The sequence below is a fragment of the Hyla sarda genome, chromosome 1 (genome assembly GCF_029499605.1).
Source record: "Hyla sarda isolate aHylSar1 chromosome 1, aHylSar1.hap1, whole genome shotgun sequence".
In the NCBI taxonomy this organism is placed as follows: domain Eukaryota; kingdom Metazoa; phylum Chordata; class Amphibia; order Anura; family Hylidae; genus Hyla; species Hyla sarda.
Genome location: NC_079189.1, coordinates 596,719,674 through 596,784,051, shown reverse-complemented (window position 1 = coordinate 596,784,051; position 64,378 = coordinate 596,719,674). Strand labels below are relative to the sequence as shown.

At 47.2% G+C, this 64,378-nt stretch overlaps 2 protein-coding genes across 3 annotated transcripts in view; both read right to left on the bottom strand.

The window, feature by feature from the left end:
• Nucleotides 1-3,657: 3,657 nt before the first annotated feature.
• On the bottom strand, nucleotides 3,658-35,097 carry VCP (valosin containing protein). The gene is made up of 17 exons (XM_056547203.1): nucleotides 34,841-35,097; nucleotides 26,957-27,068; nucleotides 25,461-25,633; nucleotides 22,797-22,939; nucleotides 19,199-19,329; nucleotides 18,973-19,104; nucleotides 18,794-18,896; nucleotides 16,812-16,945; nucleotides 16,575-16,710; nucleotides 16,366-16,478; nucleotides 13,721-13,885; nucleotides 13,517-13,639; nucleotides 12,252-12,464; nucleotides 11,858-12,166; nucleotides 7,217-7,372; nucleotides 6,983-7,137; nucleotides 3,658-4,418 (listed from the first exon to the last, which is right to left on the bottom strand). The coding sequence occupies exons 1-17, from the start codon at nucleotides 35,056-35,058 to the stop codon at nucleotides 4,316-4,318; spliced, it is 2,619 nt and encodes an 872-aa protein (XP_056403178.1). The 5' UTR covers nucleotides 35,059-35,097; the 3' UTR covers nucleotides 3,658-4,315.
• A 25,132-nt stretch (nucleotides 35,098-60,229) lies between these two features.
• FANCG (FA complementation group G) overlaps nucleotides 60,230-64,378 on the bottom strand; it is a 36,228-nt gene continuing 32,079 nt past the window's right edge. Inside the window, exons 14-15 of one of the 2 annotated variants that reach the window (XM_056547195.1) lie at nucleotides 63,109-63,241; nucleotides 60,230-60,539 (exon numbers count right to left, since the gene is read on the bottom strand). In XM_056547195.1, coding sequence (XP_056403170.1) covers nucleotides 60,395-60,539; nucleotides 63,109-63,241 — 278 coding nt within the window. In that variant the 3' untranslated portion in view covers nucleotides 60,230-60,394. The remainder of the gene's footprint in view (nucleotides 60,540-63,108; nucleotides 63,242-64,378) is intronic. The other variant, XM_056547186.1, reaches the window with a different exon arrangement.

Genomic DNA, 64,378 nt, shown 5'->3' with positions numbered 1-64,378 from the left:
TAAAGAGCTGTATGAGGTGCATTTGTGCGCCGATATCTGGAGTTTTTATCGGTACCATTTTTTTATTTTTTAAACGCCTTTTCTCTATCGGCTCCATTGGGGGACACAGACCATGGGTGTATGCTGCTGTCTCTTGGAGGTGTGACACTATGGCAACAAAAAAAGTCGGCTCCTCCCAGCAGGATATACCCGCCTCCAGGCCCTGAGCTAATCAGTTTTAGCTTAGTGTCTGAAGGAGGTGGACATGGTCTGGAATTCTCCAGACCACGTTTTCTGTTTTATTATTTTCCTAGTTAGAGATGTGTTAGTTTTTTTTATTCCTTTTTCTTTCATGTTTTCAGGTGGGGACTCGGGAACTGCGGCTCACTGTTTCCCCATTGCGAGTAAGGGGGCACAGACATTGCGTATATGCGCTGTTCACCCCCCCCCCTCGCCAACATTCAGCACCTGGGTTATACCTCATGGGTCCGGGTCCCCCTATTCCCTGCTCGCCTCGCTCGCACATGGTAGCTCGGCATGATGCAGGTGACAGAAAGCTGACTGAAGACTTCACTGAAGACTCCATTAGGTAAGTTCTTCTGACTGAGGTGAGTATATATCCCTTTCTCCCTTAGGTACTGACTTGCAACCTCTGGAGACTCTCAGCTTTTGGCCCACCTTTCAGGGTTTATGGGGCTGGCCTGTACTTGGGGCTTTATCTTTATTTCTGGGGCGAGCAGTGGTATATTTGGAGGGAATGGCTCATTTTATTCTTATACGTACGTGCGTGCGTGCGTGCGTGCGTGTTTTTTTACCATGTGGCTGACAGCCGCAGCACTTATACTGTTCGGGCGCATGTAGCGCCGACTTACTTCCGCTTTCGGAAGCAGTCTGCTGCTGGCGAATATGTGTCTCCCCTGCTCACTTCCCCGCGAGCGCATATGCGGCTGACATGTGCGCTCGGGGCAAGGAGCGGGCGCCATTACTATCTTCGGCATTCGGCATACTAGAGGTAAGAATCGCTCTCCAATCAGCGCCGTGCGCGCGATTAGGTGACAGGGGCCAATCAGACAGTGCCCCTGCTCCTGGCACGCCCCTCTCTGGCTGTTGGCTGTTTTTTTTCCTCACTCTCTATCTACACAGAGCGGAGTTCTCCTCACAGCAGCTGCTCTGGGGACACAGACTCGGGGAGAGAATTATTTTTTCTAGGGATGCACCGATATATCGGCGGCCGATACATATCGGCCGAAAATAGCTATTTCGGCAAAATGCCGAAACAACTAAAAATCTGCCGATAATGACCACCTCCCCTGCCCGCCCACAGCACAAGTTACAAACACTGCCAGTGGCACTCGTGGGCGGTGCAGGTGGCCGGCCAGCGCATATAAAACCTAATACTGTATACTAAAAACCAGGGGGCCTCCAGCTGTTGTGAAACTACAACTCCCAGCATGCCCGGACCGGCAAAGTCTGTCCGGGCATGCTGGGAGTTGTAGTTTCACAACAGCTGGAGGCCCCCTGGTTTTTAGTATACAGTATTAGGTTTTATATGCTCTGGTCAGCCCCCGCCAGCAGCCACACACGGGAGCCGGCCCGGGCACATAAAAATAATTATTCCTATCCCGGACATCCCTGTGTCCCGAAAAATCTTTTCGGGACATAAGGATGTCCGGCGGTCACTCACCATTCCCCGGCGTCCTCCTGCGATCCTCCTTCGGTCCCTCGCTTCTCCGCCTCTATGGTCGTACGCACGGGACGTCACTGACGTCCCGTGCGTACAACCATAGAGACGCAGGATCGTCGCAGGAGAACGCACGCCGGCCGGGGCCTGGTAAGTGACCCCTTCATCTTCTTCAGTGTTCCGGTCATCGCTCCTCCGGTCCCGGCACCTACTGCTATGGTCCATAGGCCATAGCAGTAGATGTGACCCTGGGCCGGAGGAGGGGTGACCGGAAAACTGTGGGGGCAGCAGTACAGACATACAGCCTCCAGCCATACACTGTATATGGCTGGAAGCTGTATGTCTGTGGGGTGGGGGAACTGCTGACCTAATGTGGGGGGGAGCTGCCTACAAGTGTGTGTGTGTGTGGGGGGGGGGGGAGCTGCCTAATATTGTGTGGGGGGGAGCTGCCTGATATTGTGGGGGGGGGGGGCGCTGCCTAATATTGTTGGGGGGAGCTGCCTAATATTGTGGGGGGGGGGGAGCTGCCTAATATTGTGTGGGAAATGCTGACCTAATGTGAGGAACCTGCCTACTATTGTGGGGGAACTGCTGACCTAATGTGGGGGGAGCTGCCTAATATTGTTGGGGGGAACCTGCCTACTATTGTGGGGGAAATGCTGACCTAATTTGGGAACCTGCCTACTGTTGTGGGGGAGCTGCCTACTATTGTGGGGGAGCTGCCTACTATTGTGGGGGAGCTGCCTACTATTGTGGGGGAGCTGCCTACTATTGTGGGGGAGCTGCCTACTATTGTGGGGGAGCTGCCTACTATTGTGGGGGAGCTGCCTACTATTGTGGGGGAGCTGCCTACTATTGTGGGGGAGCTGCCTACTATTGTGGGGGAACTCCCGACCTAATGGGGGGGAGCTGGCAATCTAATGTGGGGGAATCTAATCTAATCTAATGAGCGGAGCGCTCCATTTTACCAGAAGGCGGGGAGAAGTCATTTTCCGTATCGGTTTCAGCCGGACATTTTTTTTTATTTCGGTTTCGGTTCTGAAATTTCGATTTCGGTGCACCTCTATTTTTCATTATGTCTGTACAGAACTGTTCCTCCCTCTAAACAGACAACTGGAGCGTTAGTTTGCCTTTTTGTCTGTAAGAGCTGTAATTCCAAAATGCCTGGTTCTGTTGAACTCACTTGCTCTGCCTGCTCCACTGCTCCCCCAGACCCTCTGGTACCCCCGGATGCTCTAGCAGTCCCGGTGGATTCGGCCGCCCCTCCAGCCTATCCCAGTATATGGATGACTTGACTCAAGTCTCACGTTCAGTGGCTGAATCCTCCCGTGACGTGGTGTCTGCCTTGCAGAGGTCTACCCTGCGCCGGCCCTCTATAAGATCCCGCTCCTCTTCTCCATATGCCTCTCGCTCTCACAAGCGTACTAGGGGTGTTTCTTCTGACTCTTCTATTGAATCTTCAAGTAGACGTGGGTGCCCCCCCTCGTGGGTCTCCGCTTCCTACCTTCGCCTCTGCAAGGGTGTCCAAGGCCCTGTCGGTGTGGTACTCAAAACTCTGTCAGGGTAACCTAGCGGGATCCCCCCTAGAGGATCTGTCTGCTTTGGGATCCCTCACCCCCGTGATCTCCTGTAACTGTATGATGTGTTGCCTATGATATGGCATTACACGGTGAGATCGGCGATCCACTGCTACAACCTGGCTGAGCCAGGCTACACCAGTAAATCGGTGGGCAGGTAAGGGGCCCTCTCCTCTGCCATTTTAGCTCATCAAACTCCCGCGATCACGATGCAGGGGTACAAGGTCCAGTGAGCTAGCTGGGAACTTTTACTTTCACTTCAGACATTACATCTGAGCAGGGGGCCATTTCAGCATAGATCACTGCATCTAAAGGCTCAATGACGGGCAACAGCAATCCCGTCATTAGCAGTGAGTGCAACGTTCCAGGACGTACATTTATGACAGGTCAGTATAACACCAAAATAAAGAAGAGACAGGATATCAGTGATCAGTCAGTTTATTCTCACGTTAGACGTCAACCTGCGTTTTTTGTTTGTTTTTTATATAATCCAATAACATTATGCCCAATACCAACATAAAATAAAAATAAAAAACACTGCACGTTCTTGTCTGCAGCCACCTGGACACACTATAGTGTTAAGTCAATCCCAAGGCATGCATTTGTTGCTTGAATCTCCTTTCTTTTAACGCACCTACAGGGATATATTAACCCTTTAAAAGCCCGACCACAATGGCCAATAAACGTTAACAGGCTCAGCTTTGTCCAAGGTCTAGATGGTTGTGGATCTTGACCAGAGGATGAAAAAAACAAAACAAAAAAAAAAAAAGGCTCGGAACATCCAAGCAACAAAATACTCGTCCTGCTCCAGGTGTCGTGAGTGCCGCAGGAACGTCACGCGAGCCCCCGCCAGCACTTTACAGGAGGTGGAGAGGAGAAAGAAAGAGTTGGCCTGTAATCCTGAGAGACCCGGCACCCATCTTCTCACACCCAAGTAACAAAACAAAAAAACAAAACAAAAAAACAGGAGTGGGGTGTGCAGCTACGCTGTTCTGACTGAGGAATGAAAAGCAGAGAGAGTGTCCATTAACGTAGGAATTTCAATGCTGTACAATTACGGACGGCGTCTGAGGCTCACTTAGCCGTAGAGGTCGTCTTCTTCTTCAGTAAAGTGGCTCCCGCCGGTTCCGCCTCCTGCTCCTTGGCTGGGACCAGCTCCTCCTTGGCCTCCAGAAGGAAATCTAAGAGGAAACAGATCATGGTTACCCTAGGGCAGTGCTTCCCAACCCAGAATGCCACCTGCTGTTGCAAAACTACAACCCCCAGCATGTCCGGACAGCCTTCAGCTGTCCGGACATGCTGGGGGTTGTAGTATTGCAACAGCTGGAGGCACCCTGATTGGGAAACAATGCCTAGAGCAAGAATCAGTCATGTAGAAAAACCACAAGAAACATTTTCGGCAATATTCTACAAATATTAAAGGAATATTCAACTATTCATAGGACAAGGAACAAGTACCAATGTGTGTGGGTTAAACTGTTGGGATTCTCATTGATCCCAAAAACCAAGGTCAAACTGTTCCCCAAGTGAATAGAACGACATATGCTCAGCACCACTCTATTCTCTCTATTGTACTTATTAAAGGGAATGTTTTACCATTTTAATTTTTTTTAATAAATAAAATTATTCTATGAAGATGAAACATTTTATTTATGTTTTTAGTTTTAGGACAATGTGACAATGTGTTTTAACATTATTTTTTATTTATTTATTTAACAGTGTGTACTGGGGACCGCCATTACTGTAGCCTCTTTTGTGCTATGTCACTTCACAGCACCTACACAGTTGCTTTATGGCAGGCACAGGGCATAAGAAAGCTAAGACTGAGAGTGTCTCATAGAAAAGCATGGGCTGCTTACTGCACATGTGCATAGCACAGGCTAGGTGAAATGAAAGGGGGAGCCAGCACCATTTTCTTGAAGTCCCTGAGGAGCAGTGACCTATCAAGAGACATCTAGTCTGTTCTTTACCACTCTTTAGACACCAACAAAATGGTGACAGTGGACTTGAAAATGCTACAAAACCCCCCTCCCTTTTTTTTTTTATTATAATTTACAAAAATATTTTTAAAACGTGAAAAAATGACAACCTCAAAAAAAAAAAAAAAAAAAAAAAAAAAATATCAATTAATAAAATAAAAAGTCCCTTTTGGTGACACATTGCCTTTAAATATTGCAAAGTGCTGTGCCACCATGTTCTGAAGATCCAGAAAGTACAGTAAATGCTGCGGTGGCTGAGCAAGACCGCTGCCATTCCATTTACTCAGGCAATAAAGGGATCAAAAGATGGGCTGGGGGCTAGGGTCTCTTGCTTTGCTGGCAACTGCAACACTGCACCATTCAGATTAAAGGGGTACTCTAGGGAACCAAACCCATAGCCCACCCATTCCCTCTCACCAACCTATTTGTCTTCATATCATTCATTAGCCATATAGAGCAGTGTCCTCTCTTTCAATTGTCACTTATGCAGGTAGTAAGGAAATGATGTCCAAATCTTTCTCTAAAAGCAGCCCCCACCCTCCTGAGAAATGTGGTTTCTGTCCTGCACTGATGTGTCAAGCTTCCTTTAGCTGGGAGGTGTGTGCTGCCTCAGCCAATCAGACACTCAATTTTTTTTAAACAAAATATACATTTTTTTTTTTTTTTGTGCTTAAAAAAGCTTAAGAGCACATTCTCAACCCCCCCCATCTCATACACAGACTTAGGACCGAGGTCCAAACACAAGAAGTGCAGCCTGGAGTGCTGGGGGGGGTTGTCCAACCAACAGCATATGGTAGTTGTGTGTGAGAGGAGCTATGATTGGATGAGGCTGGACACCCCCCCCCCCCACCCCCCTCAGCACTCCAGGCTGCACTTCCTGTGTTTGGACTTGGGTCCAAAGTCTGTGTATGAGATGGGGGAAAATGTGCTCTTGAGCTTTTTTAAGCACAAATAAAACACAGAAAACTTCATTTTTTTAAACAAAGTATATTAGAAATATTTTTTATTTACCATAAGAAGTGCAATACCAACATTTTACCATTTAACCCAAGCGTTTACTTCTATGAAATGGCTTGTTCTACCATTAATAAGCACTCTCATTAAAACTAAGTTTTGCTATTGCACTCCTCATAGTAAATACAAAAAATCTTTCTAATGTACAGTGTTTTGGAAAAAAAAAAAAAAAAAAAAAAAAAAAAAACTTATGTTTTCTATGATTTGTGTTTAAAAAAAGCTGCCACTAGGTTTTTCCCTACTTGTCCAGAGCACATTACCCCCCCAACCCTTCCACACACTTTGGACTCCTGCTGGCCTGGCAATGCAGGAAATGCATGAGGGGGGGGGGGGGGGGATGTTAGGGTGGTGCAGCCTTAGCCAATCATAGCACATCTCACACTAAACTGCTCTGTGCAGCAAAGTAAGGGAGGAAGTTCTCCCCTGTATGGCTTCAGATGATGTCACACCTGCTGGGGAACACCCCCTTCCCGGTCTGAATCTGACAAACTGAGCAGAAAATACAGAACAATATCAAGGTAGAACACTTAAAAAAAAGGCAGGGGGTGGTTTATCATGATGGGGGCAGTGAAATGAGAGGATTATAACATTTTACAAGATCATTAGAGGTACTCTTTAAGGATTATCTCCCTTTTACAGTGGGACGCCCCTTTATGTAACCAATTCTGAAAAATAAAATGCTGTAGGTTGCACAGAAGGTCTTGTTACCCTCCATATCACTTGATATTATTCCACCATGAAGCTAAACTTACCTGAAACTGCCAAAACCACGACTCTGCTGCAAAGTCTGCGCGAACATTTCATATTTTCTGATGTCATTGTCGCTGACAGAACGGCGGGCAAAACGCATGGCTTCCTCAAAGTGATCCCTGCGGATTTCAGGTACTGGGTCGTCTTCTTCTACTTCCTGCAGAGGACATAATAAACCGGATCAGAGATGGAACAATTACAGTACAGAAGCCGATCAGCCAATTCCTTTTCCGTACCATGGCTGCAGGGTTTGTCTGTCTCTCCCGTTCTCTTCGGATTTCGTTCTCTATGGATTCCCTGATGGCCAGCTTACATGCCCGCTGACAGATCTCAGTCAGGTCAGCACCAGAGAAGCCATTGGTCATCTTGGCCAAGAAGTCAAGATCTACATCCTACAATTCAGAAGTGAAGAAGAGAGGTTGAGGGAAACATAAAAGATCTATAGCAGTGTTTTTCAAACAGTGTGTCTCCAGCTGTTGCAAAACTACAACTCCCAGCATGCCCCAGACTATGAAATACAGAAAAAAAAAAACAAAAAAAAACATTTTTTATATAGCCCTTTTTGAACTTGATGGAATAAACGCTTTCTCACGTTTTTCACCATTACTTGGAGTGCTGGGGTCTTCTTGAGCGCATATATATATACACACACATACACACATACACACATACACACACACACACACACACACACACACACATTAATAAATAATATATATGGATATATATTTTTCAATAATAAATATATATGGATATATATTTTTAATATTTTTTTATTTAGAATAAATTATTCTTATACTTATTTATATATACATATATATTATATAAAAATATATTTTATAATATATATTTTTAATAAATTATAAATATATAAGTATATATAAAATAAAAATAAGTAGAATAATTATTTATTCTTAATAAAAATATAATTAATAATAATGGATTTTTTTTGTACTCGCCGTAAAATCTCTTTCTCGTAGCCTTCATTGGGGGACACAGAGACCGTGGGTGTATGCTGCTGCCACTAGGAGGCTGACACTAGGCAAAAAAAAGAAGTCTGCTCCTCCCAGCAGGATATACCCGCCCACAGGCCCACAGCTAATCAGTTGTGTCACAAAGCAGTAGGAGAAGCCAAACCACAAAAGGAGAAAACAATAACAGGCAACAAACAGCCTGACCAGGAACTGTAAATGGGTGGGTGCTGTGTCCCCCCAATGGAGGCTACGAGAAAGATTTTACGGTGAGTACAAAAAAAAAAAAAAAAAAAATCTCCTTTTCTCAGTCGCCTCATTGGGGAACACAGAGACCATGGGACATCCCAAAGCAATCCCTAAGGTGGGAAAAACAACCGCCAGAGAAGGGAAGGTCAGGCCAGAGAGTGAGCCATAACCAGTCAAGAAAGGGAACGAGGCCCAGAGAAAATTGGAACGCAGCAACGCCCGCAGAACATGAGGGGCGAGGCAGGACCCAAAAAGGAAGGAACTGTGCAGAGACTGGGGTCCGACAGCCGATCATATAGCCAACAAATGGTCACCCCAGAGGCCTCCGGGGCCAAACACATCCCCGGCAGAAGAGCAGAAAACACCCCTGATGAAAAGACATAATACGCAGAACCACACAGAGGCCTGGCCCAATCACAGAAGAGAGATAAGAGAACTCCTAATGCAGAGATTCATCTAAGCAAGGCAAACATGGCGAGGAACCTCCATTCCAAGAAGAGAAACATGCCAGAGAGGCATGAAAGGAGAGCCCTGACAGGAAGCCAACCTGAAAAATAGCTGAGTATGCTCAGCAAGAAGGCAAGACTCAGAAGGCGGATATCAGAGCCGCTAGAATGGAACGAAGAGAGAAATAAAGCAAGATTCATGTACAGTCATGAGCGCCTGAAGAAACCAGCCAGGAAGAAGGATAGGGCAAGATGTACCTGCCGACCATCCAAACCGAGAGGTCTAAACTCAAATCCTCAATCCTAAGGCCACTCAGCGTAAAACCTGGTGGAAGTGAACTCAAGAGTACGCCACACAGCCACGAGAGGAGGAAATAACACGCAACAAGGTGGACCAGGCACGTTGATACACATGAAACGGCCAGATTGGGCAACCAGGACGACCGGAAGGCCCCCTAACCAGAGAGACCCTACGACCCGGGCCCCTCCCACTATGGCGGGAGAAGGAGGAACTCCTAGACAGGTGGGAAGGAGCAGAGAAATCCAGAAGACTGGAGTCACCACCCAGAGAAACAGAGGATCCCAGGTCCAGGAAGAAAAGGAGGGATCCTGGCATCCCAAACCAGGAGAGGCAGAAAACCTCAAGCCAGAGTGAACACTCCGGCTGATGAGCACCCAGGCCGAGGAAAGACACGGAGCGGCGAGCAAAGACCGCCTCTGCAGAGAAACAGCAGAAAAGAGTAGGACCAGAACCCTGCCAAGGCCAGAGACAAACTCCTGGAATGGTGGAAGCCCCAGGAACAACCACTCCGGAGCGCAAGGCATGGAAAGGCCACCTATCAGAAAGCCCAAGGCAAGGAGAGCCTGAAAGGGCAAAATACTGAGGGAGAGGGACCAGAACGACTCTGGGGCCGACAGGGAAGAGTGACCCAACGTGGCCAGGAGAAGGAATTGCCCTGGCAGGACCAACAAGTGCCCCTGCGAAAGCTAGGGCGGCAACAGCTGCAACTAGGCCATATCCAGCAGAACTCTGCCAAAAAGGGGGAGAACGAGGGCAGGAGCGAAATAAAGAAACCCTCCAATACTGGGAGGTCGGAGGGCAGTGGCAAGAGCAGGAGCCGTACAAGGGCCATACAACCCCTCAGAAGGGGAAGCGCGAAGGCTGAATCTCAATAGCAGACACCCACTAAGCAGGTATTGGAAGGGTTCAACAAGATGGCTGAGCCAGTCACAGGAGGAAGTACAGAAGGCTTACAGCACTCCACCTAGAAAAGGAGGAGAAATGCAAGGACCACCCGTGAAATAGCAGAAACCTAAGAAACTCCACCCCAACTCCATGGGGGCGCCAAGACTGTCTGAGCAACGCTAGGCATCCCATAGGAGGTAATAGTAGTGCATAGCCGGACCACTAATACCACCTGTCCATAGTACGAAAGATAAGACAAATAGAGTAGTCAGAGCAGAAGGCCTACCTAGACCACTAAAGCGCCTCCCCTGGGGTGGGGAATGCAAACCGGGGACAGGCCAGAGTTGGAACCAACTAATCCTTGACATGGATGTACCTCAGCAATGGCAGGGACACTGCAAACAACTCCACCCAAAAGGAGGGAAAAGAAATGGCTGTACCAGATCAGGGTTCCCACCGCCGAGCCTGTGCTGTGTAAACACGTGAACCAGTGGCACTGGAAGGCCAACAATACTCCCCCTCTCTTGGGGGGAAAGGTGGATGCCATATCAAAGAGCGCCCTAGGAATACGCAAGGTAACCCACTGGAACCCTTGAACTAAAAGCAGATCTTGCCTGCAAACCAATGGGACATCACCCATGCTGCCGCCATAGAAGGTCCATTGCCCCAGCAGGGACACAACGTTTGGTTGTCTACCACCGGAAGCAGGGTCCGGAATTCAGCCACAAATGTGGTAAAGGGACGCTCCCATGGACGTTGGGGAAACCTGGGTGCATGGAGGGACACCCTCCCGACAATGCACCAGCACTGCCGTGATGCACCAGGACTGCAGCCGTGGATGCGGCAGATATCACATCCTCCAAGGGCATGGCAGAGGGCTAAAGAACAGCAGTCAACTGACATATAGCAGGGTACCGAAGCTGCGACAAAGGACACGGCAGACGTCACAACCTCTAAGGATGGTGTAGAGTGTCCATGGTACAACGGTCAACTTTCACTCACAGTGGGAGTACCGGGACAGCAGCTGCAGCAGCAGTCGACCCAACCGCCATGGATGGTATAGAGGGTCCATTGTACAGCGGTTTACTCTCACACACAGTGGAGTACCGGAATAGCAGCTGCGGCAGACGGCACATCCTCCATGGGCGTTGGAAAGGACCACGACCACCCACAAGGAGTTCGCAGAGAGTGCCCACCCAGGGGCACCCCGTCAGTCACTTCACCCAGGAAGTGGGACACTGGGACTGCAGTCACGGAGGCGGATGCAGTAAGGGTGGCCGGTAGAGCAGGGAACAGGCTTAATGGCACTCACTATGTAAACACGCGAAGAACATCCATCCAGGGCTGGTGCCGCAATACACGGATCAAAATCCAAACATTCCAATATGTGAGGTGCACTGAACCTGCAGAAACAGGTTTATCATTCCCCCATCAAGGGCGACAAGCCCAGGGTGGGGTGATGGACAGTCCACCAGACTGTGCCCTCCATGTGGCGGGGAAGGTGTGTTCATACTCACCCATGGACTCCATTTTCCTATACTCACACATACGTCTTCAGTCAGCTAAAGGCCATGCTGCAACATGCCAAGCTGCCACAGTGAGGCAGGCAGGGGCATGTGGGGGACCCAGGGTACTACTGCCAGGCACTGACAGTTGACGAGAAGGGGCTGAAAGCCCATAATCTATGCACCGTGCACCATCAGGCAGCGCCATGCTCCTGTTGCCCAACCAAGAAAAAAATCAAACTGTACAGTCCTAGCTAGAAAATAATAAAAAGAGAAGATAAGGTCTGGAGAGAGCTCCAGACCTGTGTCTGCCTCCTGCTGACACTAAGCTTATTAGCTCTGAGCCAGTGGGCAGGTATATCCTGCTGGGAGGAGCAGATTTAATTTTTTGCCTAGTGGCAGCAGCATAATACCCATGGTCTCTGTGTCCCCCAATGAGGCGACCGAGAAATATTAATAAAAATATTAATCCATTTAAAAATATTATATAATTATTATTATAAAGAATAAAAATATTTGCCTTGGCCACTGGAGACTTCCTCAGGTTGGCCTTTAGGATGGCAATGCGGGACTTCTCATCTGGCAGTGGGATGTAGATGAGCTGATCCAGACGCCCAGGACGCAGGATGGCCGGGTCGATGATGTCGGGTCTGTTGGTGGCGCCAATGATAAAGACGTTCTTTTTGGTAGACATTCCATCCATCTCAGTCAGGATTTGGTTGATGACTCTGTCAGCGGCTCCACCGCCATCGCCAACGTTACCTCCACGGGCCTTGGCAATGGAGTCCAATTCATCAAAGAAGAGGACGCAGGGAGCGGCCTGTCGAGCCTGCAGGACAACAAACAAGTATTAACGCGGGAAGGGTGAAGAGTCTCCTGCTGACAGCATCAAATATCCGGCCGCCAGCTCTTACCTTGTCAAAAATCTCTCTGACGTTGGCTTCAGACTCTCCAAACCACATAGTGAGCAGCTCGGGGCCTTTGATGGAGATGAAGTTGGCCTGGCATTCGTTGGCAATAGCCTTGGCTAACAAGGTCTTACCACATCCAGGCGGCCCATAAAACAGCACACCTTTAGATGGGGTCATACCGAACTTCAAGAACTTGTCTGGATGTTCCACAGGATACTAAAAAAGACAAGGAAAAACATGTCAGAAGATATAGTTTAGAGCTCAATGCTGTTTCCCAACCAGGGGGTCTCCAGCTAATCCAAAACTACAACTCTCAGCATGCCCAGACAAAAGCATGCTGGGAGTTTTAGTTTTTCAACAGCTGGACAAACCCTGGTTGGGAAACACTGCTGTACTGAGTGATCTGGCTATGAGGGCAGTGGATGACCTCCATGTTAGCCAACCTACTAAGACACTGATGTGCTGCCAGCAGTGCCACATTGTATATTTCACCATGTAAGGGATTCATTATTCAAAATTTGAAGCACGGGCCGCAGCCACTTTAAATCAGTGAGCATCTGCCTCTGTCGGCACTGACTAGTGATGGCCCTGATGTGCCCCAGTGCAACGCAGAGGACGCTGAGCCCCAGCAACTGAGCCTGCCAGAGCATACCGGGGGACACAGGACAGGTAATGCACAGCAGGGGACCAGGAGGGAAGGGGATAGGTTTTATGAATGATGTGGCATGGGGCGGGGGGGGCGGAGGGATTAAAATGGTACAAGAGAAATAAAATGACAGGGGTGGGGGATCAGAGGGGGATGAAATGCACAGGTCAGGATAAAGGGGTAATGATGTGGCACAGGAGAGTGATCAAGAGGGGGGGCATGGGGGGGGGATGAAATGGCACAGGAGAGGAGGAGCCGTATATATATATGTGTGTGTGATCTGGCACAGGGGGTGATAGAGAGGGGAATGAAGTGACACATGGTTAAGGGTGAGATGAAATTGCACAGGGGGTAGCAGCCACATTTTTAATGCTGATACTGGTATCATGCTGCACGTCGTCCACGCGCAATGTGATACGTGCAATTGGCGGTACAGAGAGGAGGGAGTCTATGAACATCTAAAAAAAAGTGTTACCAACATGAAAAGTTTGAAAAGCTCCGGTATAAAAAAAAATAAAAAATTAGGTCTAAAGCCCAGAATGCAGGAAAACTGATATGGAGGACACGTTCTACAAGTCATTGTACACACACCTAAATGTTAAGATGACCACAGACCACTCACCTGTACCAGCTCCTGCAGCTCCCTCTTCACATCTTCTAAACCACCGATATCTTCCCAGGTGACCTGCGGCACTTCAACCACAGTCTCACGCAGCGCTGACGGATTGCTCTGACTAAGTGCCCACTATGAGAGGTTAAAGAAATTATGTTACTCTTCTAACTCAGGACAACACAACAGAAGACCGGAAAAAAAACGCTCACATACCCTGAAGTCATCCATAGTGACAGCCAATGAATTCATTACTTCAGCATCTATGGTTTCATCCTCCAAGTCGATGAGGTCCATCTTCTTGCGGATAGCTTGGAGCGCAGCCTCTGAGCACAGAGCAGCCAGATCAGCACCAACGTGACCGTGAGTCTCATTGGCAACCTACACGACAAGAGCGCAAGACAAAGGGTTAGTGTTCACAACGACCACTAAACTATGGAAAGAGGGGAAGAGGTATTGTCATTTCTAGTAAAAGGGTCTTTATATCACAAGCAACATTCGCTGACATGACCCTATACAGTCACGAGAAAAAGAACGTGCACCTTTTGGGAATTCTATGGTTATAAATATCAGGACAAAAAGGAAAATCTCCTGATACTTGAATTGAAAGGTAAACACAGTCATATCTGACCATCACCACATGACAAGTTACACCTGGTCAATGATTATTTAACAAAAACTAAGCCAAAATACAGAAGCCATGCGAGAAAAATTAAAGGGGTACTCCAGTGCAGAACATCTTATCCCCAGGTTTGACTGCTTGGACCCCCTGCCCGGCACCCCGGCTTTCTTCATGCACGGATTACCGCTGACCACGGCCCAGATCTGTGTCCAACACACCCCATGTACAGTGTCCCTCAAGTTACAGTATTAGTTGTTCCAGGACGACCATTGTATGTTGGGACCATTATATGTTGGGACCATAACTCTATGGAAACCTGGTAATTGGTTCTGAAGACCCAAAATGTCATCCAAAAATAGGAAAAAGTGATTAAAGAAAAATAAGTAGATAACTAATATAGATAAAGCAAATCCTTACATATAAAAGTAAGAAAGATCTGCTGGGAGTAGTAAATCATTGTATGTCACCGTTTCCCAACCAGGGTGTCTCCAGCTGTTGCAAAACTACAACTTTTAGCTTTGCAACAGCTGGAGGCACCCTGGTTGGGAAACGCTGTTCTATGTAGAGGACAGGAGCTTCTTCAGGGTCCTGTACAGTACACGCAATGTCCTAAAAAGTGACGTGGAGCCGCCCTTACTTGGTGTCCAAAGGAGCAGCTAACCCTGGCACAGGTAAAGAGTACAGAACATGTAATACCTCCCTGTACTGTAGGGGGCGCTACCAGACACCAGTCAGTGCATACACTTCAGTAATACAGGTAAAGAATAGTACAGAACATGTAATACCTCCCTGTACTGTAGGGGGTGCTACCAGACACCAGTCAGTGCATACACTTCAGTAATACAGGTAAAGAGTAGAACAGAACATGTAATACCTCCCTGTACTGTAGGGGGCGCTACCAGACACCAGTCACTGCATACACTTCAGTAATACAGGTAAAGAGTAGTACAGAACATGTAATACCTCCCTGTACTGTAGGGGGCGCTACCAGACACCAGTCAGTGCATACACTTCAGTAATACAGGTAAAGAGTAGTACAGAACATGTAATACCTCCCTGTACTGTAGAGGGCACTACCAGACACCAGTCAGTGCATACACTTCAGTAATACAGGTAAAGAGTAGAACAGAACATGTAATACCTCCCTGTACTGTAGGGGGCGCTACCAGACACCAGTCACTGCATACACTTCAGTAATACAGGTAAATAGCACAGAACATGTAATACCTCCCTGTACTGTAGGGGGCGCTACCAGACACCAGTCAGTGCATACACTTCAGTAATACAGGTAAAGAGTAGTACAGAACATGTAATACCTCCCTGTACTGTAGGGGGCACTACCAGACACCAATCAGTGCATGTATTTCAGTAATACAGGGGTTTTACCAGTTAATGTCCATTCTGATTGGTCAGTTCTTCCAGCCATTGACACATTTCACAGATCTGGACTCAAGTTACGATGTCCAGAAAAGACCATTATATGTTGAAACTATTGTATGTTGAGGCTAGGGCTGGGCGGTATACCGGTTCATACCGAACACCGAAAATTTGAGGCTGCACGATATGAATTTTTCCCCATACCGCAATTCCAGTTGGGCCCCTCCCTCTTGGGAATGAATTATCAGCCCAGCGCAGCGCTACCCCCACATCGGGGAACTAATCATACGTGACCCGCCAGCGCTGTTCTGCTCCCCCCCCAATTAATTATCAGCCCAGCGGGGTACTACTCACATATTTCACCCGCAAGCACTGCCCTCCTCCAGCCGGCGCTGGAACTCTATACTGTATGCCAGTGGTCTCCAACCTGCGGACCTCCAGCTGTTGCAAAACTACAGCCGTTGGCTGTCCGGGCATGCTGGGAGTTGTAGTATTGCAACAGCTGGAGGTCCGCAGGTTGGAGACCACTGCCATACAGTATAGAGTTCCAGCGCCGGCTGGAGGAGGGCAGTGCTTGCGGGTGACATATGTGAGTAGTACCCCACTGGGCTGATAATTGGGGGGGGGGGGGGGGGGGGGAGCAGAACAGCACTGGCAGGGGTGAAAGAAATACCGTTATTTACCGTGGAACCGCCATACTGTGATACACATATTTGGTCATAGCGCCCAGCTCTAGTTGAGGCCATTGTAAATTGAGGGATCACTGTATTTCTATGGGAACCAACGTGCAGGACACTTCAGTAAACACAAGTAAAGTCTCTGCTTGTAAGAGGTCACTTTCCCCGCATGGAAGATTTCTTACCTGTTCTAGATCAACATCATCTGACAATTTCATATTCTTTGTGTGAATCTGTAGAATTTCCAGTCTGCCTGTAGCATCAGGGATTCCGATGTCCACCTCCCTGTCAAAACGGCCTGAAGGGATAACATGGATTAAAACAACGATCGGATAAGACGACGGGGCCATCCTAACCACCTTCCACTACAGTCACAGTAACTATTGGGTCTTACCGAAGCGTCTAAGTGCCGGGTCTATGCTGTTAGGTCGGTTGGTGGCAGCCATCACAATGACGTGCGCCCTCTGTTTCAAGCCGTCCATAAGCGTTAAGAGCTGGGACACAATTCTGCGCTCAACTTCTCCGTGTGTCTACAAGGGAGGAACAGAAAAATGATCCCAACTGCAACATCATGACCTGAGAAGACAATAAAGGATCAGCGACGACACAAGGAAGATGGAAGGATACGTACCTTCTCTCTCTTAGGGGCAATGGCGTCCAGTTCATCTATAAAGATGATGGCAGGGGCATTCTTCTCCGCTTCTTCAAAGGCTTTGCGCAGGTTGCTTTCTGACTCTCCAGCCAATTTACTCATAATCTCAGGTCCTAAATTTAGGAATAAAAGGTTCGTAAACCAGTCAGCTAACCGTAAATAATCAAAGATGGACTGGAAATATTCTGGTGATTGAATACACATTAAAGGGGTACTCCGCTGCACAGCGTTTGGAACAAACTGTTCCGAACGCTGGAGCCGGGAGCCCGTGACGTCATAGCCCCGCCCCTTCTTGATGTCACGCCCCGCCCCCTCAATGCAAGTCTATGGGAGGGGGCGTGACGGCCGTCACGCCCCCTCCCATAGACTTGCATTGAGGGGGTGAGGTGTGACATCATGAAGGGGCGGGGCTATGATGTCACGAGCTCCCGGAGCCGGCGTTCAGAACAGTTTGTTCCAAATGCTGAGCAGCGGAGTACCCCTTTAAGCCCTGCACATACATATTATATATATATATATATATATATATATATATATATATATATATATATATATATATATATATATATATATATATATATATATATATATATATATATATATATATTTACATACATATATACACACACACACACACACACATACATATATACACACACACACACACACACACACACACTATACATCAATCCATCTCCCGTAAGGACAGATTATGTTTACAACATTAAGAAATCTGATCTGAAAGACTGCATGTGTTCGGGCAGTTCCCTGGGACATTCAGAAAAGCTGTACAAAGCAGTGAATGGAAACAATGACAGCAATAACTGACTGCTTCTGTACGGCACATATGAAGATCTAACAATAGTTTTTCTTATACAGTGCAGCATAGGATATTATTCATTTGACATCGCATATATGGGACATTTTATTTCCTATTTCCCCTATGAAATGGCTCTCCTGATGCAGCCTACATTTTCAAAGATGCATCTGGCAAGGGGGGGGGGGGTGAAGTCTCATTACTACAGTACTTAGAGCAGTGAGTGGTAGATCAGTGACAGATCATCTGTCCCCCAACTTACACTTTAAAGTAGGGTGCCTCCAGCTGTTGCAAAACTACAACTCCAAGCTTGCCTGGACATCAATGTCAAGCTGCTCATAGAGAGGTTTATAACTCTGTAGCTGATCACTGTATAGACTTATCTACTATATGACTGCACTCCTGTTATCATTTATGTCCTGTAGAAGCCATCTGTAGTACACTTTTTTTTTTGGGGGGGGGGAGGGGGGGAAGCTGTGTGAGAAGGGTCTGAGCTGCCTGTAGAGAAGAATATAATCCTGTAGTTCACAGGAAACAAAGGCATCCTATCTGCACAGTAAAGCATGTCATACTAGAGATGACATGATCCAGCTAAGGGTTTAGTATGGATGGATGTAGCTGAGCTGGGATAAAACAAATGACACTTCAAAAATGCCGCTGTATTGTATAGAGAAAAAAAAAAAAAAAAAAAAAGACAAAAAACACAAAACTGCTTCTTTTCTTGCTGGTTTACACTTTGCACACAGTAGGTGTTAAACAGAAACAAAAACTGACTGTGCTAAAAGGAACTTTGTTTAGATCAAGTTAACAGATTGTCGCAGTTGTAAGATAGTTTATTGTGACCTTAGTGCGATGAGGTCTCACTCGCCTGTGTTTATCCTTTATTATTGATAAAATCAGTTATTAAGATATTATTTTGGGAGGTGTCACGAATGTGTAGTCACATTTATAGTTATGAGAATCCTTTTAATGCATACAAAGAAATTGTTTTTAACTTGATCTAAACAAAGGTCTAAAAGGGCTGTGATCTACTTTAATTGACCTTTTGAGTTATATTTAATACATTTTTTGCTGCTATAAAAAAAAAAAAAAAAAAAAAAAAAAAAAGGTACTTTCCCAAATAATAAGGAAGAGAAAGTCTCACCATTAATGAGGAAGAAGAACGCTCCGGTTTCATTAGCGACAGCTCGAGCAATGAGGGTTTTTCCAGTTCCTGGAGGTCCGTACAGTAAGATACCGCGGGGTGGCTGCATTACAAGACAAATGCCATGAGATGATGTAACACACAGGACATCTCTACATGTTCTCAGCCTCAGAAATTACCTTCACACCAATAGCCTTGAATAGTGCGGGGTGTCTGAGCGGGAGCTCTACCATCTCCTTGATCTGGGCCAATTGCTTCCTGCAGCCCCCAATGTCATCATAACCCACTTCATTCAGAGACTCCTCTTCATCCTGAGAGAACAAGAAATCTCATCAGTAAATGGTAAAATACATGAGGCCTGTCCCTAGAGATTAGATTCCAGTAATAAGAGACATCAGCTCCTACCTCCCGTTTAATAGGCTCTCCTTCACAGTGGATTACAGTATCCGGGGCCACAATACAATACGGGCTGGGATCCGTCTCCACCACCTTGAACTCCACGGCACGCATGCCCCCGCGCACAAGGAAAATGTCACCTGTAGGACGACACAAGTAAAGTCAAAGCCTGAGAGGTCAATTGTGAAACCAAAGATGTGCAAATATGAAAATAATAAACTTGTGCAAGTACAGACACAGAAAATGTGCCAGTTTACCCCTACACAGTAATAAAAACTTAAAAGGGTATTCCATGAGGAAAAAATATATATATAATCATTTTCATATCAACTGGCTGCAGAAGGTTTAACAGATTTGTAAATAACTTCTATTAAAGAAATATTAATTCTTCTAGTACTTATCAGCTGCTGAAGTTGAGCTGTTCTATTCTGTCTGACCACAGTGCTCTCTGCTGACATCTGTCTGTCTGTCTCAGGAACTGTCTAGAGTAGGGGGAAATCTCCATAGCAAACCTCCGGCTCTGAACAGTTCCTGAGACAGACAGAGGTGCCAGCAGAGAGCACTGTTGTCAGACAGAATAGAACAACTCAACTTCAGCAGCTGATAAGTACTGGTAGGATTTAGATTTTTTTTTTAATAGAGGTAATTTACAAATCTGTTAAACTTTCTGGAGCCAGTTGATATATTTATAAAAAAAAAATAAAAAAATAAAAAAAAAGTATTTAACATAATCCTTGCACCCGTGCTTCCCAACCAGGGTGCCTCCAGCTGTTGCAAAACTTCAACTGCCAGCATGCCCGGACAGCGGAAGGAGCTGGAGGCACCCTGGCTGGGAAGCACTGCCTTACAATGTTAATTACCCTCCATCCTGTCATACAATCTCAGTCTTTGATTCTACGAGACCTTTTTGATAATCCTAGAGCTACATGACGACTGGTGTTTGTACAACATAAGATTGTAATGTTAGTCACGTTGTAGTCTGCAAGTCATGACGACAAGACAGTCGGCAGAAATCCAATCTTGCTGAATTTCTGCAAGACCACAATCAGAGATGAGCGAACTTACAGTAAATTCGATTCGTCACGAACTTCTCGGCTCGGCAGTTGATGACTTTTCCTGCATAAATTAGTTCAGCTTTCCGGTGCTCCGGTGGGCTGGAAAAGGTGGATACAGTCCTAGGAAAGAGTCTCCTAGGACTGTATCCATCTTTTCCAGCCCATGGGAGCACCGGAAAGCTGAACTAATTTATGCAGGAAAAGTCATCAACTGCCGAGCCGAGAAGTTCGTGACGAATCGAATTTACTGTAAGTTCGCTCATCTCTAACCACAATCGCTATTTGCAATTTTAGCAGTGAAACACTGTGTTCTTATGTCACATGGACGCGTAGCCCAGACTTAAAGGGGTACTCCGCTGCTCAGCATTTGGAATAAACTGTTCACGAGTCAAGAGCTTGTGATGTCATAGCCCTGCCCCCTCAATGCAAGTCTATGGGAGGGGGCGTGACGACAGTCACGCCCCCTCCCATAGACTTGCATTGAGGGGGTGGGGCTATGAGGTCACTCTCCCCCAATGCCAGCTCCAGCGTACGGAACAGTTTGTTCCAAACGCTGAGCAGCGGAGTACCCCTTTAAACCAGTTTACAGTCCATTAGGGCTTATGGAACGCCACAGACGTAGTTTCATCACTCACTTATTTTATTTCTCTTGTGTCTGCAATCTGGTCTGGGGAGAGAACCAGGGAGCACTGACCAGGATGTGAGCAACATCAGGAAAGATCACAGGAGCAAACAAAGATAAAATATACAGAGTTTCCAGGATGTCCTGCACATTCCTAATTTCCTCATGGGGTCTATTTGCAGGCTGATGGCAGTGGTTCCATCACACCAGAGCAGTCAGGCAGAACTTGTGCTGCAGCCTGATGTAATACAGTCAGGTCAGAATGGGAATGAGTAGATGGGGTGAAGCGGAACAGTTCTCCAGGAATACATAGAAGGAACGGCCAGGAATGTATTGTGTGCACATTTTTAGTGTCCAGTTTGTCTTTTTATACTAGAGCAGGGATTCTCAACCGGTCGTACGCGTACCCCTAGGGATAAACGCAATGTGCTGACAAATACCGGCCATGCATTAGCCAGCGCATTGCGGGGAATGGCTGCGGCAGCTCTCTAAAGTATCGCGACCGCAGCTACGTGGTTGCTGGGGAGACGTGTGACGTCCCCTGACGTTGCACGAAGGTGCCGCAGAGCGCATGAGGACATCACCCTTCTGTGCGGTGCCGAACAGGACTCCGGGAACGTTACCCGGGTAACAAAAAAAAAAAATTTTTAAAAAAAGTGTATGGGAAGGAGGGGGGAATTATGGCACAGGGGGATTAAGATGGAGGGAGGAGGGTTGGGGAATGATTCCCCCTCCATCTTTATCCCCTTGTGCCATTATTCCCCCTCCCTGATTTCCTTTTGCCATATCGGTTAATAATGGCACAAGGGGATTAAGATGGAGGGGGAATAATGGCACAAGGGGATTAAGTATCGCATTAGAATAAAGGTAAGCACACGCCTTTAGTCAGCAGGTACCCCTCGCACATAAGTTCCACATGAATTTAAGCACGAGGGGTACCCGCAGACATACTTTCAGCCTTTGTGGGTACAGTCTCCAAAAAGGTTGAGAACCACTGCACTAGTTAGTCACATGTCTCTCTAAAACATCTATAAACTTATTAGAGCAAACACTTTATTTGCCATTTATTACAATTAACACTCAGTGACCACACTTGGACTGAGGAGACGTGGCACCAAGAGTTATTAACCCCCAGATGACCCAGGGCATACTTGTATGTTCTGGCCATGATAGGGGACTTAGAACAGAGCTCGGTTCAGTCAGTGAGTAATGGCTGCTATCATGCTTGATGTCAGGCATTAACCCTTTAAGGGTACGTTCACACTACGGAGAACTGAATCTCTGCTCGCAGAATTCCACGAGCGGAGATTCCATTATGGCGGCTGCCGCTGAAATACTTTGATGGTAGGACCGCAGGGCACTGCGCCGTCACAATTGTTGGCTATGCAGTGCTCGCAGACTTCTGCACAACGAATGAACATGTTCTTTCTTTGCGCGGAACAATTTCAGCGGCAGAATTGTCCGCCGATGAGACTGCTCAGTGTGAATGGGTTTTGCGGAAACCCATTCACATTGATGTTTATGTTCACAGCGCGTCATTCCAATCGCAAAATTCCGCGGGAATGACAGAGTCAAATTTGATTGAGGCATCTAAAAAGTTAGAAAAAATAAAAATACACCTGTAGTTAGGTCAGGGGACAGCTACTCCTCACTTGTTATGTCTGCTGAGAGCCTGTCACACAGGGACCATCCTGCTCAGCTAAGCAGTGCCTGAGGTAGGACACCGCTGTGGCCACTGACCGGCTGAACAGGAAGGTCCTTAAACAGTTTTTTCCCCATATTCTCTGTGTTTACTTTATACAAAAGGAAAGAAGAAACAATCGCCACTAGTAAGATGCTACAAGGGTGAAGCTGATCTACAACCATTATGGGAAAACTATTACTGATCTCATAGGGGTGACAGACAGTGTACACAGGGGAGGATCAATACCTTTTCTGATCGGTCTGTAAGCTTCCAGGAAGTAAGGCTTCAGATACACTTCAAACAGGTTTCCAGTGATCCCCTCCACAGTGTCATCTATAGGCAACACATGGATCCGTTTTCCATACTTCACATCGGGACAGGGCTGAATGCTGCACAAAAAGGAGATTAAGAGACAATAAATAAGTAAGTGCACAATGTAGTAAGAGGGATCAGAGGTTACATTAATGAACAAAGGCCCCAGGATGGACAGAATTTACATTACACAGCACAATGTCTGCACAATGTCACTCTGATGATCTCTGACATGTTAGGGGGGGGGGGGGTGAATGATATCTGACATGTTAGGGGGGGGGGGTGAATGATATCTGACATGTTAGGGGGGGGGGGGGTGAATGATATCTGACATGTTAGGGGGGGGGGGGGTGAATGATATCTGACATGTTAGGGGGGGGGGTGATATCTGACATGTCAGGGGGGGGGGGGTGATATCTGACATGTTGGGGGGGGGTGATATCTGACATGTTGGGGGGGGGTGATATCTGACATGTTGGGGGGGGGATATCTGACATGTTAGGGGGGGGGGGTGATATCTGACATGTTAGGGGGGGGGGTGATATCTGACATGTTGGGGGGGGTGATATCTGACATGTTGGGGGGGGGTGATATCTGACATGTTAGGGGGGGGGTGATATCTGACATGTTAGGGGGGGGTGATATCTGACATGTTAGGGGGGGGGTGAGGGGATATCTGACATGTTGGGGGGGGTGATATCTGACACTTGCTGACGGATTCCATCGATGACAGGCAGAACTGTACGCAGCTCATAGGCTGCTGTTTTGGCTGAAAAAATAAAATAAAATAAAAAGAACTGACTGCTTAAAGGGGGTACTCCGCTGCCCCAGCATTCATAACATCTTGTTCAGAACGCTTGGGAGCAGGTGGTAGTGACTTCACTACCCTTCACTGCCCTTCTTGACGTCACACCACACCCCCTCAATGCAAGGTCTATGGGAGGGGGAGGGGGTGCGGTGTGACGTCACGAGAGGCATGGCCGTGACATCGCGCCCCCTGCACTCCCGTGTTCTATAAGAACGCTGGTTGCTGCACAGAGATCGTGGGGGTCCCAGCGACGGGACCCCCGTGATCAGACAGCTTATCACGATTTCCTGAAAATGTGTTTCCCCCCCCCCCCCCCCCCCCCCCCAATCAGGCATAATACATATGTTATCTACCTTACAGTCATCTGAAAGGTTAGAGGCCCCTACAAACAGTTGAACCATTAAGAAAAGCCATTATTGTCCCCGGCCCCTGCCCTCTGTATACTGAAGCTGACAGTCAGTATTGAGAAATGCAGCACAGGGTTCATGTTATACAAACAGAGACCAACCATAAATTCCAACCGTGACACCAGAGCACAGGCACGCAGAATTTATATGAGGAGTCCCCGGTCACAGACCATTCTATCCAAAATATATGAGCAGAGAAAAAAGTCCCCCCCACTTAGGTAGTGCAGGTCTACAATATACTATGGGAACTAAAGAAAGGTGTCCAAGACCCCCACAACACCCCTGAGAAAGTCACATGGAGGAGACATAACATGTGGGGTCTCAGCAGGGCACTCGTCCTCGCACTTTACATCACCACATGTTCCACTTGTTGTTCTTTCTGGATGCAACATTGGGGCCTTATAGGTTCAGTTGCAGGGAGGTGGGGATTGTATCGCCCGACACCCGGGACATGCAGTGAATTTGTCAGGCATTTAGCAATGCTTCGGGCAAGCAGTGCTAAATGGCGGAAGAATTCACATATGACGGGGAAAGAATGTCTTGCCCCAGCCTATGGCGAGCCTTCCTGGCGTCCTGCGCAGCACGTTCGATGATGTCACTCGCTGCGCGCACCTACGCCAGGAAGTCCCCGCAGGCAGCAAGGAGATGTAATAGCAGTGAGTTACCTACTCAAACATGGCTACTTACTATATAAGGGATGACATGCCTACCACTAGGGGTTAACCTATCTACTATAGGGCAGTGCTTCCCAACCATGGTGCCTCCAGCTGTTGCAAAACTACAACTCCCAGCAGGCCCGGACAGCCGAAGGCTGTCCGGGCATGCTGGGAGTTGTAGTTTTGCAACAGCTGGAGGCACCCTGGTTGAAACTTATCCGGGGGCCTTTCTACCTGCTGGGGGTCATATCTATCTGGCCAGCTGGAGGCACCCTGGTTGGGAAACACTGCCTTTGACTCACGTTATACTTTAGTGAATTTGGATGTACGGGCATGCTGGGAGTTGTAGTTTGGCAACAGCTGGAGGCACCCTGATTGGGAAACACTGGCCTATATTATATATTACTATATAGTCCAACATTCTGGGAGTTGTAGTTTGGCAACAGCTGGAGGCACCCTGGTTAGGAAACACTGGCCTATATTATATCCTACTATATAGTGCAACATTCTGGGAGTTCTAGTTTTGCAGCAGCTGGAGGCGCCCTGGTTGGGAAACACTGGCCTATATTATATCCTACTATATAGTACAACATGCTGGGAGTTGTAGTTTTGCAACAGCTGGAGGCGCCCTGGTTGGGAAACACAGGCCTAAAACAGAGGTGCCCATGCAGTGAATGACATTTCTGACAGATAATGTCAACACCTTGCCCAGGGCTGTAAGACTCACCTTATTACGTCTCCAAGCCGCACCCTCAGGTTGTTACGCACAACGCGGTTCATACGGATCTTCTCGTCCGAGCAGGTGTCATCAGAAAGAACAATGCACACAGCTTCCCTCCTCTTCTTTCCCTTAAGCAGCACAGTGTCGCCTCGGAACAGCTGAAGTTCGTCCATTTTACCCTGTAAAGATCATTACAGTTATACCCCAGACACTCACATACCTGCCCTAATATGCCGCCTTCCATGAGAATCTTAACTTATCTAGTGCCGAGTTCTTGCTAAAATACTGAGAATGTAAAATTCATGGTTGGTCTCTGAATACGCGACCATTTCATTATTCTTGTCTGGGCGCTCGCTACTGTCCAGGACAATGACCATTCTTGATTTATAGCAGTCCTGACTGTATAAGCGAATTCTCAGCAGTTATAGGGTCACCCTACATCTACTGGTGAATGGTACAGGACACCAGGTTTGGAAATTCTACTTTAACCCCTTAACGACAATGGACGTAAATGTATGTCATAGTGCCGTGGTACTTAACGCACCATGACGTACATTTACGCGCCGCTATGATCGCGAGCATCAGAACGGTGCTCGCCTCATGCATGGCAGGTAATGGCAGACATCTGCGATCGCGCGGATGTCCGCCATAAACCCCTCAGATGCCGTGACCAATACAGATCAGGGAATCTGCGGGGATCTGATCATCCAGCATGGCGGCCGGAGGTCCCCTCACCTGGTTTCGGCTGTCTCCCGGGGTCTTCTGCTCTGGTCTTAGATCGAGCAGACCAGAGCAGAAGATCACCGATAATACTGATCAGTGCTATGCCCTATGCATAGCACTGCACAGTATTAGCAATCAAATGATTGCTATAAATAGTCCCCTATGGGGACATAAGTGTAAAAGTAAAAAAAATGTTAAAACAAAAATGTGAAAAATCCTCTCCCCCAATAAAAAAAGTATTCAGTTTTTCCTATTTTACCCATTGAAGTCAATGGGCAGCAAAATCAGCAGCAAAAATACGCACGTGTGAACGTACCCTTAGGGTTGGCGAGGGGTTCTCGCTTAAAAATGCTACAGTGGAATTTCCATTTTATTTTTCCGTGCAGAATTCCACCCAGAAATATAGGAGGATTTTTTTTTTTTTTTTTTTTTTGCTGGACGATAACCACTAATTAGAATTTCCCTTTTTTTTTTCTTTGAACGGAAATTCCGCGCAAATTCTGCTGAATTAAAAAAAATAAAAATAATTGATTTCTATGGGACAAAGACGCGGATTCCGCATGAAGAACGAACATGTTCATTCTTCATGCGGAACAGAATTCAGCGCCTGAATTCCGCTTGCAGAAATTCCTCAGTGTGACCTGAGGAGCGGGAATACAATTACACTCTATTGGGTTTTCCACTGCTGACTGAATTGGAGAGGAATAAGCGAGCGGAATTACTCGAGTAAATCCCTCCGTGTGAACGCACCCCTAAAGCATGGGAAATGGCTCACGCACCTGAGACAGGGACACTACGCTGTTGTCCTCATTGATCGCTTCATCTACGATCAACCGGTTTGGTCGGCTCTTCTGCTTTAGGATAGCGGTGGATAAGTCATCGCTTTTAGTTCTGTGGAGGAGGAAGAAAGAAAAGGTGAGATCAGACTAATGTGGAGCTTCATGCAAACCCCTGAGATACTAGGGAAGTGGTCCCCAAACTGTGGCCCTCCAGATATTGCAAAAACTACAACCCCAGAGAGCCGTTGGCACAGCTCAAAGACACTCGATACAACAGACAACAATGCCAGATATTTGACAGATACACAAGATTAAAAATTATCTATCGTAGCTAAGGGTGCGTTCACACGGCCGGCCCCGTTTTTTTTTACATTTTTTTTTTAATCCCAGTTTCGGTTCAGTTCTTGCAGGCTGTAAACGAATTAAAAACTGTTTTTAAAAAAATCCCATTCATGTCAATGTTTTTTTTTTTTTTTTTAACAATCCGTTTACATCCGTTTGTACTTCTGCACTCTTTTTTTGACGGCAGAAGAAAAAAACGGCACATGCAGCATTTTTTCCTCCGTCGGAAAAAAACAAAAAAAAAAAAAACAGATAAAATAAATTTAACAGTGAAGTCTATGGAAAACGGATGAGCCTTTAAGGTCACCCGTTTGCATACGTTTTTTTTTTTTTTTCAATCTGTTTTTTGGATCCGTTTTTAATTCTGAGCATGCTCAGAACAGAAAAAAAATATATATTTTTTTGGTTTATTAACTGAACAATAACAGATCCCAAGGGATAACATCCGTCATTGTCCGTTTTTATTTTTGACGGGAGAAGAACAGGACGGGTCTAGACGGCCGTGTGAACGCAGCCTAAGTGTGGTACCGGCTGCTGGGACCCCATCGATCATGAGAATGGAGAAGAGTTGTTTACTAAGCAATAAAGATTCACTTTCTAGGTCCGTGTTTCCCAACCAGAGTGCCTCCAGCTGTTGCAAAACTACAACTCCCAGCATGCTGGGAGTTGTAGTTTTGCAACAGCTGGAGGCACACCAATTGGGAAACACTGTCCTAGGGTCCGTCTTGCAAATGTTCGGATGTCCCAGAAGAAAAGGCGAAATGCAGCTTTATTCACTCTAGTGACAATTTACCACTGTCCTTATGAGCGAACTTACAGTAAATTCGATTCGTCACAAACTTCTCGGCTCGGCAGTTGATGAGTTATCTTGCATAAATTAGTTCAGCTTTCCGGTGCTCCGGTGGGCTGGAAAAGGTGGATACAGTCCTAGGAGACTCTTTCCTAGGACTGTATCCACCTTTTCCAGCCCACGGGAGCACCTGAAAGCTGAACTAATTTATGCAGGAAAAGTCATCAACTGCCGAGCCGAGAAGTTCGTGACGAATCGAATTTACTGTAAATTCGCTCATCTCTAGTCTGGGGGTATTGGCTCCATTCAATAGCCCTGCACATGTGTATATGGTGGATCACAGCCAGCACAACTACCTAATACACGGGTGCACGCTGCTGTGGCAAATACAGAGTCTACACTACTGGTAAAGCTGTACTGTATGAGGTTACTTGTCAGGCCCATCACAGTATTAATGCTATAGTCAGCAGACCGGGGGGGGGAGGGGCGTCACAGTCTGACCTTTGCATCGTCTGCCATTGCAGGGGTAGATTTAGGTGGCTTTGTGGGTGACAATGTCCTGAGCTGTCACTGAGGGTAATTCCAGGGGCGAGTTTAGTTACATTACGAAATGAAAGTGAAGGCTAAGGAGAAGCTGCACCAGCATGGCCGCTCCTACTCAGGACAAAGAGAGAGGACTCCACCTGGCAACGTAACAATACACGGGGATCACCTGTCACCACACACAGGGGCCAGGGCGCAGGTCTATTTCCTAAGAAGGTTGCCTGCAGCTGTTAAAAAAAAATAAAAATAAAAAAACTACAACTCCCAGCATGCCCGGACAGCTTTTGGTATACAGTAGTGACTGCTCAAGGCAGTGTTTCCGAACCAGGGTGCCTCCAGCTGTTGCAAAACTACAACTCCCAGCATGCTCGGACAGCTTTTGGTTTACAGTAGTGACTGCTCAAGGCAGTGTTTCCGAACCAGGGTGCCTCCAGCTGTTGCAAAACTACAACTCCCAGAATGCCCGGACAGCCGAAGGCTGTCCGGGCATGCTGGGAGTTGTAGTTTTGCAACAGCTGGAGGCACCCTGGTTCGGAAACACTAGTCTATAAAAATATGTAATCCATAGGGAAGTAGAATGAGAGAAGAATCTTGTATAGATCTTACCTACTGGCACAGCTGGGGTGACACCTTGGCCTCACGGCTGACAATTAAAGGGGTACTCCAGTGGAAAGCAATCTTTTTTTTTTTTCTTTTTTTTAAACAACTGGTGCCAGAAAGTTAAAAAAGATTTGTAATTGACTTCCATTTAAAAGTCTTAATCCTTCCAGTACTTATCAGCTGCTGTATACTACAGAGGAAGTTTCCCCCCCCCCCTTTTTTAGATTTCCTTTCTGTCTGACCACAGTGCTCTCTGCAGACACCTCTGTCCATGTCAGGTACTGTCCAGAACAGGAGAGGTTTGCTATGGGGATTTGCTTGTACACGGGACAGTTCCTGACATGGACAGAGATGTCAGCAGAGAGCACTGTGGTCAGACAAAGAGAAGAAAAAAAAAAAAAAACTTCCTCTGTATTATACAGCAGCTAATAAGTACTGGAAGGATTAAGATATTTTTTTTTTGTTTTTTTTTAAATAGAAGTAATTTGCTCATTTGTAACTTTCTGGCACGTTGATTTAAAAAAAAAATAATAATTTCTACTGGAGTATGGAAAATATCATAGATCAGCAGGGTCACAGGACCAGTGAACACACTAATACACCATAAATATACATAGGAAAAGAACATAAAAATATACAAACAACCACTTGGTAAAAAAAAAAAAATGCAAATTGTAGCAACTTAAAGGGTTACTTCTATTTCAGTCCACTCTTATTTTATTCATTATATTTTTGCCCTTGTACTGAAATGGAAGTAACCAGTAGTTGCTACAATTTGCATTTTTTTACCAAGTGGTGGTGTGTGTGTATATATATATATATATATATATATATATATATATATATATATATCTTTTTATTATGTTATTTTCCTAATTATACACTGCTCAAAATAATAAAGTGAACACTTAAACAACACAATGTAACTCCAAGTCAATGACACTTCTGTGAAATCCCACTGTCCACTCAGGAAGCAACACTGATTGACAATCAATTTCACATGCTATTGTGCAAATGGAACAGACAACAGGTGGAAATTATAGGCAATTAGCAAGACACCCCCAATAAAGGAGTGGTTCTGCAGGTGGTGACCACAGACCACTTCTCAGTTCCTATGCTTCCTGGCTGATGTTTTGGTCACTTTTGAATGCTGGCGGTGCTTTCACTCTAGTGGTAGCATGAGGCGGAGTCTACAACCCACACAAGTGGCTCAGGTAGTACATGTCATCCAGGATGGCACATCAATGTGAGCTGTGGCAAGAAGGTTTGCTGTGTCTGTCAGCGTATTGTCCAGAGCATGGAGGCGCTACAAGGGGGCAGGCCAGTACATCAGGAGACATGGAGGAGGCCGTAGGAGGGCAACAACCCAGCAGCAGGACCACTACCTCTGCCTTTGTGCAAGGAGGAGCAGGAGGATCACTGCCAGAGCCCTGCAAAATGACCTCCAGCAGACCACAAATGTGCATGTATCTACTCAAATGGTCAGAAACAGACTCCATGAGGGTGGTATGAGGGTGGCATCCACAGGTGGGGGTTGTGCTTACAGCCCAACACCACGCAGGACGTTTGGCATTTACCAGAGAACACCAAGTTTGGCAAGGGCACTGGCGCCCTGTGCTCTTCACAGATGAAAGCAGGTTCACACTGAGCACATGTGACAGAGTCTGGAGACACCGTGGAGAACGTTCTGCTGCCTGCAACATCCTCCAGCATGACTGGTTTGGCGGTGGGTCAGTAATGGTGTGTGTGTGGGGGGGGGGGGCAGAGGTAGCCTGACTGCCATTAGGTACCGAGATGAGGTCCTCAGACCTCTTGTGAGACCATATGCTGGTGCGGTAGCCCTGGGTTCCTCCTAATGCAAGACAATGCTAGACCTCATGTGGCTGGATTGTGTCAGCAGTTCCTACAAGAGGAAGGCATTGATGGTATGGACTGGGCCGCTCGTTCCCCAGACCTGAATCCGATTGAGCACATCTGGGACATCATGTCTCGCTCCATCCACCAATGCCACGTTGCAACCACAGACTATCCGCCACCTCATCAGGATCATGCCCAGGCATTGTAGGGAGGTCATACGGGCACGTGGAGGACACACACACTACTATGACCCTGCCGATCTATGATATTTTACACCTATATAATAGTGTCTTGTGGAATTCTTGATATTTGTGACTTTCAGCACCAACCATTAAAACCCAAGGAGCCAGCAATGTAAAAAAAAAAAAAAAAAAAAAAAAAAAAAACACCACATTTAAAAAAATAAAATAAATAAATTGTACGCTTGCCACAAACCTGCTATGTTATGTCAGCAGTCATTCTAGTGCAGCGGTCTTCAAACTGTGGCCCTCCAGATGTTGCAAAACTACAACTCCCAGCATGCCTGGACAGCCAAAGGCTGTCCGGGCATGCTGGGAATTGTAGTTTTGCAACATCTGGAGGGCCACAGTTTGAAGACCACTGTTCTAGTGATACAACTAGAGATGAGCGAACTTACAGTAAATTCAATTCGTCACGAACTTCTCGGCTCGGCGGTTGATGACTTATCCTGCATAAATTAGTTCAGCTTTCCGGTGGGCTGGAAAAGGTGGATACAGTCCTAGGAGACTCTTTCCTAGGACTGTATCCACCTTTTCCAGCCCACCAGAGCACCAGAAAGCTGAACTAATTTATGCAGGATAAGTCATCAACCGCCGAGCCGAGAAGTTCGTGACGAATCGAATTTACTGTAAGTTCGCTCATCTCTAATCACAGGTTGTTGTCAGTGAGCGGAGACATAAGGGTTATTCCCATATTAATTCATATTTTAACAATATTCCATAAAGTCAAAAGTTTTTTTTCCCCCCCCAAATAAAAGTAACAAATTATATTATAAAAAAAAAGTTACTTGTTTAATCTACAACCCACTGCTGTAACTGTCCGTGTACAATGACATGTGGGTCCTTAACCCCTTAAGGACCAAGCCAATGTTTGTTTCCTCCATGTCCTTTAATAGCCAAACCACTTTATTACCCCCCCCCCCCCCCCCATTTAATGCACCACATGGAGGTTGCTGGGTGGTAAAAGTGATGTTCTATTTATTCTGTGTGTCAGAACTTTCTTTTTTTTTCGTCCGACGCATTGAGTGGGGGCTTATTTTTTGCGGGATTAGCTGCACTTTTTATTGGTGTCATTTGAAGGTATCGACTTCAGTTATGGGGGGGGGGGGGGGGGGGAAGTCATGACAAGCTGGGGGCCCAGACACACCGGGGGGGAGGAGTCATGACAAGCTGGGGCCCAGACACACCGGGGGGAGGAGTCCTGACAAGCTGGGGCCCCAGACACACACCAGGGGGGGGGAGGAGTCCTGACAAGCTGGGGGCCCCAGACACACACCAGGGGGGGGGGAGGAGTCCTGACAAGCTGGGGGCCCCAGACACACACCAGGGGGGGGGGGAGGAGTCCTGACAAGCTGGGGGCCCCAGACACACACCAGGGGGGGGGAGGAGTCCTGACAAGCTGGGGGCCCCAGACACACACCAGGGGGGGGGAGGAGTCCTGACAAGCTGGGGGCCCCAGACACACACCAGGGGGGGGGGGGAGAAGGAGTCCTGACAAGCTGGGGGCCCCAGACACACACCAGGGGGGGGGGGGGAGAAGGAGTCCTGACAAGCTGGGGGCCCCAGACACACACCAGGGGGGGGGGGGAGAAGGAGTCCTGACAAGCTGGGGGCCCCAGACACACACCGGGGGGAGGAGTCCTGACAAGCTGGGGGCCCCAGACACACACCGGGGGGAGGAGTCCTGACAAGCTGGGGGCCCCAGACACACACCAGGGGGGGGGGGGAGGAGTCCTGACAAGCTGGGGGCCCCAGACACACACCGGGCGGGGGAGGAGTCCTGACAAGCTGGGGGCCCCAGACACACACCAGGGGGGGGGGGGGAGGAGTCCTGACAAGCTGGGGGCCCCAGACACACACCGGGCGGGGGAGGAGTCCTGACAAGCTGGGGGCCCCAGACACACACCGGGGGGGGGGGAGGAGTCCTGACAAGCTGGGGGCCCCAGACACACACCAGGGGGGGGGGGGGAGGAGTCCTGACAAGCTGGGGGCCCCAGACACACACCAGGGGGGAGGGAGGAGTTCTGACAAGCTGGGGGCCCAGACACACACCGGGGGGAGGAGTCCTGACAAGCTGGGGGCCCAGACACACACCGGGGGGAGGAGTCCTGACAAGCTGGGGGCCCAGACACACCGGGGGGAGGAGTCCTGACAAGCTGGGGGCCCAGACACAACGGGGGGAGGAGTCCTGACAAGCTGGGGGCCCAGACACAACGGGGGGAGGAGTCCTGACAAGCTGGGGGCCCAGACACACCGGAAAAGGAGTCCTGACAAGCTGGGGGCCCAGACACACACCAGGGGGGGGGGGAGGAGTCATGACAAGCTGGGGGCCCCAGACACACACCGGGGGGGAGGAGTCATGACAAGCTGGGGGCCCAGACACACCGGGGGGGAGGAGTCATGACAAGCTGGGGGCCCCAGACACACACCGGGGGGGAGGAGTCCTGACAAGCTGGGGGCCCAGACACACACCGGGGGGGAGGAGTCCTGACAAGCTGGGGGCCCAGACACACACCGGGGGGAGGAGTCATGACAAGCTGGGGGCCCAGACACACACCGGGGGGAGGAGTCATGACAAGCTGGGGGCCCAGACACACACCGGGGGGAGGAGTCATGACAAGCTGGGGGCCCAGACACACACCGGGGGGAGGAGTCATGACAAGCTGGGGGCCCAGACACACCGGGGGGGAGGAGTCATGACAAGCTGGGGGCCCAGACACACACGGGGGGAGGAGTCATGACAAGCTGGGGGCCCAGACACACACCGGGGGGGAGGAGTCATGACAAGCTGGGGGCCCAGACACACACGGGGGGAGGAGTCATGACAAGCTGGGGGCCCAGACACACACCGGGGGGGGAGGAGTCATGACAAGCTGGGGGCCCAGACACACACGGGGGGGGGGTTGATAAGCTGGGGGCCCAATTTCACCCTTTTCACCCCATGAAGTTCGGGACCAGAGATTGGTTTAAGGTGATTTCTTTCTGACTGGTGGTGGGTACAGGATGGTCCCCGGCTGGCACAGCATAGAGTAGTTGGGGGGGGGGGGGGGGTGGGGGGGGAGAATCAGTGTATATATATATATATATATATATATATATATATATATCTCCGTATCTACCCCACGTGTATACATAACTATCCCATACACCATTATGGAGAGCTTCCTGCTCCTACAACTCATGTTTAGTAACAATGAGTAGTGTGGCCCCCGGGGCCCATCAGTCTTACGTTCCCCTAAACAGAGGGGAGGAGCCTAATCCCTGTGACTACGCCCCCAGGCGGTTGCAGGCCGCGGTGTTCGGGCCCCGGGGGGTTGGGGCCTGCATGACACAGCAGGATGCGGGGAGCGGAGCTCACAGGCCGGGATCACCAGTCTTCGCTGGACTCCGTCCTCCTCACCGAGAACAGCAGCTCCCCCCTTCCCCCTCACCGGGATGAGTCAGTAGAACAGGCCCCGGCCTCCCCCCCTCCGCGGCGCTGACCAGCGAGGCCTACCGGCGCCCCTCACTCACTCTGATCCGGAAGCCATCCTCAGAGTCCGGGCCGTGCGCCCCGCCGCCGCTGCTGACGAGCTGGATGGTGACGAGTCCCGGGATTCTCGCTTGCTCTGGCTGCTCCGCCCCCTGACTCCGGTACACGCTGGCGGTGAACGTTCGGCGCCCGGTGTCTCTGACTGTGTGACTGACTGCGGCGGGGGAGGAGCTTGCGGCAGGGCAAAGAGCTGCGTCATTCACCGCTTACGCGCATGCGTTCCCGCTCCGTGGCCAATCACAGGCTGCCAAAGATAGTGGGGGCGGAAACTAGAAAAAAAATCACGTGGTAAAGATCCCGCACCTGGTGACCGCCTTTTATTGGATGACTGCTTCTGGTACTCGCTTCAGTGACAAAGAGCTGCCTAGCAACAGATAATCCGCTGCTGCTGATTGGGAGAGAATATTGATAGGAGGCGTGGTTAAGTATAGGAGGTAGTGAAAGGAAATTCTGTGGTTGGAGGAAGCTGTTATCTGGCTGAAGGTGATTGGCTGAGGCGCCTGATAATTATTCATTGGCTGGAAGAGCTGTCAATCAAAACAGCAGCCATACATCAGTGCTGTAATTGATTAGTCATGGTCGTGTCTGGGCCCTTCTGTATTACAGTCTATTCATGTGTAGTACAATATATACGTCTATATTACAGTCTAGTTATATATATATATATATATATATATATATATTACAGTCTATACATCTATAATACATCTATATCTGTACATAAAATACATCTATATTACAGTCTATTCATGTGTAGTACAATATATACGTCTATATTACAGTCTAGTTATATATATATATATATATATTACAGTCTATACATCTATATCTGTACATAAAATACATCTATATTACAGTCTATTCATCAGTAGTACAATATATACATCTATATTGCAGTCTAGTTATATATATATATATATATATATATATATATATATATATATATATATATATATGTCTATCTATATATTACAGTCTATACATCTATAATACATCTATATCTGTACATCTATAAAATACATCTATATTACAGTCTATTCATATATATTACGGTCTATTCATCTATAGTACAATTTATACATCTACATTGCAGTCCATTACAGTATATATACTACATCTATACTACTCTCTATACATGTATATTAGTCTATTCATCTATAGTACAATATATACATCTATACTTCTGTCTATACATCTATAAGTATTAGTACAAGTTGCTTACACTAATCTCAACACTACCAACTCTCACAATCCTGGCAGCTTTTTATTTTATAGTAATAGAAACATATAAGGGCAGATTTAGGGCTGTGTTCACGTTTGGGTCTTTAATTGCTATTACTGAATTCAAATCCAGAAATGGAGACAAAAACACTGAGACTGGTTGTGGGCCCCTATACTGCTCCCATATATAGCTGTAGGCCCCTATACTGCTCCCATATATAGTTGTAGGCCCCTATACTGCTCCCATATATAGTTGTAGGCCCCTATACTGTCCCCATATATAGTTGTAGGCCCATATACTGCCCCCATATATAGTTGTAGGCCCCTATACTGTCCCCATATATAGTTGTAGGCCCCTATACTGCCCCCATATATAGTTGTAGGCCCCTATACTGCCCCCATATATAGTTGTAGGCCCCTATACTGTCCCCATATATAGTTGTAGGCCCCTATACTGCCCCCATATATAGTTGTAGGCCCATATACTGCTCCCATATATAGTTGTAGGCCCCTATCCTGCCCCCATATATAGTTGTAGGCCCATATACTGCTCCCATATATAGTTGTAGGCCCCTATCCTGCCCCCATATATAGTTGTAGGCCCATATACTGCTCCCATATATAGTTGTAGGCCCCTATCCTGCCCCCATATATAGTTGTACCAACTCTCACAATCCTGGCAGCTTTTTATTTTATAGTAATAGAAACATATCAGGGCAGATTTAGGGCTGTGTTCACGTTTGGGTCTTTAATTGCTATTACTGAATTCAAATCCAGAAATGGAGACAAAAACACTGAGACTGGTTGTAGGCCCCTATCCTGCCCCCATATATAGTTGTAGGCCCCTATCCTGCCCCCATATATAGTTGTAGGCCCATATACTGCCCCCAAATATAGTTGTAGGCCCCTATACTGCTCCCATATATAGCTGTAGGCCCCTATACTGCTCCCATATATAGTTGTAGGCCCCTATACTGCTCCCATATATAGCTGTAGGCCCCTATACTGCTCCCCTATATAGTTGTAGGCCCCTATACTGCTCCCATATATAGCTGTAGGCCCCTATACTGCTCCCATGTGTAGCTGTAGGCCCATATACTGCCCCCATATATAGTTGTAGGCCCCTATACTGCTCCCATATATAGCTGTAGGCCCCTATACTGCTCCCATGTGTAGCTGTAGGCCCCTATACTGCTCCCATATATAGTTGTAGGCCCCTATACTGCTCCCATATATAGCTGTAGGCCCCTATACTGCCCCCATATATAGTTGTAGGCCCCTATACTGCTCCCATATATAGTTGTAGGCCCCTATACTGCTCCCATATATAGTTGTAGGCCCCTATACTGCTCCCATATATAGTTGTAGGCCCCTATACTGCTCCCATATATAGCTGTAGGCCCCTATACTGCTCCCATATATAGTTGTAGGCCCCTATACTGCCCCCATATATAGTTGTAGGCCCCTATACTGCTCCCATATATAGCTGTAGGCCCCTATACTGCTCCCATATATAGTTGTAGGCCCCTATACTGCTCCCATATATAGCTGTAGGCCCCTATACTGCTCCCATATATAGTTGTAGGCCCCTATACTGCTCCCATATATAGCTGTAGGCCCCTATACTGCTCCCATATATAGTTGTAGGCCCCTATACTGCTCCCATATATAGCTGTAGGCCCCTATACTGCTCCCATATATAGTTGTAGGCCCCTATACTACTCCCATATATAGTTGTAGGCCCCTATACTGCTCCCATATATAGTTGTAGGACCCTATACTACTCCCATATATAGTTGTAGGCCCCTATACTGCACCCATATATAGTTGTAGGCCCCTATACTGCTCCCATATATAGTTGTAGGCCCCTATACTGCTCCCATATATAGTTGTAGGCCCCTATACTGCTCCCATATATAGTTGTAGGCCCCCATATATAGTTGTACCAACTCTCACAATCCTGGCAGCTTTTTATTTTATTTTATAGTAATAGAAACATATCAGGGCAGATTTAGGGCTGTGTTCACGTTTGGGTCTTTAATTGCTATTACTGAATTCAAATCCAGAAATGGAGACAAAAACACTGAGACTGGTTGTAGGCCCCTATCCTGCCCCCATATATAGTTGTAGGCCCATATACTGCTCCCATATATAGTTGTAGGCCCCTATCCTGCCCCCATATATAGTTGTAGGCCCATATACTGCCCCCATATATAGTTGTAGGCCCCTATACTGCTCCCATATATAGTTGTAGGCCCATATACTGCTCCCATATATAGTTGTAGGCCCCTATACTGCTCCCATATATAGCTGTAGGCCCCTATACTGCTCCCATATATAGTTGTAGGCCCCTATACTACTCCCATATATAGTTGTAGGCCCCTATACTGCACCCATATATAGTTGTAGGCCCCTATACTGCTCCCATATATAGTTGTAGGCCCCTATGCTGCCCCCATATATAGTTGTAGGCCCCTATACTGCTCCCATATATAGTTGTAGGCCCCTATACTGCTCCCATATATAGTTGTAGGCCCCTATACTGCCCCCATATATAGTTGTAGGCCCCTATACTGCCCCCATATATAGTTGTAGGCCCCTATACTGCTCCCATATATAGCTGTAGGCCCCTATACTGCTCCCATATATAATTGTAGGCCCCTATACTACTCCCATATATAGTTGTAGGCCCCTATACTGCACCCATATATAGTTGTAGGCCCCTATACTGCTCCCATATATAGTTGTAGGCCCCTATGCTGCCCCCATATATAGTTGTAGGCCCCTATACTGCTCCCATATATAGTTGTAGGCCCCTATACTACTCCCATATATAGTTGTAGGCCCCTATACTGCTCCCATATATAGTTGTAGGCCCCTATACTGCTCCCATATATAGCTGTAGGCCCCTATACTGCACCCATATATAGTTGTAGGCCCCTATACTGCTCCCATATATAGTTGTAGGCCCCTATACTACTCCCATATATAGTTGTAGGCCCCTATACTGCTCCCATATATAGTTGTAGGCCCCTATACTGCTCCCATATATAGCTGTAGGCCCCTATCCTGCCCCCATATATAGTTGTAGGCCCATATACTGCCCCCATATATAGTTGTAGGCCCCTATACTGCTCCCATATATAGTTGTAGGCCCATATACTGCCCCCATATATAGTTGTAGGCCCCTATACTGCTCCCATATATAGCTGTAGGCCCCTATACTGCTCCCATATATAGTTGTAGGCCCCTATACTGCCCCCATATATAGTTGTAGGCCCCTATACTGCTCCCATATATAGTTGTAGGCCCCTATACTGCTCCCATATATAGTTGTAGGCCCCTATACTGCTCCCATATATAGCTGTAGGCCCCTATACTGCACCCATATATAGTTGTAGGCCCCTATACTGCTCCCATATATAGTTGTAGGACCCTATACTGCCCCCATATATAGTTGTAGGCCCCTATACTGCCCCCATATATAGTTGTAGGCCCCTATACTGCTCCCATATATAGCTGTAGGCCCCTATACTGCTCCCATATATAGTTGTAGGCCCCTATACTTCTCCCATATATAGTTGTAGGCCCCTATACTGCTCCCATATATAGTTGTAGGCCCCTATACTTCTCCCATATATAGTTGTAGGCCCCTATACTGCTCCCATATATAGTTGTAGGCCCCTATACTTCTCCCATATATAGTTGTAGGCCCCTATACTGCCCCCATATATAGTTGTAGGCCCCTATACTGCTTCCATATATAGTTGTAGGCCCCTATACTGCTTCCATATATACTTGTAGGCCCCTATACTGCTCCCATATATAGTTGTAGGCCCCTATACTGCTCCCATATATAGTTGTAGGCCCCTATCCTGCCCCCATATATAGTTGTAGGCCCATATACTGCCCCCATATATAGTTGTAGGCCCCTATACTGCTCCCATATATAGTTGTAGGCCCATATACTGCCCCCATATATAGTTGTAGGCCCCTATACTGCTCCCATATATAGCTGTAGGCCCCTATACTGCTCCCATATATAGTTGTAGGCCCCTATACTGCTCCCATATATAGTTGTAGGCCCATATACTGCCCCCATATATAGTTGTAGGCCCCTATACTGCTCCCATATATAGCTGTAGGCCCCTATACTGCTCCCATATATAGTTGTAGGCCCCTATACTGCCCCCATATATAGTTGTAGGCCCCTATACTGCTCCCATATATAGTTGTAGGCCCCTATACTGCTCCCATATATAGTTGTAGGCCCCTATACTGCTCCCATATATAGTTGTAGGCCCCTATACTGCTCCCATATATAGTTGTAGGCCCCTATACTGCCCCCATATATAGTTGTAGGCCCCTATACTGCTCCCATATATAGTCGTAGGCCCCTATACTGCTCCCATATATAGTTGTAGGCCCCTATACTGCTCCCATATATAGTTGTAGGCCCCTATACTGCTCCCATATATATAGTTGTAGGCCCCTATACTGCTCCCATATATAGTTGTAGGCCCCTATACTGCTCCCATATATAGTTGTAGGCCCCTATACTGCCCCCATATATAGTTGTAGGCCCCTATACTGCTCCCATATATAGCTGTAGGCCCCTATACTGCTCCCATATATAGTTGTAGGCCCCTATACTACTCCCATATATAGTTGTAGGCCCCTATTCTGCACCCATATATAGTTGTAGGCCCCTATACTGCTCCCATATATAGTTGTAGGCCCCTATACTGCTCCCATATATAGCTGTAGGCCCCTATACTGCTCCCATATATAGTTGTAGGCCCCTATACTGCTCCCATATATAGTTGTAGGCCCCTATACTGCCCCCATATATAGTTTCTGGCCCCTATACTGCTCCCATATATAGTTGTAGGCCCCTATACTGCTCCCATATATAGTTGTAGGCCCCTATACTGCTCCCATATATAGTTGTAGGCCCCTATACTGCCCCATATATAGTTGCAGGCCCCTATACTGCCCCTATATATAGTTGCAGGCCCCTATACTGCCCCCATATATAGTTGTAGGCCCCTATACTGCTCCCATATATAGTTGTAGGCCCCTATACTGCTCCCATATATAGTTGTACCAACTCTCACAATCCTGGCAGCTTTTTATTTTATTTTATAGTAATAGAAACATATAAGGGCAGATTTAGGGCTGTGTTCACGTTTGGGTCTTTAATTGCTATTACTGAATTCAAATCCAGAAATGGAGACAAAAACACTGAGACTGGTTGTAGGCCCCTATACTTCCCCCATATATAGTTGTAGGCCCCTATACTGCTCCTATATATAGTTGTAGGCCCCTATACTGCTCCCATATATAGTTGTAGGCCCCTATACTGCTCCCATATATAGTTGTAGGCCCCTATACTGCTCCCATATATATTTGTAGGCCCCTATACTTCCCCCATATATAGTTGTAGGCCACTATACTGCCCCCATATATAGTTGTAGGCCCCTATACTTCCCCCATATATAGTTGTAGGCCCCTATACTGCTCCTATATATAGTTGTAGGCCCCTATACTGCTCCCATATATAGTTGTAGGCCCCTATACTGCTCCCATATATAGTTGTAGGCCCCTATACTGCTCCCAAATATATTTGTAGGCCCCTATACTTCCCCCATATATAGTTGTAGGCCCCTATACTGCCCCCATATATAGTTGTAGGCCCCTATACTGCTCCCATATATAGCTGTAGGCCCCTATACTGCTCCCATATATAGTTGTAGGCCCCTATACTACTCCCATATATAGTTGTAGGCCCCTATACTGCTCCCATATATAGTTGTAGGCCCCTATACTGCCCCCATATATAGTTGTAGGCCCCTATACTGCTCCCATATATAGCTGTAGGCCCCTATACTGCTCCCATATATAGTTGTAGGCCCCTATACTGCTCCCATATATAGTTGTAGGCCCCTTTACTGCTCCCGTATATAGGTGTAGGCCCCTATACTGTTCCCATATATAGCTGTAGGCCCCTATACTGCTCCTATATATAGTTGTAGGTCCCTATACTGCTCCCATATATAGTTGTAGGCCCTATACTGCTCCCATATATAGTTGTAGGCCCCTATACTGCTCCCATATATAGTTGTAGGCCCCTATACTGCTCCCATATATAGCTGTAGGCCCCTATACTGCTCCCATATATAGTTGTAGGCCCCTATACTGCTCCCATATATAGTTGTAGGCCCCTATACTGCTCCCATATATAGTTGTAGGCCCCTATACTGCTCCCATATATAGTTGTAGGCCCCTATACTGCTCCCATATATAGCTGTAGGCCCCTATACTGCTCCCATATATAGATGTAGGCCCCTATACTGCTCCCATATATATAGTTGTAGGCCCCTATACTGCTCCCATATATAGGTGTAGGCCCTATACTGCTCCTATATATAGTTGTAGGCCCCTATACTGCTCCCATATAAAGTTGTAGGCCCTATACTGCTCCCATATATAGTTGTAGGCCCCTATACTGCTCCCATATAGAGTTGTAGGCCCCTATACTGCTCCCATATATAGTTGTAGGCCCCTATACTGCTCCCATATAAAGTTGTAGGCCCCTATACTGCTTCCATATACACTTGTAGGCCCCTATACTGCTCCCATATATAGTTGTAGGCCCCTATACTGTCCCATATATAGTTGTAGGCCCCTATACTGCTCCCATATATAGTTGTAGGCCCCTATACTGCCCCCATTTATAGTTGTAGGCCCTATACTGCCCCCATATATAGTTGTAGGCCCCTATACTTCCCCATATATAGTTGTAGGCCCTATACTGCCCCCATATATAGTTGTAGGCCCCTATACTTCCCCATATATAGTTGTAGGCCCTATACTGCTCCCATATATAGTTGTAGGCACCTATACTGTCCCATATATAGTTGTAGGCCCCTATACTGCTCCCATATATAGTTGTAGGCCCCTATACTGCCCCCATTTATAGTTGTAGGCCCTATACTGCCCCCATATATAGTTGTAGGCCCCTATACTTCCCCATATATAGTTGTAGGCCCCTATACTGCTCCCATATATAGTTGTAGGCCCCTATTCTGCCCCCACATATAGTTGTAGGCCCCTATTCTGCCCCCATATATAGTTGTAGGCCCCTATACTGCCCCCATATATAGTTGTAGGCCCCTATACTGCTCCCATATATAGTTGTAGGCCCCTATTCTGCCCCATATATAGTTTTAGGCCCCTATACTGCACCCATATATAGTTGTAGGCCCCTATACCACTCCCATATTTAGTCGTAGGCCCCTATACTGCTCCCATATATAGCTGTAGGCCGCTATACTGCCCCCATATATAGTTGTAGGCCCATGTGCTGCTCCCATATATAGTTGTAGGCCCCTATGCTGCTCCCATATATAGTTGTAGGCCCCTGTACTGCCCCATATATAGTTGTAGGCCCATATGCTTCTCCCATATATAGTTTTAGGCCCCTATACTGCTCCCATATATAGCTGTAGGCCCCTATACTGCCCCCATATATAGTTGTAGGCCCCTATACTGCTCCCATATATAGTTGTAGGCCCCTATACTGCTCCCATATATAGTTGTAGGCCCCTATACTGCTCCCATATATAGTTGTAGGCCCCTATACTGCTCACATATATAGTTGTAGGCCCCTATACTGCTCCCATATAAAGTTGTAGGCCCCTATTCTGCTCCCATATATAGTTGTAGGCCCCTATTCTACCCCCATATATAGTTGTAGGCTCCTATACTGCCCCCATATATAGTTGTTGGACCCTATTCTGCTCCCATATATAGTTGTAGGCCCCTATACTGCCCACATATATAGTTGTTGGACCCTATTCTGCTCCCATATATAGTTGTAGGCCCCTATACTGCTCCCATATATAGTTGTAGGCCCTTATACTGCTCCCATATATAGTTGTAGGCCCCTATACTGCCCCCATATATAGTTGTAGGCCCCTATTCTGCCCCCATGTATAGTTGTTTGACCCTATTCTGCTCCCATATATAGTTGTAGGCCCCTATACTGCTCCCATATATAGTTGTTGACCCCTATACTGCCCCATATATAGTTGTAGGCCCCTATACTGCCCCCATATATAGTTGTAGGCCCCTATACTGCCCCCATATATAGTTGTTTGACCCTATTCTGCTCCCATATATAGTTGTAGGCCCCTATACTGCTCCCATATATAGTTGTAGGCCCCTATGCTGCCCACATGTATAGTTGTAGGTCCCTATACTGCTACCATATATAGTTGTAGTCCCCTATTCTGCCCCCATATATAGTTGTAGGCCCCTATACTGCCCACATATATAGTTGTTGGACCCTATTCTGCTCCCATATATAGTTGTAGGCCCCTATACTGCTCCCATATATAGTTGTAGGCCCTTATACTGCTCCCATATATAGTTGTAGGCCCCCTCTCTTCAATGCCCCATATATAGTTGTAGGCCCCTATACTGCCCCCATATATAGTTGTTGACCCCTATACTGCCCCATATATAGTTGTAGGCCCCTATACTGCCCCCATATATAGTTGTAGGCCCCTATACTGCTCCCATATATAGTTGTTTGACCCTATTCTGCTCCCATATATAGTTGTAGGCCCCTATACTGCTCCCATATATAGTTGTAGGCCCCTATACTGCCCACATGTATAGTTGTAGGTCCCTATACTGCTCCCATATATAGTTGTAGGCCCCTATTCTGCCCCCATATATAGTTGTAGGCCCCTATACTGCCCACATATATAGTTGTTGGACCCTATTCTGCTCCCATATATAGTTGTAGGCCCCTATACTGCCCCATATATAGTTGTAGGCCCATATACTGCCCCCATATATAGTTGTAGGCCCCTATACTACCCCCATATATAGTTGTTTGACCCTATTCTGCTCCCATATATAGTTGTAGGCCCCTATATTGCTCCCATATATAGTTGTAGGCCCCTATACTGCTCCCATATATAGTTGTAGGCCCCTATACTGCCCACATGTATAGTTTTAGGTCCCTATACTGCTCCCATATATAGTTGTAGGCCCCTATTCTGCCCCCATATATAGTTGTAGGCCCCTATACTGCCCCCATATATAGTTGTAGGCCCCTATTCTGCCCCCATATATAGTTGTAGGCCCCTATACTGCTCCCATATATAGTTGTAGGCCCCTATTCTGCCTCCATATATAGTTGTAGGCCCCTATACTGCCCCTATATATAGTTGTAGGCCCCTATACTGCTCCCATATATAGCTGTAGGCCCCTATACTGCACCCATATATAGTTGTAGGCCCCTATGCTGCTCCCATATATAGTTGTAGGCCCCTATACTGCCCCATATATAGTTGTAGGCCCCTATACTGCCCCCATATATAGTTGTAGGCCCCTATACTGCCCCCATATATAGTTGTAGGCCCCTATACTGCCCCCATATATAGTTGTAAGCCCCTATACTGCCCCAATATATAGTTGTAGGCCCCTATACTGCTCCCATATATAGTTGTAGGCCCCTATACTGCTCCCATATATAGTTGTAGGCCCCTATTCTGCCCCCCTATATAGTTGTTGGCCCCTATACTGCCCCATATATAGTTGTTGGACCCTATTCTGCCCCCATATATAGTTGTAGGCCCCTATACTGCCCCCATATATAGTTGTTGGACCCTATTCTGCTCCCAGATATAGTTGTAGGCCCCTATACTGCCCACATATTTAGTTGTTGGACCCTATTCTGCTACCATATATAGTTGTAAGCCCCTATACTGCCCACATATATAGTTGTTGGACCCTATTCTGCTCCCATATATAGCTGTAGGCCCCTATACTGCTCCCATATATAGTTGTGGGCCCCTATACTGCTCCCATATATAGTTGTAGGCCCCCTCTCTTCAATGCCCCATATATAGTTGTAGGCCCCTATACTGCCCCCCATATATAGTTGTTGACCCCCTATACTTCCCCATATATAGCTGTAGGCCCCTATACTGCCCCCATATATAGTTGTAGGCCCCTATTCTGCCCCCATATATAGTTGTTGGACCCTATTCTGCTCCCATATATATAGTTGTAGTCCCTTATACTGCACCCATATATAGTTGTAGGCCCCTATACTGCCCCATATATAGTTGTAGGCCCCTATACTGCCCCCATATATAGTTGTAGGTCCCTATACTGCCCCCATATATAGTTGTAAGCCCCTATACTGCCCCAATATATAGTTGTAGGCCCCTATACTGCTCCCATATATAGTTGTAGGCCCTATACTGCTCCCATATATAGTTGTAGGCCCCTATACTGCCCCATATATAGTTGTAGGCCCCTATACTGCCCCCATATATAGTGGTTGGACCCTATTCTGCTCCCATATATAGTTGTAGGCCCATATACTGCTCCCATTTATCAGCACTGCGCTGTCCCCCACATTGGGGAACTAATCATGTTACCGCGAGCACTGCTCTCCTCGTCCTCCTTTGAGTTGCGGGCCGCCGGTGCTGAAAATCTGTACTGTACTACATATTCCTTGTGCACCAGCTGCAAAAATAAACAAAATATACTTTAACTTACCTTCCTACGTTCCCCCGTTGCTCCGGTAACGGCCTTACGCTGGGGATGGGAACGTCACAGAGCCCTCAGCCTATCACCGGCCGCAGCGATGTCCCGCCTCGGTCGGTGATAGGCTGAGCGCACTGTCATATAAGGAGCTGGCGATGGTCCGGCTCCTTACATGACAGTGCGCTCAGCCTATCACTGACCGAGGTGGGACATCGCTGCGGCCGGTGATAGGCTGACCGCTCTGTGACGTTCCCATCCTCAGCGTGAGGCTGTTACCGGAGTGTGGTGTCCCGGTACCATATTGCATACAGTACCTAGTGTAGAGGTCCCCAAAGTCAGAGTATCTACGTTCAGGTAGGATTCCTCAGGTGGGACAACCCCTAGTCGCCTCTCCTCAAGTCTTTCTCTAATGATAATATATGTATATACTTAATAATTATATATATTTTATAGTAATGTATAGTACTTGCCTTGTTCAGCGTCGCAGGACCTTCGGTCATGTGATCATGCTAGTAACCTCTATGGTATGTTGCAGCACCTTTGGATGTCCTTGGGTCACGTGTTACCCACAAGCCTTTGTAATGGTGATTGACACAAGTATGGACCAACTAGTCCAGCCCCTGCCCATATAAGGGAGCTGCGTCCAATTATCGCTCTCTTGGGTTGCTGCTCTCGTGGATGCCGGACTAACAGGACGGTGCTACGCAACTTTCAAAGACACTCTAGGTCTCAAAAACCTGCCGGCCTCAGTTGAACCAAAACCGTGAGTTCAAATCTAAATCCCCGCTAATGCTAGTGTGACTACTGGACCGCCACTAAATCCAGTGGAACAACGCACAGTACTAAAAGACTCTAAATGCTAAAGTCCCAACCAATGTCAATCTCCAAAGAAAGACGTTCTTATGCTTAGAGACTGTTATGTTATTTAAGCTTGCAGAAAACCTTCAGTAAAAGTTAATACTGTTTCAGAAAACTCTCCGGTTGTGGACAATCTATTATTATCTACCTCCCTATCTCTCTTGGGAAGGGCGGCGGTAGGAAAAGTGTTACTGAGGAGCCCTCACCCTGGCGTCATGAATAGTAAGGGTTAACAAGCACCCTTTAATAACCGCACAACTACACTCCCCATACCCTACATCCCCCAGGCTATCACAGGAGCAACGTAGGAAGGTAAGTATAAAGCCTGATGGGCTGTATTTGTGCGAGGGGCGGAAGTAATTATCGCTCCCTGCACTTCCAGGTGGGGCTTATTGGGAACAGGTGGGGGCGTGTGTATATAACTTCCCCCTCTCCTACAGGGGCGGAGCACGTGTCGTTTGTGGAATCTCTGCTTCCTGTGGCAGGCTGGTGTTTGAATCTCCCACAAAAATCTTCAGAGCTGCTGCTCACGGTGCGGAGGCCTCGCTGATCATGAGTCTGGGGGGTGCAGGCGCGGCATCCTGGCAGCTCCGCTGGCTGTCTTATCTGGGGATGCTGTCTCACTCTGATTCTAAGGTAATATTGGGCAGGTATGGTTCTGGCTGGCTCTGCCCGCAGCGGTAGTGGGGGCCAGGAGCGGCAAGCAGGTGAGTTAAATCGGTGCTGGGGGTGGTGCGGCCTCAGCATTTCGCGCAGCCCGCTAGCTGCCTCATGGCGACATGTGGACCGCCCGCCACCCACACAGCTACAATTGTCTATGCCCTTGGGACAGGTTGCGGCAGCTGCCCAGTCCTCGTTAGGCGGTCCTGTCAGCTTGTCTGCTATCGTTAATCTAAAGTATAGTGTAATGCTCTGCGGAGGGTTGTTTCAATATAAAGTTTGCTGTATACAGTGTGGTGCAATGCTCTGCAAAGAGTCGTTTCAATATAACTTTTGCTGTGTGGTGCGGTGCTCTGCGGGGTATACGGTGCCCTTGCAGTATACGGTACAGTGTAATGCTCTGCAAAGGGTCTCGTTACAATATAACATGTACTGTATAACGGTATAGTGCAGTGCTCTGCAGATGGTCTCGTTACAATATAGTATACATGATATACAGTTATGGTGCAATAATCTGCAGATGGTCTCGTTACAATATAGTATACATGATATATAGTTAAGGTGCAATGCTCTGCAGATGGTCTCATTACAATATAGTATACATGATATACAGCTATGGTGCTATGCTCTGCAGATGGTCTTGTTACAATATAATATATACTATATACAGTATAGTGCTATACTCTGCAGATGGTCTCATTATAAACAAACTTTATACAGTTAGTGCAATGCTCTGCAGATGGGATGGTTTCAATACAACATATTATATAGGGCATAGTGCAATGCTCTGCAGAGGGTCGTTACAGTTAGCATGTCCAGTGTGGTGCAGTGCTCTGCGAAGGGTCTCGTTGCAACACAGGGTGGCATTTACTGTTTGGTGTGGTGCAATACTCTGCAGAGGATCACGTTGCAGGGTAGCATATGCTGTGTGTGGTGATACAGTGCTCTGTAGACTGTCTTGTTTCAATATAGTATATAGTAGGGTGCAATGCTCTGTAGAGATATAGCATAGGCTACATCCAAATAAATCATAGTATACACAGTGTTATTTGCACGATCATGGTATCCATACGGTTCTTACACTTGGTTTATTATGGGCATACACGCATTACTGGTACAAGGGGCACACGAGTAGAGCATCTTCACGGTTTGATAACTCCATGAGTTTCTTATTGTCCGTACTCTCATGGTTAATTCATACGCTTATGGCACACTGCTCTGACGCGCATAGTATGTATACAGTTTCATGTGCTAATATCATTATATACGTTACATATACTCACTGACGATACATTCACAGCATTTATACTGGGCAAACTCGTTTATGGTCCACAAACTTGGCATTAATGCTGTTCACATATTCTTGGCATGTTCACGGTCTTACGTTCTTTCTACCATGTTACGTTCATGGCAATCAAACACCTTGTAATTATCACTGGTTCATACGCTCAAAGTATCATTCGGTTCATATGTTAATGGTATTTCATACTGGTTACGGCAGTATACTGCCTATAGCAATTATACGGTTCATACACTCATGGCAGTTATAGTGGTCACACTCTCACGGTTCTTAAGTTGTTCACATGTTCACCGCAGGGTTCATACGCTCATGGCGGTTGTATTGGTTGCACAGTCATGGTTTTGTTGTTCAAGCGTTCACCGCATTCATACACGCAGGTTTCATACGCTCATGGCAGTTACATCGGTCACACGGTTATGGTTTAGTTGTTCACACGTTAATCGCATTCATACACGCAGGGTTCATACGCTCATGGCAGTTATATTGGTTACACGGTCATTGTTTTGTTGTTCACACGTTCATCGCATTCATACATGCCGGGTTCATACGCTCATGGCAGTTATATTGGTTACACGGTCATTGTTTTGTTGTTCACACGTTCACCGCATTCATACATGCAGGGTTCATACACTCATGGCAGTTATATTGGTTACACGGTCATGTTTTTGTTGTTCACATGTTCACCGCATTCATACACGCAGGTTTCCTATGGTTCTCACACATAGTGACATGCTGTTTCGTGCAGTTGTGGCCACGCGCTCATAGCATGTTCACAGCATTATACTGCTCATAGTACTCATACCTCATAGCGTCATACCACATATTAATTCGTAGCACATATGCTCGACGCTTATACTGCACATGTACTTGTAGCGTTTATACTGCACATACACATGGCCTACATCAGGCACATACGCTCTTAGCATTGATATCGCAAGTATACTCATAGCAGTATACTGCTCATAGTATCATATCACTATACGCTCATAGCATTTATACCACATACACGCTCGTTGTATTCATACCACAGACATGTTCACGTCATGTATATTGCACATAGAATTGTAGCAATACACTACACGGACATTCGTAGCATTCATTCTGTACATACGATGGTAGTAATTATTATGCTGACACGTTGTAGTACTTATTCTGCGTACATGTAGCATTCATTCTGTTATCTGCACTAACATCCATAGCGTTTACTGTACATGGGTAGTGGTATTTATTCTGCATGTTCATCCATAGCGTCTACACTACACACATGCTCCCGTAGCTTTTACTGTACGTATGTTTATAGCATTCATTCTGTGTATTCGTGCATAGTCTTTTATACGGAAAGTTCACTCAGGTTTGTCAGGATGTAGCCCTATTGCCTGACTCCTCTTCAGGTTAAGGGGTCAATGTCGGTTGCTACTGACTTGTTCAGAGCAATCGCATTGTTGTTTATTGTCATGTCCTGCAAGTTCTCAGGTCAGATACAACCTCCTCTGTTGTATTTCACCACTACGTTACCAGTTAGTTATAGAACACATATTCAACTATCCGGCACAGGTACTCGTTCAAGGGTGGTCATCATTTTAGTGGCACTAATCGGCTGTTCAATACCCGGTCACCTGACTCGTTCCTTCAGGGGTTGAATCGCGGTTGTTACTGACTCACATTCAGAGCAACCAATTTCAGGAATAGTCACAATGTTAACCTGTTGCCTGACTCCTCTTCAGGTTAAGGGGTAATGTCGGTTGCTACTGACTCGTATTCAGAGCAATTTTGTCGTTGGTGTATTTGTTATGACCTGACACGTTTTCAGGTCAGATACAACCTCGTCTGTTGTATTTCTCGATTATGTTATTTCGTTATAGTACACAGATTCAACTCTCTGGCATAGTTGCACGTTACGCTCATAGTCTGGTTACGTTCATAGCTTTATTTTGTTGTACTGCACATGGGTAATAGTTTTTCTGCATTTCCATCCTTAGAGTCTACACTACACATATGCTCCCGTAGCTTTACTGTACTCATGCTCATAGCTTTCATACTGCATATTCGTGCATAGTGTTTATACGGAAAGCTTATACAGCTTTGTTAGGATGTTGCCCTATTTGCCTGACTCCTTCAGCTTAAGGAGTTAATGTCGGTTGCTACCGACAAATTTTCAGAGCAATTACATTGTGGTTCATTGTCACGACCTGAGACGTTCTCAGGACAGATACAGCCTCCTCCGTGGTATTTCATGACCCCGTTATCAGTTACTTATCGTAGACATATTCAACTATCCGGCATAGTTGCACGTTGTCTATCTTTTTAGATATATGTTTACACTTTATTTTCTAGGCATGTATGAGTTACTCATAATGATGTTAGAGCATAAATTCATAACGTTCCTTACGTTTTCACGGTACTTACGCTCCCAGCTTGTGTATGATACATGCACCAGTACACAGCATTTGTTGCATACTACCATAGTTGTATGCGGGTAGGTTATGTGCATTCATTCCTAGTGTTGAATAGCAGTTGCACCTCTGGCTGTACATATATTTACAAGACACGATTACAGTATTCATATGGTGCTTACATTCATTGCAGATATATTGAGCACATATTCTTAAACCTCCTACGTCTGCAGGGGGGGATGCACCACATAGGTTATTGTTAGACATGTCTCAGAGCAATAACATATTGAGTAGCGACTTGTAGTTGGGTATACTGTTAGCAGGTTATGCCGTACATACGGTTAACATGTTTAATGTGGTGCACACAGGGGAGGTAGATCCTTTGCTTAGGGTATTGGACACAATTGGTCATTTTTGTTACTGACACGCCTTCAGAACAACACGCCAGCTTCATACAGGTATCTTGTCATGAATACTCATGATGTTACCCTGTTGCCTGACTCCTCTTCAGGTTAAAAGGGGTAATGCCAGTTGCTACTGACTCGTTTTCAGAGCAATTTTGTCGTGTGTTATATTTGTTATGACCTGACACGTTTTCAGGTCAGATACAACCTCGTCTGTTGTATTTCTCAATGACGTTATAATTTCGTTATAGTACACAGATTCAACTATCCGGCATAATTGCACGTTCTCTTTTAAGGAGGGCCAGCATTTAGTTGCAGATATATTCTGCATTTAATACAGTTTCATGACTCATTTCTTTAGGATCGGGGATTGAATCATGGTTGCTGCTGTCTCATTTCAGAGCAATCGATTTGACATGGTTATGTAGGTAATCTGACACGTTTCAGATAGTATACAATCTCAATATGGCATTTCACTGTCACGATGCCGGCTGGCAGGTAGTGGATCCTCTGTGCCAGAGAGGGATGACGTGGACCGTGCTAGTGGACCGGTTCTAAGCCACTACTGGTTTTCACCAGAGCCCGCCGCAAAGCGGGATGGTCTTGCTGCGGCGGTAGTGACCAGGTCGTATCCACTAGCAACGGCTCACCTCTCTGGCTGCTGAAGATAGGCGAGGTACAAGGGAGTAGGCAGAAGCAAAGTCGGACGTAGCAGAAGGTCGGGGGCAGGCGGCAAGGTTCGTAGTCAGGGGAGATAGCAAAGTTCTGGTACACAGGGTATAAACACACAAAAACGCTTTCACTAGGCTCTAGGGCAACAAGATCCGGCAAGGAAGTGCAAGGGAGGAGACTAGATATAGCCAGGAAACAGATGGGAACCAATTAAGCTAATTGGGCCAGGCACCAATCATTGGTGCACTGGCCCTTTAAGTCTCAGGGAGCTGGCGCGCGCGCGCCCTAGAGAGCGGAGCCGCGCGCGCCAGCACATGACCGCAGGAGACGGGAACGGGTAAGTGACCTGGGATGCGATTCGCGAGCGGGCGCGTCCCGCTGTGCGAATCGCATCCCCAACGGCCATGACAGGGCAGCGCTCCCGGTCAGCGCTGACCGGGGAGCTGCAGGGAGAAAGGCGCCGTGAGCGCTCCGGGGAGGAGCGGGGACCCGGAGCGCTAGGCGTAACAGTACCCCCCCCCTTAGGTCTCCCCTTCTCTTTATCGGGTAACTGCCTCCCCTGGGATGAGGACACCGGGAAAGGATGGAGGGATTCCTCAACGGCAGGCAGAACCGCAGGAGTAGGAATGGGGAGAGAGGGCAGAGGGCGAGACCTGGCACGGGGCAGTGTGACACCAGGACGAGGGCCATGAGGGGACACAGAAGCTTGCCTGGGAGGGGGGGAGGGGCATTTCCTGTGGCAGGCAGAGTCCTTAATGACCTTAGGGGGACCGGATACAGGAGGAACCACAGAGTTACGGCAAGGGATACTGGGAACCGGTTTTAGACAGTTCTTGGCACAAGAGGACCCCCAACTCTTGATCTCCCCAGTGGACCAATCCAGGGTTGGGGAATGAAGTTGAAGCCAGGGAAGTCCAAGGAGAATTTCCGAGGTGCAATTGGGGAGGACCAAAAGTTCAATCCTCTCGTGATGAGATCCGATGCTCATAAGAAGGGGCTCCGTGCGGAAACGTATGGTACAGTCCAACCTGGCTCCGTTGACCGCGGAGATGCGGAGTGGCTTGACAAGACGGGTCACCGGAATATGGAATTTATTCACAAAGGACTCCCGAATAAAATTTCCAGAAGCTCCAGAGTCCAGACAGGCCACGGCTGAGAGGGGAGAGCTGGCTGAAGTGGAAATCCGAACAGGTACCGTTAGACGTGGAGAAGCCGACTTGGCATCAAGAGACGCCACACCCACGAGAGCTGAGTGTGAGCGTGCGTTTCCCAGACGTGGAGGACGGATTGGGCAATCCACCAGAAAATGTTCAGTACTGGCACAGTACAAACAAAGATTCTCTTCCTTACGGCGATTCCTCTCTTCCAGGGTCAGGCGAGACCGATCCACTTGCATGGCCTCCTCGGCGGGAGGCCTAGGCGCAGATTGCAGTGGAGACTGTGGGAGAGGTGGCCAGAGATCTAAGTCTTTTTCCTGGCGGAGCTCTTGATGCCTCTCAGAAAAACGCATGTCAATGCGAGTGGCTAGATGAATGAGTTCATGCAGGCTAGCAGGAGTCTCTCGTGCGGCCAGAACATCTTTAATGTTGCTGGATAGGCCTTTTTTAAAGGTCGCGCAGAGAGCCTCATTATTCCAGGAAAGTTCAGAAGCAAGAGTACGGAATTGTATGGCGTACTCGCCAACGGAGGAATTACCCTGGACCAGGTTCAGCAGGGCAGTCTCAGCAGAAGAGGCTCGGGCAGGTTCCTCAAAGACACTTCGAATTTCCGAGAAGAAGGAGTGTACAGAGGCAGTGACGGGGTCATCACGGTCCCAGAGCGGTGTGGCCCATGACAGGGCTTTTCCAGACAGAAGGCTGACTACGAAAGCCACCTTAGACCTTTCAGTAGGAAACTGATCCGACATCATCTCCAGATGCAGGGAACATTGGGAAAGAAAGCCACGGCAAAACTTAGAGTCCCCATTAAATTTGTCCGGCAAAGACAGGCGGAGGCTAGGAGTGGCCACTCGCTGCGGAAGAGGTGCAGGAGCTGGCGGAGGAGATGGTTGCTGCTGCTGTAGCTGAGACTGAATCTGCTGTAGCTGCGACTGGAGTTGCTGAGTCATGGTGGTCAAGTACGACAGCTGGTGATCTTGTTGGGCAATCTGTCGGGCTTGCTGGGCGACCAGTGTGGGGAGGTCGGCGACAACAGGCAGAGGAACTTCAGCGGGATCCATGGCCGGATCTACTGTCACGATGCCGGCTGGCAGGTAGTGGATCCTCTGTGCCAGAGAGGGATGACGTGGACCGTGCTAGTGGACCGGTTCTAAGCCACTACTGGTTTTCACCAGAGCCCGCCGCAAAGCGGGATGGTCTTGCTGCGGCGGTAGTGACCAGGTCGTATCCACTAGCAACGGCTCACCTCTCTGGCTGCTGAAGATAGGCGAGGTACAAGGGAGTAGGCAGAAGCAAAGTCGGACGTAGCAGAAGGTCGGGGGCAGGCGGCAAGGTTCGTAGTCAGGGGAGATAGCAAAGTTCTGGTACACAGGGTATAAACACACAAAAACGCTTTCACTAGGCTCTAGGGCAACAAGATCCGGCAAGGAAGTGCAAGGGAGGAGACTAGATATAGCCAGGAAACAGATGGGAACCAATTAAGCTAATTGGGCCAGGCACCAATCATTGGTGCACTGGCCCTTTAAGTCTCAGGGAGCTGGCGCGCGCGCGCCCTAGAGAGCGGAGCCGCGCGCGCCAGCACATGACCGCAGGAGACGGGAACGGGTAAGTGACCTGGGATGCGATTCGCGAGCGGGCGCGTCCCGCTGTGCGAATCGCATCCCCAACGGCCATGACAGGGCAGCGCTCCCGGTCAGCGCTGACCGGGGAGCTGCAGGGAGAAAGGCGCCGTGAGCGCTCCGGGGAGGAGCGGGGACCCGGAGCGCTAGGCGTAACATTCACACTTACGTATTTGAGAAAAAAAAAAAAAAAGTGGTTTACAAAGACCTGTGACGTTTACAGGCACAATGATTTCACAAAGACCTGTCATGTCTACAGGCTCGATGGTTCCGCGGGGACCTGTGACGGGTTCAGGCACGACGGTGTCACAAAGACCTGTCAGGTCTACAGACATGATGGTTCATCTAAACACTGGTCACGTCTACAGATACGTTGCTCTCGCAGGGAGCTGTCATCTGCAATGGGTCATCACTTCCAAGTCCAGTTGGGTCAGTACAGTGGCTAGTTAGGTATGTCTGTTACAGTCTCAATCAGGTAAGGTGCCTTCGTGAACCTTGTCATGCGACATGACCCACACGATCTATCAGGTAGATAGGTATTTCTTGTCATTTACCTGTCAGTTTAGTTTTTGCCTCTTAAATAGCAGGGGATTGGTGCTTGTCAGACCGGCCATGAAGTTAGCCTTTCCGTGTCCATTTGAAGTAATGTCACAAGTAGGGATGGTGATAGGTATAGTTCAGATAGTATATTTGGCAGGGAAGGTTATTCTCAGGTTGATTCTTTACAGATGGATGTTACTACCACGGTTTCAAAGGTATGGTTACCATCTCTAGTAGTCACTAGTTGGTCAGGGCTACTCTTTCAGCACATTAGGTATAGTCTACTTCGGGTATGTGAAGATTGATGCTGGATGTAGGATGTTTTATTTCAGGAATTGTATTCATCCTAGCATGGTTGCTTTTTGCCCTCTATAGGCGTGCCCTCATTGCGCGGTTATGGCACAACTCAGACCGCTATGCTAGGGTAAGATCTTGTATAGGTATGTAGGCAATCTTTCCTGTCACTAGTACACGTATGGAGCCCCGATCACAAGTTAAAGTTTATTTTGCTTATTTTTGCAGCCCGGGCACAAGGAATATGTAGTACAGTACAGAGTTCCAGCGCCGGCGGTCCCGCAACTCACAGGAGGACAAGGAGAGTGGTGCTTGCGGGTGACATATGATTACTTCCCCGATGTGGGGGACAGCTGCTGCAGCTGATAATTCATTCATTCGAGGGGGGAGGGGCCCAATCGGTATTTCGGTATGTAAATAATTCATATCATACAGGAAAAAAAATTCGGTACTCGGTATGAACCGGTATACCGCTTAGCACTAGGTTCAATGATGTTTTGGGGTTGTTTTGCTGCCTCTGGCACTGGATGCCTTAAATGTGTACGAGACATCATGAAATCTGAGGATTACCAATGGATTTTGGGTCGCACTGTAAAGCCCAGTGTCAGAAAGCTGGGTTTACGTCTGAGATGTTGGGTCTTCCAACAGAACAATGACCCCAAACATACGTCAAAAAGCCCCCAGAAATGGATGGCAACAAAGCGCTGGAGAGTCCTGAAGTGGCCGCAATGAGTCCAGATCTAAATCCCATTGATCACCTGTGGAGAGATCTTAAAATTGCTGTTGGGAAAAAGGCGCCTTCCAATAGGAGACCTGGAGCAGTTTGCAAAGGAAGAGTGGTCCAACATTCCGGCTTAGAGGTGTAAGAAGCTTATTGATTGTTATAGGAAGCCACTGATTTCAGTTATTTTTTCCAAAGGGTGTGCAACCAAATATTAAGTTAAGGGTGCCAATAATTTTGTCCAGCCCATTTTTGGAGTTTGGTGACATTATGTCCAATTAGCTTTTTTTCCCTCCCTTTTTTGGTTTAGTTCCAATACACACAAAGGGAATAAACATGTGTATAGCAAAACATGTGTAAGGGTGGGTTCACACTACGTTTTCTCCCATACGGGAGCGCATACAGCAGGGGAGAGCTAAAACCTTGGCTCATTTTTGCGCTGTATGCACTTTTACAACCAGACCTCAGACCGTGGTTGACCACAGTTTTAGGTGCGGGGAAAAAGCGCATACAGCGCAAAAATGAGCCGACCGGACGTTTCACTCTGGCCGCCTCATTGAAATGAATTACATACGGGAGCGCATACGGGAGCGTGAGGTTTTAGCTCTCCCCTATGGAAGAAAACGTAGTGTGAACCCACCCTTACTGCAATCCTTTTCTGTGAGAAATAATTAATTTTCTAGAAAAATTTCAGGGGTGCCAACACTTATGGCCACTGTATAGTTGTAGCTATAATTTTAGCTCCCAATACTGCCCCCATAAATAGTTGTAGGCTTCTATATAGCCCCATACATAATTATAGGCCCCCATACCACTCCCATACATAGTTGTAGGCCCCTATACTGCCCCATATAGTTGTAGGTCTCTATACTGCCCCCATACATAGTTGTAGGCCCCAATACCACTCCTATATATAGTTGTAGGCCCCAATACCACTCCTATATATAGTTGTAGGCCCCCGTATTGCCCCATATATAGTTGTAGGCCACTCTACAGCTCCCATATAAAATTGTAAGTCCCTATACTGACCCCATATATAATTGTAGGCTCCCATACATAGTTGTAGCTCCCATACTGCCCCCATACATAGTTGTAGGTCTCTCTACTGCCCCCATACATAGTTGTAGGCCCCTATACCCTCCCATATATAGTTGTAGGCCACTATACTGTTCTCATATATAGTTGTGGGCTCTCATAATGCCCCCATATAGTTATAGGCCCCCTCTCTTCTATGCCCCATATATGGGTGTAGGCCCCTATACTGCCCCCATATATAGTTGTAGGCCCCTATACTGCCCCCATATATAGTTATACTGGAGCAGTGGTTTAGTTACCTCCCCGGTGCTCACCCCAGGGTCTAGGCTCACACACCCCTGAAGTCCTCTTGCTTCACTCCCTGGAGGCCCAATGTCAGAGGCGTCATTCGTCACAAGTACAGGCAGCCACTACTCACTGACTTACAGTGGCCACAACGCTGGCTGCCTCTTTAAGATCAGGCAGCACTGGCCATGACCAATTTAAGAACAGTGACCCGCGGCTTCTGCGGCACAAAAAAATGATGAAATGTTAATGTTGGGATGTATGGTCAGCCTACACCGATGCCTGAGTACAGCGCTCGTGTATCTCCGGTGCTTCCATAGAAAATGCATAGAGCAAAGTAGTGATTCAGAACCCTTTTCCCTGGTGTCTTCTCCCCGTCCCACTGGCCTCGATTGACAGATTTTTCTCTCTACTCCCAACCAGGGAGAGATCTATCAATCACAGCTGGTATGGTAGAGACCACCTAAAGACTTGTGCTCTCTTTATGCTGGACATTATTATGGGGGCAGCCATCTTGCCTCAGCTGCTTTTAATAGTGTTTAAAGCATAAGTCGTGAGCCCACGCAATCTTCAGCTCCTTTGCTGGTACAGTCGCTGAGTCAATCGTACCACGTACCAAGGATGAAAGATATACGGGAGGCACTCACCACATCAGTGAAAGGCAGGCTTTATTTTAGTGTCTTAAAATGCAGCATGGTCAGACAAGGATGCGACCTCGTAACAGATAGGGGATAAGTAGCTGATCGCGGGGGTCCGACTGCTGGGACCTCGGTTATCTCAGTGAGGAGCGTGTGTCATCTACCGGTAGACGGCATGCACTCCATTTATTTCTATGGGAGCGCCGATGATGTTCAGTGCTGTACTCGGGTCTCTTTGCCGCTCCCGTGATAATGAATGAATGGAGCGCGTGCCGTCTGCAGCATGTGCTCCTCACTGAGAGCTGTTCCATAGATCATCCCAGCTATCAGACCCCCACGAGATCAGCTACTTTTCCCCTTCCTTGTGCATAGAGGATAAGTTAATTTTTGCAGGCTGCTTTCGCCTTACATGACATTTAGTATGAATATGTAGATGTTTATTTTATATCTTATATGAAAACAGGCACAGATTATTAAACTTCTGTGGGAAAATACCTTAATAACCATATCATGACGACTCTTCATGATGACAGATCCACAGCTTAACGCTCTCCCCCTCCTCACCCCCATCTGTAATCCTGGATCAATGTCCTCTTATATGGGGATCTTTAAAGGGGTGCTCCGGTGAAAAGCATTTTTTTTTTTTTTAATCAACTGGTGCCAGAACATTAAACAGATTTGTAATTTACTTCTATTTAAAAATCTTAATCCTTCCAGTACTTATTAGAAGCTGTATGCACCAGAGGAAGTTCTTTTCTTTTTAAATTTCTTTTCTGTCTGACCACAGTCAGTCTCTGCTGACACATCTGTCTGTCTCAGGAACTGTCCAGACCAGGAGAAAATCCCCACAGCAAACCTATCCTGCTCTGGACAGTTCCCGAGACAGACAGAGGTGTCAGCAGAGAGCACTGTGGTTAGACAGAAAAGAAATTTAAAAAAGTAAAGAACTTCCTCTGAGGCATACAACAGCTGATAAGTACTGGAAGGATTAAGATATAAGTAATTTACAAATCTGTTTAACGTTCTGGCAGAAGTTGATTTAAAATGTTTATTTTTTACCAGAGTACCCCCCTTGAAGCCCTGCCCCCCTCCCCGAGGCTCCAGGTGCTGCTGCAACCTCTGTACCCACCACAGTGGTGTCACCCGATAGATAACAATAAATTAATTCAGGTCTTCATAGTCATAAATGCGATGTCTGGAGATGTCACTCTGTTCTCTTCGCTTTGTACATAATCCTCCATTTCTTTCATCAATGATGGGTCTGTGGAATCTTCTCTTTGCAGGATCGCAGACAGGAACAGGGGCAGCTCACTGCAGGAAAAGCAGGAGATCAGGTATTAAAAGTGATCTCCGGAGGTCGAGGATACGCCCCCTTCATACAGCTCTATAGGAGAGGCGGGGATAAACGAACGCTGCATCTCCGCTTCTTCCATAGAGATACATGGAAGGGGGCGTGTTAGCCATGATGTCATGCTGCGGCCGGCACACCTCCTGCACGGGGCCCCATACAGGAGATGGTGGGGGGACACTTATCCCCTATCCTGCGGATAGGGGATAAGCCTCTAAGACTGCAGTACTCCTTTAACCCCTTAACGATCACGGACGTAAATGTACGTCCCGGTTTGGCGGGACTTCCCGCACCAGGACGTACATTTACGTCCTGTGTATGACCGCGAGCATCGGAACGGTGCTCGCGTCGGAACGGTGCTCGCGTCATACACGGCAGGTTCTGCAAGCAGCCGGGGACCCGCCCATAATGGCCGACATCCGCGATCGCGCGGATGTCCGCCATTAACCCCTCAGATGCCGTGATCAATACAGATCACGGCATCTGCGGCATTGCGGTACTTTGAATGGATGATCGGATCGCCTGCAGCGCTGCCGCGGCGATCCAATCATCCAGCATGGCGGCCGGAGGTCCCCTCACCTGGCTCCGGCCGTCTCCCGGGGTCTTCTGCTCTGGTCTGAGATCGAGCAGACCAGAGCAGAAGATCACCGATAATACTGAGAAGTGCTGTGTCCTATGCATAGCACTGCACAGTATTAGCAATCAAATGATTGCTATAGATAGTCCACTATGGGGACATAAAAAGTGTAAAAAAAAAAAAAAAAAAAAAGGTGAAAAATGTTAAAATAAAAAGTGAAAAATCCCCTCCCCCAATAAAAATGAAAATTGTCAGTTTTTCCCATCTTACCCCTAAAAAGCGTAAAATGTTTTTTTAATGAACATATTTGGTATCAGCGCGTGCGTAAATGTCCGAACTATCAAAATGTAATGTTAATGATCCCGTACGGTGAATGGCGTAAACGTAAAAAATAAAAAAAGGCCAAAAATGCTGCTTTTTTGTCACATTTTACAAAAAAAATTTTTGATAAAAAAATCATCTAAAAGTTTTATATATGCAAATGTGGTATCTAAAAAAAAGTACAGATGACAGCGCAAAAAATGAGCCCTCATACCACCCTATATACGGAACAATGAAAAAGTTATAGGTGGTCAAAATAGGGCAATTTTAGATGATTTTGTACAAAAAGTTTTTGATAAAAATAAAAAAAAAAGTATCTAGCCATGGGTATCATTTTAATCGTATTGACCCACAGAATAAAGAACACATATCATTTCTACCATAAAGTGTACAGTGTGAAAACAAAACTCTCCAAAATGTGCAAAATTGTGGTTTTAATTAAAATTTCCTCCCTAAAAATTTTTTGGGGGGGGGTTCGCCGTACATTTTATGGTAAAATTTGAGGTTTCATTACAAAATACAATTGGTCACGCAAAAAACAAGCCCTTATATGGGTCTGTACATGGAAATATAAAGGAGTTATAGATTTTAGAAGGCGAGGAGGAAAAAAACGAAAACGCAAAAATAAAATTGGCCTGGTCCTTAAAGGGGTAGTCCAGTGGTGAAAAACGTATCCCCTATCCTAAGCATAGGGAATAAGTTTGAGATCGCGGGGGGGTTTGACCGCTGGGGCCCCCTGCGATCTCTCTGTACGGGGGCCAGGCTCTCTGGACAAATAGCGGGTGTCGACCACCGCACGAAGCGGCGGCCGAAACGCACCCTCAATACATCTCTATGGCAGAGCCGGAGATTGCCGAAGGCAGAGCTCCGGCTCTGCCATAGAGTTGTATTGAGGGGGCGTGTCGGCCGCCACTTCGTGCGGAGGTCGACACGCCCCCTTCCCACGGGCTGTCAGGGCTCCGTACGGGAGGTTACGGGGGGGCCCCAGCGGTCGGACCCCCCCGCGATCTGCAACTTATCCCCTATCCTTAGGACAGGGGATAAGTTGTTCACCACTGGACTACTCCTTTAAGGTGAAAATGGGCTTGGTCCTTAAGGGGTTAATGGCCTTTTCAGCTGTTTATTTATGTATGTAAAAAGCTCACTTTGCTCTAACTGTGGACCTCAAGCTATTACAAAACTACAACTCCCAGCATGCCCGGACAGCCAAGCTGGCGTTTCACGGTTTAGAGACCTAAGCTTTATTGGACATAGGGAAAACCCACTGAACCCTGATCATCCAAGCAGGGAAGCTGCAGACTTCAGTGAGTGTTTCCTATGAAGCGGCAGTCTCTTAGGCTATGTTCCCACTAAGGAATATCTGCCCCCGAAGATATTGCTAGCGCATATTCAGGGTGGCGAAATCCATCAGCACGCGGACCTGCGCTGCCACCATTGACAAAAAAAAAAAAAAAAACATTCATGCTAATGTTAGATTCATGCAGCAGAAAAAAAAGGATAAAAAAAAACAAACAAAAAAAACATATATATGTTAAAAGGAAACAAATGCACAATGTGAACATGCCCTTAGTACATGACATCATACAGAATTAGAACCCCACCCCAAAAACAACAAAAAAATGGATAACACTAACCCTCTTATAAGCAGCCACTGCTGATGTAAGTTTTCCTTGTTGCTCTGGAACTTACTCCATCGACACGCGGCTTCTTTCTTCCGTCCCAGTCTACACAGAGCAGCCAATAGACACGAGGTCGCACCTGGAAAAGCTGAGAAAAGCAATGTGGTGTTCTCCTTACTGCGTGATTCACAGCACATCACGCATGGTGTCACCGTATATAAAGGTGGCTTTTTTTTTTTCTTCAATTTTGCCAAATTTTTTGTCTGGTTTCGCCATAGATTTTGTTGTCAAATTATTAATGGTATTACAAAGTAAAATTGGTGGTGCAAAGAACAAGCCCTCATATGGATTTTTAGGTGGAAAATTGAAAGTGTTATGATTTTTAGAAGGTGAGGAGGAAAAACCTAAAGTGCAAAAATTAAGAATCAAAGAATCAATCAAAGAGGGAAGGGGTTAAGAAGGACTTAAATAGTAGCACTCACCAGTATTTATTGCACATAAAAATAAAAAAAAATACTTGACTTCCGGTTCCGGCGCCATACTGTGAAGACACGCACCACACTAGCTCCTCGCCCCGCAGCTGAAATCACCCCGAATTACCCGCATATTGCATCCTCTGGTGAGCCGCATCAGACCGGGTGGCCCTCCAGTGTATGGACCGGTTCATGACGCCGATGGGGAACCGGGACAATCGGAAACCCCAGCGGACTGGCGGCCACGCATCCCGCAACAGAACAGGCCGCACAAGCATGGCGTCATCCCCGGCCTCCAGCAGAGCGGGCTCCCCCGCCCCCTCTCTTTCCAGCATGACGGGCTCTGAGGACAGGGGGGAGATGGCCGGCATCGACTACGTAGCCTTGGCGGCTGCTGTGGCGGATCGTCCCCAAGGTCCAGGAATCTATAGTGGCCACAATGCAATCTACGCTGCACGACCTACAGGCCACGGTCGCACGGCAGGACATGCGACTGATCGCTGCTGAGGACAGACTGGGAGCTGCTGAAGACATGGGGGATAAGGCTGACTTCCGTATAACCCTCCTGGAAGGTGAATGCAAAAGGCTCTGGGACAAGGTGGAGGACCTTGAGAATCGCTCCCGCCGGAGCAACCTGAGGTTGGTTATAGTTTATATGGACTTCTTTCGCAACCATTTATGCTCAGTTTCTTTCTATAGTATGGGAGGGCGTTTGCAGCACTTTGTATCCTAGCATAGTGGATGCCACTTTGGGGGCCTAGAAGGGATAGATGGCTTCATTTTCCTGGACCCGGCTCAAATTAGACGGGGAC

Coding starts and splice junctions, on each gene's coding strand:
- VCP (XM_056547203.1), bottom strand. CDS start 35,058: ATGACGCAGCTCTTTGCCCTGCCGCAAGCTCCTCCCCCGCCGCAGTCA. Junction 19,330..22,796: donor TTACAGACCGATCAGAAAAG/GTATTGATCCTC, acceptor GTCGTCCTACAG/GTGACATTTTCCTTGTGCGC. Junction 12,167..12,251: donor TCAGAGAGATTTTTGACAAG/GTAAGAGCTGGC, acceptor GTTGTCCTGCAG/GCTCGACAGGCCGCTCCCTG.